This window comes from Laccaria bicolor, genomic scaffold (assembly GCF_000143565.1).
Source record: "Laccaria bicolor S238N-H82 LACBIscaffold_80 genomic scaffold, whole genome shotgun sequence".
Lineage (NCBI taxonomy): Eukaryota > Fungi > Basidiomycota > Agaricomycetes > Agaricales > Hydnangiaceae > Laccaria > Laccaria bicolor.
The window spans coordinates 55,818-117,133 of NW_001889951.1; the positions used below are offsets into that span (position 1 = coordinate 55,818).

A 61,316-nucleotide genomic window follows, 5' to 3' on the forward strand; every position below is an offset into this window, starting at 1 on the left:
TGAGATGTAGAGGGCGAGGAAGGGATAAGGGCATGATTGAATAAGTAACGCGAAGACAATAACTTACCAAGGGTAGTGTTCGCAGGTCCAGTTAAGTCCAGTTTTTTACCTCAAAACGACGCAACTGGCAACCGCAACCGGTCTAGACCGATCCAAATATTGAGGGACCGCAACCGGACCGCTTTGGACCGGTCTTTTTCGGTCCACAACGCAAAAAAAACCGGTCCAGACCAGTTGCAACCGGTCTTTTGTTGAAAAATTTATTGTGCCAGATATATTAAATGTTACCTCACGTACATAGCATGCGTAGATAGATAATTTAATTCTCCGTACGCTGGCCAAGATTTGAAGCGAATCGGTCAAGATTTGACTGAGATATGGTGAAAACGGAGAGAACATACATTCAAATTGCGTATAAAAATGTTTTTGGCCATATCTCAACCAATTCTTGACCGTTTTTGATGATTCAGGGACCGAAAATTAAGTAAAATGTGCACGAGTAAGGTACAATATGTGATGAGACAAAAGACCGGTTGCAACCGGTCTAAACCGGTCTTTTTCGGTTTTTATATATTTACAAAAACATGGCAACTGGCAACTGGACTGATCACAAATGTGGGCAACTGGCAACTGGAAAAGACCGGACTGTGGTTCAGTCCAGTTCAGTCCTATGTATATTTTCAGTCCTGTAGACTGGACCTGCGAACACTAACCAAGGGAGATATGCTTATCCCGACTGACTCTCCAGCCCTCAAACTGAAGCTTACGCCTAACATCGAGTGGCGGTGGTGACCTAGCATGGACCTTTTTGAGAGGGTATTATTGTCAAGGTGGGCATCATTAAGAATGCCAGCCACGTCTGTGCAATGGAAAGGCCGTTTAGGGCAGGTGTTGTCAACTTGAAAGAAGAAATACTGACAATCAACTTGGGCTAAGGAAGTCTTCTCCGTGATATGCAGAGTGGCTTCAAATGCCGGGTGGTAGTCTAAAGTTGGAATTGAAGCCAAGAAAGTCGATTGCAATCCTGTTGATAGTATAAACATCCAGTAAACCTTCCAATTTCAAGGTTTCAATTAGCGTACCCAAGTCATACCAGTTGAGATCGGTGGTTTGTGGTTTTGTATGCATGGCGCTCGTAAACGAAATTAAGAGGACCAAAACTGTCACAGAATTGTCAGCATATTAGACTGACGTGGGCAGACAGAAGAAGAGGGGTATGGTGGCAGCACAGAGGGGGAAAACGAGTGAAGATAGAAAGGGGAGTAAATCTAACAGAAGGAGGAACTCACTCAGAGCTGATGCACTCGAACACCTTCAGCGCATGCTTTGCATCTCAACAGCTCCCTGCTCTCTGTGGATTGGTACAAGTTGACGAAGGCGGTTATCGGGTTTCATTCTGACCACAGCAGGAGGTCAGGTCTCCAGGCAATGTCAGCAGTAGCTGAACCTAGAGAGGAAACATTTGATGACTCATCATGAAACTCCATTCGACGAGGGGGGTTTGCGGCAGAGTTCAATCTGGGTACTTCACGATGGAAAGCTGGCAGAACAAACACAACATCAACTGGACAACAATGGTTTGTAAGTAGGAGGGTCTATGGTGGGCCACAAGGTAACGAAAGAAAAGTAGTTGTCTTTCGCACAGCCACATGCAAAACAAGACTGTGACCAGGAACGTCAGCTGACTCTGTGAAATGGTCTGTTACCCATTTTGAAGATTGACGCCGCACAGCATCGATTCTCTCTTCTGAACCACCATGTCTGATCCCATTGACCCCTGCGAAAATCGTTTGAAATGCAAGCTCGAGGAATTGCCTGATGAAGGCACAATTGCTGACCACCCACGTAATAAACACTATGGTGGTTTGAGGTTAGAGGTCATGATCTCGCGCTACTAGATAAATATTAACGTGAATCCGTCAGCCCCAGCTCCACCCCACCTCTCTCGATAACTCCATCTTCAACCATCAGTGCAGCAGGCATAGCCATGGCAGTGAGCATTGATTGCTCATCAATTCAAATTTCCAGGTGATCAGGTTGATGTCTCTGTGGGTGGAGGGCTTCAGTGCTTGCAACAAGTTTTGCCTATCTCCACTGGTCTGCATTAACCCCAGACCTCTATCATTCATCATTGGTAACACTGATATAGATATCCTGAGTTCTTACCTGCCTACCACTCCATCAATTGCCCCTGTTCTTGAAATGACTGTTGCCTGTGAGATACCCCTCAATCTCTTTGCCATAAAGTTCATACTAACCTTCATTAATTCTTATCTCACAGTTGATCAAAGTGAAGGTTCTGTGCAAGGAGCTGTTGTTTCCTTGCAACACCCTTCTCCTATCTTGACAGGTTCATGCTTGCTTCAAATCTCTACATTCTTTTTCTGATAACACTGTTTAGATTTTCCAAGTTCTGACCTGCCTATTGCTCCATCTATTTGTTCTGATTTGAATGCAGAACTGATGCCTGCCAGTCAGTACTCTTATAAATATAGTCCAGGCTTGCTCCAGTTAGACAGACCATGAAGAGTCCTCAACAAACTTTCAAGCTAACATTATAAACAATATTTCAGCCACAGCTCAAAATGTGAACACAGGCCCTAACTATGTTTAGACCATCAGATGTTATTGCCTTCACTTATATTTGAATAGGTACCATCAATCAAGGTAAGTAGTAAGAAAAACATCATGTTCATCTTAATGTTGTTTGTGATTGGTAGGTGTGGACCCAAATATTCAAATCACACTTGAGACAATTAGGGATGACCAACTGGGTATTATTGCAGGTTCTTGTTGTGAATGTGTAGTTGACCTCATTTTTCTGTTACAGTGGGGCAGATTTATAAGTGGCTTTGTCCACCCAAGGAGTCCATAAACTACAATGCTGCACATGCAATTCTGGAGAGTCAACCAGACACCTGTCAATGGTTTCTCAAGGGAAATACATTTCATGGGTGGCTCAAACAGCCTGGCTTTCTGTGGATCAAAGGAAAATGTAAGTTTTCTGTCAACATTTGTAAATTTATACATTATTGACAGTCTATCCAGCTGGCTCTGGGAAAACCATTTTGAGGTTGATTATCTTAACATTTTTTATGAAATAGAATTGATTTTTCTTTACAGCTCAGCAATAATTCACAATATTTTCCAAAGATTCAATGCTGCCACTGCATATTTCTTTTTTGATGGAAGAGACTCACAGAAGGATTTCCAGCTGCATGATAAATTACTGCGATCACTCATCTGGCAGTTCTCTCTGAAATGTGAGGGTGGAGTGCCTAAGGTCTTAGTGAATCTGTATGCTCACTGTGGCAATGGCCATAAAGAGCCAACTCTGGGTGATCTGCAGAATACTCTTCAAGCAATTCTTGTTGGCTTTAGTTCAACTTTCATCATTCTGGATGCTCTTGATGAATGTACTGAAAGAGAAAAGCTTCTTAACTGGATTCAGACCTTTATTCTCAAGAAAGATAAAAATCTTGGGCTCCACTTGTTAGTTACTAGCTGTCCAGAACAGGAGATTGAGGACAAGTTCAAGTCTTCTCATTATATTGACTTGGTTGAGGAATCTGAGAATCATGATCTTGTAGCCTACCTTGACTATCAGCTTCAGAATGACTCTGACTTGCAAAAATGGGACTCTGACACTCAAGAGGAAATCAAGCTGAAGTTAATGGAACAAGCAGATGGAATGTATGTTTATTATCAACATTTGAATGACAAAATGAGCATTAAATACAATTTTAGGTTTCGTTGGGTTGCATTACAGTTAAATGAGCTGAAAAAGTGCTGGACCAAGGCTCATCTCAAGAAGCAGCTAGGTGATCTACCCCAGGGTTTACATAAAACCTATGACAAAACCTTGCTGGGAATCAATGAAAAAGCTCGTTGCTATGCTAAAACCTTTCTACAGTGGCTGTCATTTGCTGTTCATCCACTGACACTAAAAGAGTTGGCTGCAACTGCTTCTATTGATCTTTCTGATGAGAATGGACCAGAGTACAAATCAGATAATGAACTTCGAGATGTGGAGGATATCTTGAAAATATGTTCTAGTTTTATTATGAAATCAGAAGGTGTGGTTTGGAAGAATAACAGATTGAAATGGGCACTGACTATTAGATAGGCTTCATCAAGCTTTCCCACTTTTCTGTCAAGGAATATCTAATATCCCGGTATATTCAAAGTCATCATGTGAAGCAAGTCAGATACTTCAGTTTCGGTGAGGAGCTATCACACTCTGTCATATCTCAAATCTGTCTGGCCTATCTTCTGCAATTTGACACATCTGAGCCACTTGATAAAGATCTGGATGTATCTTCCCCTCTTGAAAAATATGCTGCAGAACACTGGATCATACATGCACATTCTAGTTGCAAGAGTCAATCTCAGTCATCTTCAATATTTATATTGATGATGCAGCTTCTGACAGATGAAAATAATGCTTTTGTGAACTGGGTTTGAATTTATGATATAGATAGACACTACACACATCTACACAGACAGAGGAAGGAGATTGCTACACCACTATATTATGCATCACTGGCTGGACTAACTAAGGCATCATATATTTTGTCAAAAATAAGCAGAGATATGAATGCACAGGGAGGATACTATGGAAATGCACTGCAGGCAGCGTCATATCAAAGTCATGAGGAAATTACAAGGCTCCTGATACAGAAGGAAGCAGATGTGCATGCACAGGGAGGAAAGTATGGAAATGCACTCCAGGCAGCATCATATGGAGGCCATGTGGCAATTACAAAGCTGCTCATAGATGAGGGAGCAGATGTAAATGCACAGGGAGGATGCTTTGAAACTGCACTCCAGGCAGCATCATATCATGGCCATTTGGCAATTATAGAGCTGCTCCTAGATGAGGGAGCAGATGTAAATGCACAGAGAGGGGAGTATGGGAATGCACTCCAGGCAGCATCATATCAAGGCCATGAGGCTATTACACAGCTGTTCATAGATGAAGGAACAGATGTAAATGCACAGGGAGGGGAGTATGGGAATGCACTCCAGGCAGCATCATACCAAGGCCATGAGGCAATTACACAGCTGCTCATAGATGAGGGAGCAGATGTACAGTGACTCGCTATAAGTCTTGCACCACCTAAAAAATACTATATCTTCCTCAATCTCTGGGGACTAGTTACCATATAAATATGATAATATACAAATATTCTATATACATCTTTGACATGAATATGAGGTCTGGATCTCATCCTCTGCTTCATGTAGGAAAAAGTGAAAAAATGAGGTTTAGAGAGTTTTATCAATACTTCATATGAGGGTCTAAAAAAATGTGAAGAATTAAGTACTTGCTGACTCAAGTATACAGAACTTTGAATGATATCAATTGGATTAGCGGTTGTTGAGATATAGGTGTAAGAAAAGGCTTGTTTTGGGGTAGATGATGAAACAAGGCCCATTCTTACACCTATATCTCAACAACTGCTACTCCAATTGAAATGATTCAAGGTTCTGTATACTTGAGTAGGCTAGTACTATATATTTTTCCAACTCTCACATGAAGTATTTGAAAAACTGTCAAAACCTCATTTTTGATCTACCCAAAACAAGCCCCTTCCTTACACCTATATCTCAACAACCGCTAATCCAATTGATATCATTCAAAGTTCTGTATACTTGAGTCAGCAAGTACTTAATTCTTCACATTTTTCTAGACCCTCATATGAAGTATTGATAAAACTCTCAAAACCTCATTTTTTCACTTTTTCCTACATGAAGCAGAGGATGAGATCCAGACCTCATATTCATGTCAAAGATGTATATAGAATATTTGTATATTATCATATTTATATGGTAACTAGTCCCCGGAGATTGAGGAAGATATAGTATTTTTTAGGTGGTGCAAGACTTATAGTGAGTCACTGTAAATGCACAGGGAGGGAAGTGTGGAAATGCACTCCAGGCAGCATCATACCAAGGCCACGAGGTAATTACAAAGCTGCTCATAGATGAGGGAGCAGATGTAAATGCACAGGGAGGGGAGTATGGAAATGCACTCCAGGCAGCATTGTGTCGGGGCCATGACACAATTACAAAGATGCTCCTAGAGAAGGGAGCAGATATACATGCACAGGGAGGAAAGTATGGAAATGCACTTCAGGCAGCATCATATCGAGGCCAGGAGGAAATTACAAAGCTGTTGCTGATACAGAAAGGAGCAGATGTAAATGCACAGGGAGGGAAGTGTGGAAATGCACTCCAGGCAGCATCATACCAAGGCCATGAGGCAATTGCAAAGCTGCTCATAGATGAGGGAGCAGATGTAAATGCACAGGGAGGGCATTATGGAAATGCACTCCAGGCAGCATCATATCAAGGCCATGGAGCAATTGCAATGCAGCTCATAGAGAATGGAGCAGATGTGCATGCACAGGGAGGAAAGCAATACTTTACCATCCCCCACATAATCCACATGGACTCCACTGGATTCCACTGGCTTCCACTGGCTTCCACTGGACTGGACTGGACTGGACTGCCAATCACAAAACTGGACTCCACTGGACTCTCCCAACACAAAACTGGACTGGACTGGACTGCCACAGACCTAAGTTAATTCAGAATTCCTGAACTTAGATCTCAAAACAAAAAATAAAATTGAAGTACATTTATTAATTAAATTAATTAAATTTACTAGATTCTATGTTACAGAGAGGGGGAGGGAGAAGAAGGAAAAGAAAGGGGAGAGGGAAGAAGGGGGAAGGGAGGAATGGAGGGGGAGGGAGTGGTGTCAGGAAGGGAAAGGGAGGGGGGAGGGAGCAAGGAAGGGGGAAGGGAAAGGGAGGGGGGAAGAGAGGAATGGAGGGGGAGGGAGCAAGGAAAGGGGGAAAGGGGGGAGAGAGTGGGCAGAGGGAGTGGTGAAGAGAGGAGGTAGTGATGGGGGGAGAGAGTGGAGGGGAGGGGTGGTGCTGCTGGGCCCTCGTCGCCTTTCCGCGTTGGCGTTGGCAGTGGTGGGCGCTGTCGCGTATCGTCATGCTCACGTGTCGTCATCGTCGTCGTGTGTCATTGTTGTCGTTGTTGTCGTGTCGTTGTTGTCGCGTGTCGTCGTGCTCACGTGTCATCATGCTCGCGTGTCGTCGTTCTCGCATGTTGTCATCGTTGTCGCGTGCCGCTGCTGGGCGCTCGTCGCCGTTCTGCGTTGGCGTTGGTGGGCGCTCGTTTGTCGTTGTCACATATCGTCATGCTGGCATGTTGTCGTCGTCGTCGTCGTCGCATGTCATTGTGCTCGCGTGTCATCGTCGTCGTTGTTCTCGCACGTCGTTGACCTCGCACGTCGTTGTCGCGTGCCGCTGGCACCTGTCGTGGTGAGAACTGGGCATTGGGGTGGTGGGCATATGTACCCTTGGCCCATGACGTTTCCACATCATGGGCGTTGTCCCTTGTTCTTGGCCCGTCATTCCGCGTTGGCGTGGGCGTTGTTGGCGTGGGCGTGGGCGTGGGCGTTGTTGGCGTGGGCATGGGCGTTGTTGGCATGGGCATGGGCGTTGTTGGCATGGGCATTGTTGGCGTTGGCGGTGGTGGGCGCTCGTTCGTCGTTGTCGCGTATCGTCGTGCTGGCATGTCGTCGTCGGTGTTAGAGGACAGTGGTGGTGGTGGAAGGGAAAGGGATGGTCACGGATGTGTGACCATGCCGCAAACAGGATACGTGACGATATGGCACGCCCTCAAGTAGTCACGTGATCTCACCCCGCAGACTGAACAAAATCATGAATCCTTATTGCAGCTATCACTACCTATACTAATATCTATAACATTACCTTTCCATTCATTGATCAATAGAATTATAAGTCTGTATAGTCTATTTCGCTTTTTTGTAGTACTAATAATAATAAGTAATAAGCAATAATGCACTGGAATCACTGGAATCCACTGGACTCCAGTGGATTCTGACTGGACTCATAGTCCACTGGACTGGGACTGGACTCAGAAAAGTGGCTTGTAGTCCAGTGAGAGTCCAGTGGACTGGACTGGACTGGACTGGACTTGAGTCCAGTGGACTGGGGATTGTGCAAGCCAATTTGGCCTGACAAATGGGCCACTGGACTCCACTGGACTCCACTGGACTCCACTGGACTCCACTGGACTCCACTGGAATCCACATGGATTACGTGGGGGATGGTAAAGACCTCGGAGGAAAGTATGGAAATGCACTCCAGGCAGCATCATATGGGGGCCATGAGGCAATTGCAAAGCTGCTCATAGACAAGGGAGCAGATGTAAATGCACAGGGAGGATATTTTGGAAATGCACTCCAGGCAGCATCATTTCGTGGACATGAGGCAATTGCGGAACTTCTCATAGAGAAGGAAGCAGATGTAAATGCACAGGGAGGACACTTTGGAAATGCACTCCAGGCAGCATCATATGAAGGCCATGAGGCAATTGCAAAGCTGCTCATAGACAAGGGAGCAGATGTAAATCCCCAGGGAGGGGAGTATGGGAATGCACTCCAGGCAGCATTATGTCTAGGCCATGAGGCAATTGCAAAGCTGCTCATAGAGAAGGGAGCAGATGTAAGTACTAGTCAGATGCACCCAGGGTATTAAAGAACAGGTTATTATGTAGGACATGGAATAGTGAAGATTTTATGGAGTATCTGTATGAAATGGAAAGATATCTTGGATGCTTTATCATTATAACTAATGTAAAGGTACAAGCATACATATTTAGTACATTTTGTGTAAACAAACATTGGAATGAAGTTTTGTGACTTAATCAAAGTTTTTGCAATGGTATTACATCAAGGGGGGTCCAGGATTTGAAAATGCCATATAGGGATGGTTAGTTAATCTTTCTGACAGGCACTCAAAAAGAAATTTGACCTCCTATATTTTTCACTCCAAACAGCCTGGAAATGGTCTGAATCAGTCCAAATCATCAACCTTTTTGAACCAGAGATCAAAGGACCAGTATGTTCAATGCAAAGATAGGATTGTGCACCAAAATATATGACACAACTAATAAGATGTCAAGTGATATGTCCTTTAGTTACACTTGATACAGTGAATACAGTGCTTTGCATAATGCTTTGCAGCACAAATTTTTTGAAATTATATTTGGTTGTGTTTGAACTGGACCCAAATTGTCACACTCAGGCCTTTTCCAGACAGGAGCCTTTCATGAAAGGTTTCAAGAGAAATTTTATTCAGTCAGTGTGGCATCTCAAATCTCTGGCTGTGCATGCAATAGTGATGTTGCGGTCAGGTTCTGAACCAAAGTTTGAACCTGATCCTTGCAGGACTGGACCAAGATTTGGTCCGAAATTTGACAGTTAGGGGGAACTGGACTATTTGTCTGGTTCCCAGTTCCTTTTGAGGGGGTGCCATGTGAATGGGTTCAGACCAGTCCAAACTGGGTGCTGAAGTACCAAGTCAGTCATCAGATCAACAATGTTCAAACTCCGTGAACCTACTTCACATCCATACACACATGTTGCACATTCAACACAACATCATCAAAGCCAGTATGGACTCTATGCAAGCCAGCATCACTGCCAAGATAATTGGCCCCTTCATCCATTTCTTGCTCTCATCACATGCACACCTCCAATTTCTTTCAGAATCGATGTTCCAATCACCTGACATGCACAAGATCTATATTCAGTAAATTTCCTCAACTAGTGAGCATGTAGTTCCACATTAATATCACTACATAGTTTCTATCCAGATCTTTCCCCAAGCCCATTTCACTTGGAGTCAGAACCCGAGAGAAATTCATGATGTAAATAAGCACACAAAGTAAGTTCTCACCAACCTTTAGAACTTTCAGACTCATTAACATGGTGCATTTCCCCCAGGTTGGTTAGTGCACCCCTAATGTGTGCTAATGCGAAAATTTTCATGGTGCAAGGTGAGATCTCCCTTGGACTCCCTCCCAATTTTAAATTTTTGCTAATAACCACATGAAGCTAGGCAACACATTTTTCGTGCGGGTGTGATGATGCCATATCTTGTCATTCAAGGTACATTCAACCATGATCTCTTCCGCAGTTTTGCTGACACCCACATGGAGCCAGGCAATGCAGTCTCTTATGTGACAGTGGATCACAATTCAACAGCCTGCTGTGGCTTTTCTTTATTGTATAAAATGGTGAGAACAACACCACATTCACCACCCAAGTCTTCTCCTGACATGTCTGACCTAGGCTGTGCTGTGGTCATGAATGGAAACCTCCTCAACGCCTCTGAGATCATATTCTATAACGATCCAGACAATGAGACACCCATCTCTGGCTCTGGAGCCTCTCCACCAAAACCCTCTGTTCACCCATTCTTCTCTCACAACACCCCTCCCACTCGCATTGTTGTTGGTGCTTGTTGCAGCTCTCATACCTCACATCCTTCTGCTAGGCTTGTTGATCCTGACAACGCCAAGTCCAGTGCTGAGAAGTCTGTGTCACGTGGGAGTGAGGAAAGTGTAATCTGACGCGCTGACAAGATGCATGAACACCAAACAACACACACACACACTAACACCTTAAACACTTATCACCACAGGTACGTGCTCGGTGCTTCGAGTTCGGGTTCGTACGGCAAATAGAATTACCACACTTGTTTTGTTAGAACTTAAGTAGAAGTTCGGGGAAATGATTTTGTATATTTTATATCACTTGTCTAAGTCTAGTAGACCTTTTGGAACAAAAGGTATTGTTTTTACGTGCAGGCACAAGTATAGAATTCGAAACTTAGTAGTCTTCGAAGGGAAATGGCTTTTACTGGGACTGTCTCGGTGTTCTAGGATTGTGTTCTAACTGTATACAAAGAAATGACAAGGAAATTGTGCTTTGTAGACTTTTATAACTCCCTTGAGCTTTTATTATGCCTCTGATTCAGTCCAAACTAGTCTTAAAGACTCTTCAAGCATGCTCACTTGGATTCCTCAGTAATAGTAGAGAGCTCTCTTACTAATTGACAAGACAACCTTGCAAAAGCTTTGTGATCCCCACTTAACATGCTGGTTCCGGGCACACGTTACTTATGTCTGCGAAGAAAAGTCCTTAAATTGATTACAAACTTATCCACTACCTCAGATGCTACTGGGAGTGCGACAGCTGGTCAACACAGGGGTTAATTCCTTCCATTTCAGCCTGCGCGCGTCCTCTTTTTATACTATTCTATGTTTTCTATTTATATTTACATGTCCGTGCGTTGTCTGAGAGGTTGGACAAATTAATACTGACTTTTTAGTAAAGGTTTGAAGTGGCTCAGTTGTGTGTGGCACAACTGAGCTGACTTCTTTTAAGTTTTCATAGTGTTTTCTCTATTGTGGCGACGTGACACATCAGTATTGATGCATATGCGGGAATCACCATAAACGGTTTTCATGATCGGTTCAGCCGAGACGAACGGTCCGCTTAGTGATTTTTCTCTCTATTATTAGATACTATGCCCGGGCCTTGGACCGCACAGCAAATCGTTCATAGTTTTTCTCTTTCGGTAGACTTTGGAATATTTCATGAAGCTTAGTTTTCTTGGGTCAATGATGCCATGATTTGTGATGTGTTGATGCGTGTGATGCATGATGTGCATGATGCATGATGCGTCTCTCCACATGACTTCTTGGATCATGCTTCGTAGCACGTGACCGAATGACTTCTCGTGTCAGGTACTCGGCGAGTTGCTACGCTCGCGCATGTATCTTTAGAATTAATATCTTTTAATCCATAATAAAGTGAGACCCTGGTTTGGTGTAAACTCCAACACCCTGTGCGGGGGTGTTTTTACTTTAGAACACTTGGTAGTGTACTATTTCATGGTAGCGTAGCCTTTTATTAGACTTCGAGTATATTGAAGTGATTCAGTCATGAACCGACCGCAATTCCTACTGCCTAAGGTGTGCACATTTCTCAGATGTAGACTTTAATCAACTAGACCGGGTTGTGTCTAATGATCCTTATGATCAATGTGACTGTATTTCTACTATAGGAGGTTTCATAGGAGAAATTGCTAAAATTCGCATTTTTACAGGTGTATTGTTACACTCCGTATCAGTGCCTCTGTGAATCGCAAGGCAAATAGCAGTGTCAATGGCCACTGAGTCTCCCAGAAGACTGAGAACACCAAGTCTGCCAACAAATTCAATGTGCCTGGAGATGACAACTTGAACAATGCACGAGGATCTGCCACCCTTGGTGGCCGTAGAAGAAATTATATGGTTCATGCTTATTTTGGAACTGATTGCTTTTTTTATGATAAGTTTGTTTGACACAATATGATGAATATAAAATTCCATCACCATACATAGAAATTGAGAGCAACTATTTCATGAAAACAAGGATTCCAGGCTATTCCAAAGTTTTGAGTGCCTATGATTACACATATGTAGCCCTACATATTTGTCACTGTCTCAATTGTTAGTCCAGCCATCGAGGCCTTAGAAAAAAACTCAACCCCATATGGTTATCAAAAATCCTGGACCCCCCTTGTATTACATTTTGAAATCTGATATTGGAAATAATTGGATGCAGCTTGCAGAAGAGTGTAATGTTTCACTATACTGTTTTGTTTTCTAGTGAGTGAAAAGTCCTAACATTAAACCCAAGCATCAGCACTGTTATAATATTGGAGGGCTATATATAAGTAAAGCCAGTCAGAGAAAGTGCATGGTACCAGTATGTTTGACCACCAACTCTGAGGGGGACAGCCCCAATCTTTGTTTTTCTTTTTTTTGGCTTGACTTTATACAAAAAAAGGCATTGACGTAAAAAAAACTGAGGTAATATAAAAACCAAGCATCAGGACTCTCATATCATTGGGAGGGTATAAGTAAAGCAAGTCAGAGGTACATAGCATATCAGTCATTCCAGATCCATACCCATTTCTCCTTCTTCCATCCCTTCCTTCACCCCAGGCATTCATCCATTCATCCCACTTCCAAACAAAACAAAAAACCTTCTCCCACCCAGCCAGCCTATGTCTTCCCCCCCTTCTCCCCATCAAAAAACGCAACCAACTGCCCAATTGGAACCTTCCCCACCGGTTTCGGCATCGGCATCTTCACCTGTAATCCCTCTTGACTTTGCTGGTGCCTCCTTAACAATAAGGGATCCACGAACTTGGTCCCCCCTCCTCCGAGGCCACCGCTTATCATTCCGTCTCCTGTCCCAATGGAGCTGGTACCAGAGGAAAGCCGCTTGGAAGAGCGGGACCTCAACTTCGGCTTTAGCGGCACGGTAGTCCCCATGGTAGGCGTTTGAGTCTGAGGAGGGAGGAGGCTGGCGTACCCATATGCGCTCTGCGCCCTGATCCTCCTCGTGGACGGCGATGGTGACATTGTGGCGGTGGACTTGTAATCGCCACCCCCAGGCCCACCAGGGGATATTGAGTTTGAGGTGGTGGAAGACAGACTCCCATTCGCGTTCCTGAGCTTGATGCCAGAAGATTTGCCAATTGTCTCTTCACCTTCTCTGAATTCACCTGCTCCTTCCTCCTCCTTCTTGTCATCTTCATCGTCCCCTACGGGAGAAACAGAAAAAGACCCCCAATCACACGGGAGTAGGACCGCGGTGTGCCTACCCTTTTCAATAGAGGAGCAGTAGCAGGTGCATCCGTACGGGTATTAGTATTCGCATTGGTATTGGAGGCGGTGGCAAAAAACAAAGAAGCAGCATTCGAAGAAAACTCATCTTCATCAGGCGGCACAGTTATCGGCCCTCCAAGCGCAACGGTGTACTGTTTCCTCGGTGTGGGGCTCACACTCGTTTGTCGTTTACCAGCAGCCGATTTCGGGGGTGGCGGCAATCCTTGTTGTGTTCCTCGTCCTTTTGCTGGTGCGGGCGTCGGGCTGGCCGTTCGATTGGCAGAAGCAGGCACAAACTTGAGTTGAGCAAGCGGGGACGGCGGCCTACCCGTACCGGAAGCCAACGAGGAAAGAGAGGTGGTGGAATATGAAGCACCGGGTAGTGTACCCAGTCCTGACGATGAATGGAGGGGTAGCCCCAAAATGGCTGTTGACAAAGGCCTCATAGCGGAACTAATTGACGAAGGTGGAGAATTACTGGGGGAGAACGTATCTGGCGGAGAAGAATAATCTCCAGCAGGGTACGGTAACCTCGTGCCCAACTCTCTCCTCTTCGAAGTCATCGGCGGCCTCGTCGATTCCCTTGCAGTGGTACTCGATAGCCTGGGATGGTGGATGGGCGTACTGGGTCCTGACGGTGATCCTGTCAAGTGTGTTGCAATGGCAGATGTCGGATGTGAGTGCGTGACGATGGAGGAAGTGGTTTGTGGTGCTACCGATACAGCGGTGGACTGCGTTCTAGGTCCCGCAAAAAGATTATTCAGCGCCGTGGCAATTTTCGCCATCTCCCGACCTAGCTCACCTAATCAGCCTTGGAGCTCAACGACTTCATCTCAGAGGTCATGGATTTCTTCCTTCACATTGTCCGTAGAACCCGCATGTCTTAGCGACTCAGAATCGGATTCCTTCTCCTTCTCCTTCTCTTTTTCCTTTTCCTTCTCCGCTTCCTTATCGACTAACCATCTCTCGACATCGTTCATCCAATCTTCCAAAGCCCTAACGTGGCCCACGGTCCATTTCTCCAGCTTCTCAAAGTGTTTGGCTACCATGAAGAGTGTACCTGGTACGTCTAGCGTTCCTTGGGATGTGAACTGCGTGTACAAAGGTGGAGCTTCGCGAGAAGGGGAAGAAGACAACGTATCCGTTGTGCGCATGGGAGAAGGCGTCAAATTGGGTGGCATATTCAAGAGACTCAGACGAGAAGGGGTAGGCGGGGACGGGGAGGAAGAAGGTACAGGGACACATCGGACAGGTGTTGTTGGAATGTTGAGGTTTACGAATGCTGGATTGTTAAATTTGCCTTGAGCGTTTGCAGGCCACTCTTGCGTTCTTCTTGTTATCCTTATCCCTCGCTTTTGCGTCCAATATGATTTGCTGAGCAGGCGTTAGGCATGAGCCTATTCTTCGCAGCAGACCACCAACTACCACCTGACTCTTTCTGCGAATTAGACGGAGACGGCGGGTTAGGCATAGTCTGAGACCTGGATGGCGGTGGAGGGAGCGACTTTGTGCTCTCCATCATGGACAGCACACGGTCTTCAACGAGCCTCCTCTGTTGAGCCTCCCGCATGAGTATGGCTTCTGCCTCTCTACGACTACGGTCGCGTTCCCTCTCCGCTTCAGCTTCTAGCTCTGCATCGCTTAAAATAGGTGATCGCGGTGCTATGCCCCCCACGAATGTGCCCATCCTTTGAACGAAGCTGGCTGCGAGATGGGAGACGGATGATGAAGGTGATGGGGAACGTTGCTGCCATATCCCTTGGTCGTCCTCCCGGTCGTCGTCGTCGTCTGAGCCATCGTCGGATATGGAGTCTGGATCGATGCCTGATGAACTGTCTGGAAAGAACACGTTTTGTAGTGGCGAGGGTGGACGTGGTGATGGTGACCTCACTCTCGGAGGCTAATAGAAGGATATTGATCAGTGGGATAGTCGCGATCTGATGTTCTCCAAGACATACAATAGAAAGAGAGCCAGCAGGCGAAGTCACCCTTTGTTGCTGTCGTCCATTCAAGCTCTGGCACGGCACTATTACGTGTTGGGTTGTCTGAAAGGTTCCGTTGTTTTGACGTTTGCCAGGGCATACATTTGCTTCAAAGTTCAACCGCACCTGCTCACGTCAGTGAGCTTTACGCACAAAAAAAAGGTTCCACTTCGTACTCACTTGCTCTGGGACGAAGGACGAGGAAATGTTCAAACTGTCACACCTGGGTCACATTCGTCTATGAAGGATGCCATGACATCATAACACCTCATAAGTAGTCGTAACTCCAGGTTGCAGTGTTCTTCGTGCCCAGCGAGGATGCATTGAATACGTCGCTCCGAGTGATATGCGACTGGAGATCATACCAGGGCGAGTTCGTGCTTTATCTCCCCTTCTTCTGGGGTCTGAACCTGTTTTCACTCCAGCTTACTGCGTCGGTGGGCCAAGCGAAGTCCGAGACGACTGTATCAATTGCTCTTCCTTCCTCTTAACGTGCTTTTCGCAAAGGACTCGCCCTATAACGCCGTTTGCGCTACATCTTTCATTCAGGTGTGTAATGTTGTGGCCCACGCAACTAGACCTCCTTGCAGTTATTCCGCAATCAAGCTTCAAGCTTCAAGCTCAACGTTCAACGTCCATCTCCAGCCGCCGTGTCACCTACGTGTAGCAAGCGTGCCCTCGTCCTCGTTGTGGTCCATCCGTGAAACCAAGGAAGCACAGTGTAGTTCAAGGGAACGTTGCGATGGAATGGGTTCTTCGACTAGGATGTGTACGGATCGTTCTAGGCTCTGATGAAGTACAAGTGGGTACTTCTTTTCTCCCCTCTCTTTTTTCTAAAACCCGTTGCTTACACCGGCATACAGACCTAAAAATTCCACCCCGTTCTCATTCTTTCATGCCCTCCTCAATTCCATCCCACAAAATAGGCAAGGGCTGGCACTCACCACTTTCTCCGACCTTCTCTTCGTCTTCTCCTACCCGTGGCCAACTCTGGGCTGCTGCTGCACAAGATTCGTAATACCTCGAAACAAAGCACTTGGTGGTCAACTTTGAGCGTGCAGAATCCTGCCGCACGTGCCTTACCCCGTTCTTGCTTGCATGGAGGATAGCAGAGAGGGAAACGGTTTCAGGAGATTCGGGGTGGCGATTAAGAGCGATGGGTTGTCACTGTTGGTAGCGAAGTTTTTGCGCCCTGTGTCCTTTCGACTGGGGTAAGTATGACACCTCGCTTCTTTGATCTTCCAGTATTCAACTTCCATTCCCTGTAGCCGCTACCTTCACCCCCGTTGGTGATCAATGGAGGATTCGACGAGCCGCTCCTGCCCTTTCGGTATGTGCGTGGAATTAAGGATGACTTCTATCTGCATGGTAAGTCTCTCGGTTTGTTCCTCGATGATACAAACAAACACCATCCCTTTGACAGAATGACTTCCCTTATCAATGATCACAAAAGAGCCTCAGGATTCTTAAAACACATGATACAGGTGCCTGTTATACTACTACTAGGCCATTCACGCTCGCAACGGGACTTTTCACCCTCCTGTGGTCCGTCCTCTTGGTTCTCCCTTTCTGTTCTTACTCATGCATGTGTGTTAGAACCTTGTCATGGTCTCTGCTCTCACGATTTACTCTCTCCGTTTGTAGCGTATGGAAGTTGGTCCAACCCGGGTTAGCGCTTATTCGGGAGGTCGTAAAACAACTTGCTGTGCAAAATCTACGCAGCAAGGACCCATGGGCCATCTGTAGCATGACGTATTGTGTACAACTCCCGCGCTACTACCAAAACATGAAATTCTGCTTCAGTAACTATCAAATATGCGCGACAGAGGATCTAGGAATGGTTCAAGTCCGCCTCAGTCGCAGTGCCCAATCAGCACAGCAGAACAACCACCTTCATGGACGGGTGACACTCTCCATAAGGAATCCCACTACTTGGTGCGAAGGAGGAAGAACGGTCTTTAAGCACGGTTCCTCGGAAGAATAGTTTGGACATGATGTTTGCACGTTAAAAGTCAACAGTTTTCCAGCCATCTTAGTCGAATAATAAGACATGTAGCTGGGTTTCCTTTCCCTGTATGAGTTGTGATCAGTCCTTCAAGTCGTAGAGATGTTAGTCAGGAATACCGACGTAAAGTGAATGGAGGCTAGATGTATGTATAGTGGGCCCGGAATCGCCGCTCCTGGAGGTACCGCTGGATACGTTTGATTTCAGTAGGAATGAGGGGCGAACGAAAAAGACCCACACGTCACAACGCAACAGGCATTTCGCTTCCACCAACCCTCCCCTATGCGGCCGAAAAGAACGAAAGCATCGGGGACAAGTGAGAAGCGAGATGGCTGCAAGTCGCTCAAGATAACCAGGAGGACGACGCCGCCGGGCCTGCTCTTCACAATCAATCAAGAAGACAATGAAAACTTGGTGTTTCAGTTGTAGAATATGGTGGTTTACGCAGGCAACCCGGCGCACTTCACGCATGCAGGTGGCGAGTTAAGATGTCGAGAGTCAAGCTAGCACAGAAACCTTGTCAGTCGATCATCTCTTCGAAGGCCACTTGTCATCAGCCCAGCATACACAAATATCCAGCACAGTAACGATTGTGTGGAATCAGCTAGCGATTGAAAAACTCGAAGAGAACCCAAAACTAGAAGGAGACACGTAAATGCGGACCACAAGAACGAGGAAGGGCCACTACTAAGAACCAACACAGGGCAAGCAGGCATCTTCTGTCCGTTCAGACTTTCACAACCGAAGAAAGCCTCTTATGTAGGGGAAAACCTGTCGTAGTTTACAGCTGCAGTCGATTAGTAGAAGAAGAGTTAGGGGTAGAGAGGAAACGCACTGAACAATCCAGCCCCATGTATACAGCAGTTAACCGTAACGGTGCGTAGCCCTTAGACTAGTATCGTTAACATTTGTGTGCGCAGAAGAAACTCATGATGATCAGCATTCAGTCTGCCATGCTCGTTGCTCGATAAGGCATTGAAAGACCGTCGTGTCCTGAGAGAGGGTTTCAGCTTCTTTTATCCTGGTGCTAGAAAGGTGGCGTGATGGGCAAGGTCAAGACGATAAAACACGACCAGCTGTCATCTGAAAGGTTCTGTTCGTTTGCCTGAGCGGGTGCAACTTTACAATGTTTTCCGCCGTCACATATTTGCTTCAAAGTTCAACAGCACCTGCTCACGTGAGTGAGCTTTGCACGATGGCGAAATTTCCTGCGTGAGTCGATGCACGAAGGGATGCAAGTGGCTGGGTCGTGCGGGTCATGGTGGATAGTGTTTAAAGGTTCAGTCCATAGGACCACAAAAAACCGGTGGACCGAACTGAACCGGACCATGGTCCGGTCTTTTTTTCGGTTGCAGTTGCCCCAATTTGGGGTTGGTCCGGTTGCCGGTTGCCTCATTTCGAAAATATATTAAAACCGTTCAAAGACCGGTTTTGATCGGTTGCAACCGGTTAAACGGTCACGTGCGTTACATACCCTTGTAACCACGTTTATTACCTTTTATTGGGTTTTTGTTTCATCAAAAACGGTTAAGAATTGAAAAAGATATAACCAAATCCATATTTTACCCGAGTCTCTACGAGATGTAATTCGGTTTCAGTCATAGCTATGTCAAATATTCATTAAATCTCTTCAAAATTGGTAGAATAATGGGTATTTACATGCTTTACTATTTCATATAACCCGTTTATTTTTCAGAGTAATAATAGTCAAGATACAAATGGTTTATATTGGTATAATAAATTATACGCAAAAAAACCGGTCTGGATCGGTCTGAACCGGCTCCATAGACCGAAATAGACCGGTCCTAGGTGGTTCGGTTCGGTTCCCTCAATATCTGGGTCAGTCCTAGACCGGTTGCGGTCCGCGGTTGCGCGTTTTGGGGGCAAAAAACCGGACTGAACTGAACTTGCGAACACTAATGGTGGACCTAGGAAAGACGGTAGGATCAACGAAGTGGGGCTTGCGTTGGTGGCATGAAACCAGGACCTGAGTAACAGACGGAAGTAATTAGCGAGCAAGACATCGGATATATGCGAGGTGAAAGGCATCCAGAGATCGAGGGAGGAATAAGGGTACGAATGAATGAGTAACGCAAGGGTGATAACTTACCAAAGGAGATATGGTTATCCCGACTCTCCAGCTCTCCAACTAAAGCTTGCGATCATGATCAGATGGGCAGTGACCTAGCATGCCGTGTGGAGCTTTTCAAGAGGGTATTGCCGTCGTCGAGCTGGGCATCGTTAAAACCGCCCGCCATGTCTGCAACGGAAAGGCCGTTAGGGCAGGCATTGTCGACTTGAAAGAAAGATATACTGACGATCAACTTGAGCCAACGGAGTCGCTTCGAGCGCGTTACTGGGTGGTAGTCCAAAGATGGAGTTGAAGCAAAAAAAATTTGATTCAAAATCCTGTTCATACCGTAAGCATCCAGTAAACTTCCCAATTTCAATGTTTCAATCGTCGTACCAGTAGAAATCTGTGGTTTGCGGTTTGTACGCTTTTCAAGCATAGCGCTCGTAAACGAGGTTAAGAGGACTGGAACTGTCACAGAATTGTCAGCATATCAGACAAACGTAGGCAGACGGAGGAAGAGGGGTATGGTTGCGGCACAGAAGGGGAAAACGAGCTAAGGCAGAAAGGGGAGTAAATCTAACGGAAGGAGGAACTCACTCAGAGCCGGTGCACTCGAACATCTTCAGCGCATGCTTTGAATCTCAACAGCTCCCCGCTCTCTGTGGATCGGTACAAGTTGACGAAGGCGGGTATCGGGTTAAATTTTGATCACAGTGCGAGGTTGGGTCTCCAGGCGATGTCGGCAGTAGCTGAACCTAGAGAGGAAACATTGGACAACTAGTCATGAAACTCCATTTGATGAGGGGGGTTCGTGGCGGAGTTGAATCCATGGGTACTTTGCGACGGGAAGCTGGCCGAACAAACACAACATCTACTTGACAACAACGATTTTGCAAGTAGGAGGGCCCATAGGTGGGTCGCAAGGTAATGAAAGAAAAGGGTGTGTTTAGTCATCTTTCGCACAGCCACAAGCAAAACAAGCACGATCGTGACCACACATCTTCCTTTCGTTCGTCCCTTGGAGTTTCAATTTCCCTCAGTCTTGAGAGGTGTTTGTCGTTTTGCTTCTCTGACACACTTCTCGGTTGACCGCCATCCTTGTAGCCTGACTTGATGCCAAACCACTGTGGGAGGCAAGTGGGAGGGACCTCAATCAGGAACGTCAGCTGACTCTGTGAAACGGTCCGTTAGCCATTTTGAAGATTGACGCCGCACAGCATCGATTCTCTCTTCTGAACCACCATGTCTGATCCCATTGATCCCCGCGAAAACCGTTTGAAACGCAAGCTCGAGGAATTGCCCGACGAAGGCACGATCACTGACCACCCACGTAATAAACACTATGGTGGTTTCAGGTTAGAGTTCATGATCTCGGGCTACTAGATAAATATTAACGTGAATCCATCAGCCCCAGCACCGCCCCGCCTAGCTTGATAACTCCATCTTCAACCATCAGTGCAGTGGACATAGCCATGGCAGGCAGCAGTAAGATACATTCTAATCTTCCTGCATCAAAGTGAGCAGTGATTGCTCATCATTTCAAATTTCCAGGTGATCAGGTTGATGTCTCTGTGGATGGAGGGCTCCAGTGCTTGCAACAGGTTTTACCTATCTCCACTGGTCTGCATTAACCCCAAATCTCTATCATTCATCATTGGTAACACTGATATAGATTTCCTGAGTTCTTACCTGCCTACTACTCCATTAATCACCCCCATTTTTGAAATGACTGGTGCCTGTGAGACACCCCTCAATCTCTTTTCCATAATGTTCATATTAACTTTCATTAATTCTTATCACACAGTTGATCAGATTGAAGGTCCCATGCAAGGAGCTGCTGATTCCTTTCAACACCATTCTCCTATCTTGACAGGTTCATGCTTGCTTCAAATCTCTATATTCTATTTCTGATAACACTGTTTAGACTTTCCAAGTTCTGACCTGCCTGTTACTCTATCTATTAATTCTGATTTGAATGCAGAACTGATGCCTACCAGTCAGTACTCTTATGAATATAGTTCAGGCTTGCTCAAGTTAGACAGACCATGCAGAGTCCTCAACAAACTTTCAGGCTAACATTATAAACAACATTTCAGCCCCAGCTCAAAATGTGAATACAGGCCCTAACTATGGTTTGTTGCATTTGGACCATCAGATGTCATTGCCTTCACTTATATTTTAATAGGTATCATCAATCAAGGTAAGTAGTAAGAAAAACATCATGTTCATCTTAATGTTGTTTGTGATTGGTAGGTGTGGACCCAAACATTCAAATCACACTTGAGACAATTAGGGATGACCAACTGGGTATTATTGCAGGTTCTAGTTGTGAATGTGTTGTTGACTTCATTTTTCTGTTACAGTGGAGAAGATTTATAAGTGGCTTTCTCCACCTAAGGAGTCCATTAACTACAATGCTGCACTTGCAATTCTGGAGAGTCAGCCAGACACCTGTGAATGGTTTCTCAAGGGAAATACATTTCATGGGTGGCTCAAACAGCCTGGCTTCCTCTGGATCAAAGGAAAATGTAAGTTTTCTGTCAAAATTGGTAAATTTATACATTATTGACAGTCTATCCAGCTGGCTCTGGGAAAACCATCTTAAGGTTGATTATTTCAATATGTTTATGAAATTAAATTAAATTTTCTCTTCACAGCTCAGCAATAATCCACAATATTCTTGAGAGATTCAATTCTGCTACTGCATATTTCTTTTTTGATGGAAGAGACTCACAGAAGGATTTCCAGCTGCATGATAAACTACTGTGATCACTCATCTGGCAATTCTCTCTGAAGTGTGAGGGTAGACTGCCTAAAGTCTTGGTGAATCTGTATGCTGGCTGTGGCAATGGCCATAAAGAGCCAACTCTGGGTGATCTGCAGAATACTCTTCACATAATTCTTGATGGCTTTAGCTCAACATTCATCATTCTGGATGCTCTTGATGAATATGCTGAAAGAGAAAAACTTCTTAACTGGATTCAGACTTTTATTCTGGAGATAAATAAAAATCTTGGGCTTCACTTAATAGTTACTAGCCGCCCAGAACAGGAGATTGAGGACAAGCTCAAGTCTTCTAATTATCTTGACTTGGTTAAGGAATCTGAGAATTATGATCTTGTAGCCTATCTTGACTATCAGCTTCAGAATGACTCTGACTTGAAAAAATGGAGTTTTGACACTCAAGAGCAAGTAAAGCTGAAGTTAATGGAACAGGCAGATGGAATGTATGTTTATTATCAACATCTAAATGACAGGATGATTGTTAAAAACACAATTTTAGGTTTCGTTGGGTTGCATTGCAGTTAGATGAGCTTAAAAAGTGCCGGACTAAGACTAATTTGAAAAAGCAGCTATCTAATTTACCCCAGGGTTTGGATAAAACCTATGATCAAATCTTGCTGGGAATCAATGAAAAAGATCATGGTTATGCTAAAACCTTTCTACAGTGGCTGTCTTTTGCTGTTCGTCCACTTAAACTGACAGAACTGGCTGCAACTTCTGCTGTTGATCTTTCTGCTGAGAATGGACCAGAGTACAACTCTGATAATGAACTTCAAGATGTCAAGGATGTCTTGAAAATATGTTCTAGTTTCATTATGAACTCAGAAGGTGTGGCTTAGAAGAATAACAGATTGAAATGAGCACTAACTATCAAATAGGTTTTATCAAGCTTTCTCACTTTTCTGTCAAAGAATATCTCAAATCTCAGTATGTTCAAAGCCATAATCTGAAGCAAGTCAGATACTTCAGTTTCAGTGAGGAGCTATCTCATTCTGTCATATCTCAAATCTGTCTGGCCTATCTTCTGCAATTCAACACATCTGAGCCACTTGATAAAAATCTGGATGTATCTTCCCCTCTTGCAAAATATGCTGCAGAACACTGGATCATACATGCACAATCTAGTTGCAAGAGTCAATCTCAGTCATCTTCAATATTTGTAATGATGATGAAGCTTCTGACAGATGAAAATAATGCTTTTGTGAACTGGGTTAAAATTCATGATATTGATAGGCGCTTCTTCAGGATGAAGGGGTATGAGATTGCTAAACCACTATATTATGCATCATGGGCTGGACTAACTGAAGCATCATATGTCTTGTCAGAAGTGAGACAGATATAAATGCACAGGGAGGACTTTATGAAAATGCACTCCAGGCAGCATCATATACAGGCCAAGAAGCAATTGCACAGCTGCTCATTGACAAGGGAGCAGATGTACATGCACAGGGAGGACGCTATGGAAATGCACTCCAGGCAGCATCATATAAAGGCCATGAGGCAATTGCAAAGCTGCTCATTGAGAAGGGAGCAGATATACATGCACAGGGAGGACACTTGGGAAATGCACTCCAGGCAGCATCATATACAGGCCATGAGGCAATTGCACAGCTGCTCATAGACAAGGGAGCAGATATACATGCACAGGGAGGACACTTAGGAAATGCACTCCAGGCAGCATCATATACAGGCCATAAGGCAATTGCACAGCTGCTCATTGAGAAGGGAGCAGATGTACATGCACAGGGAGGACACTATGGAAATGCACTCCAGGCAGCATCATTTACAGGCCATGAGGCAATTGCACAGCTGCTCATTGACAAGGGAGCAGATATACATGCACAGGGAGGACACTTGGAAATGCACTCCAGGCAGCATCATATAAAGGCCATAAGGCAATTGCACAGCTGCTCATTGAGAAGGGAGCAGATGTACATGCACAGGGAGGACACTATGGAAATGCACTCCAGGCAGCATCATATACAGGCCATGAGGCAATTGCACAGCTGCTCATAGACAAGGGAGCAGATGTACATGCACAGGGAGGAGAGCATGGAAATGCACTCCAGGCAGCATCATATACAGGCCATGAGGCAATTGCACAGCTGCTCATTGAGAAGGGAGCAGATATACATGCACAGGGAGGACACTATGGAAATGCACTCCAGGCAGCATCATATACAGGCCATGAGGCAATTGCAAAGCTGCTCATAGACAAGGGAGCAGATGTACATGCACAGGGAGGACACTATGGAAATGCACTCCAGGCAGCATCATTTACAGGCAATAAGGCAATTGCACAGCTGCTCATTGAGAAGGGAGCAGATGTACATGCACAGGGAGGATGGTATGGAAATGCACTCCAGGCAGCATCATTTACAGGCCATGAGGCAATTGCACATGCTGCTCCTAGACAAGGGAGCAGATGTACATGCACAGGGAGGACACTTGGGAAATGCACTCCAGGCAGCATCATATAAAGGCCATGAGGCAATTGCAAAGCTGCTCATAGACAAGGGAGCAGATGTACATGCACAGGGAGGATGCTATGGAAATGCACTCCAGGCAGCATCATCTACAGGCAATAAGGCAATTGCAAAGCTGCTCATAGACAAGGGAGCAGATGTAAATGCACAGGGAGGATGGTATGGAAATGCACTCCAAGCAGCATCAGCGGAAGGGAAAGAGGCAATTGCACAGCTGCTCCTAGACAAGGGAGCAGATGTAAATGCACAAGGGGGATAGTATGGAAATGCACTCCAGGCAGCATTATATGCAGACAATGAGGCAATTGCAAAGCTACTTGTAGAGAATGGTGCAGATGTAAAAACTTGTCAGATGCACCCAGAGTATTAGAAAACAGGCTATCATTCATGACATGGAATAGTGAACATTTCATAGAGGATCTGGATGATAATGAAAAAGATGTTTTCAATGCTTGATAATTTTAACAAGGGTCAAGGTACTAGCTTTCTTGATATATTTTGTGGAAACAAACATTGGCACAAAGTTTTGTGACTTGAGTAAAGTTTTGGAATGGTATGACATTTTGATATCTGATATTGATTGTAGCTTGGAGAATAGTAATGTTTTAGTATATTGTTTTGAAATGGCATTCAATCAGTTATTTGATAGTGAGTGAAAAGTCCTAACATAGAAACCAATCATCAGTACCATCATATCATTGGGAAGTTACTGTATGATTACAACCAACTCTTCAGCCCATTGGGGTGTGATATATTTTGATCAACTCTTCATAGCTTCAATATCTGACATGATGTGTGATGAAGAGTGTGATCTCTTCATCTGTACCTCAGTCACCTACCCCAACCAACAGGCACTTGATGATGGGATAGGTCCCACAAAAAATTACTTAAAACATTCTTAGTACAATTTACAGAGCCAAAGCTCCACAGGCATTGATACAGAGTGTAACATTACACCCATAGAAATGTGAATTTTAGCAATTTCCCCTACAAAACCTTCTATAGTGAAATACAATTACTACAATCACAACTATCATTAGACACAGCTCAGTCTATTAGATTAAAGTTTACATCCAAGAAATGTGCAAGTCGAAGGTAGCAGGAATTGTGGTTGGTGCATGATCAGGTCACTTCAATATACTTGGAGCCTAAAAAGAGGTCTGATCAGTGCCCCCCCTATTCCTGCAGGATTCTGGTCATTCCGGTGGAATGAAATTTAGCAGTAAGCTCCACTAAATTTGTCATTCCTGTGTTTTCTCATTCTGGTGGAATCTGATTATTCCAGAATTTACACTGGAATGGTCTTCCCTGGAATGGGCAGAAACAGTATTCTGTTGAATCTATGTATTTCTTTGTTATTTGTTACTAATTACCATTTATTTATTTCTGACAGAGAACCAAACAACATCTGTTTGGCAATCATGGTCACCAAACACAACCATTCTTTCCTTCTCACCACCACCCACCATGCTCGTCACTGCCCAATGGCACATCATCACCATCACCCATAGCTACCACCAACCACATTGCTTGTTGACCACCCATGGCCACCACAACCACCAACAACAACCACGCCGACACCTTTGAACAACAATGTGGCGACACCACATCACAGAACAACAAGAGCAAGGTCAAGGTGATGCAGCAATCCCCCTTGCCCCCCACTGCTTGTTGGCATATGCCACGTCGAACCTAGTGATCGTCATGGGTTTTGCAACCTGTGCAGGTTGCGGGTAAGGGTATGTGAGGGTACGGGTACGGGTTGGATTTATCTGACCCTTGCTATACTCGTACCCTCAGCGTGGGTTGGCAGGTACCCGTAGTTATACCTGCCATGCCCAAATCAAACATCGGTGACGCCCAAATCAAACATTGGTGTTTGCTGATCAAACACCGATGTTTGATTTGGGCATCAACAACAACCACTCCCAGACCTTGACCACCACACCAATACGGTCACTAGTCACTGGTAATGACCACCCTCAGTGATGATGACTACTAACTACCCTCATCGACCTCTCACAACCACCCTGGCACAGCAGCGATGCCACGTCACCAGCCGACAAGCACCCAGATCAACGTGAGGCGATGACGATGAGGCGGCACATCAACAGACGTGCTGCTTCATCTGATGTTGACAAGGTTGTGCCCAGCCCAGGTAAGCTAGCACAACCACTCCTCCGAGTTATCTTTTGACAACCAACATGCCAGGTATTTTCAGTGACATGGGACCAACGACAAATGACCCACCACAAGACGATGACCACGACACACTCAATTGCGGAACTTTGTAGCTGAGGAGGATGGCTTCAGCGCTGCCATGCTGAAATCTGTAGATCAGGAAGACTTTCTTTGTCAGGCGCTCGCTGCTTTCGATGATGCAGCTCTTGCGAAGGCTCCACAGGCGTCAGAGGAAACAGCTGCGGAGGAAGCAAGGAAACAGATTGCAGCCACCCATGTTCTACCCAGCGTTGAGAGGACACTACCAATCCAAGTCCCATTTCAATTGCAACATGAAATACATCAACATACAACATTAGGTGAGCTGTCTACAACTTGATAGACATTGTTTCCGCTCACGTACCTTTCCAAACAAGTTGCAACCACCCCAGACTGCAAGAAACCCGTTACGTTTGTCCGAAACAACACACATATGCAGGAACATGGGTGTTGTCGCTGGAAAGGGTGATAATGGGTTGGATGTGGATGGGCAGTACAGGAAGCTCTGCTCCCATGTTTGGTAAGTCGTCCACCAAGACCTGTTCTGACATTGAGCAAGTCACCTACAAAGCCCCAGACATTGTTACCACCCATGCAACTCTCCACGCAAGTCACAACGACCCCCCAGAGTGCAATAAATGACTTCTACGCCAACAAAATAATGTGGGGAAACCGCTTACGTTCATCAAAACAATGCTACTTCGAGAACTGGACAGCAAGCACCCCTCGGACAGGACATGGATGTAGTGCAAGTCCGAGGGCATTGGAATATGAAAGGGAGGGGTTGGAAGCAGATGGGCAGCAGAGTGGGAAGCTCTGCTTTAACATTCGGTAAGTCGTCTACTTCGTTCTATTACCTACATTAAACGACAACCATACTACCTACACGAAGACCCAAGATCCAAATCTAATGCATAAGCGCCGTCAGAAGGATGCATTGGGTGAATGATGACACACAGTGACGATGAACGGTGTAGAGCGGCGATGAACAATGGAGGGTGGCGATGACTTTGGTTCATCGTTGTCATCGATGTTGTCTCTCCACTCAGAAGGGGGAAACGGTGACATGTGCACAGCCAAGTAAGGTAGAAAAGATAACATGTAGTATTTATTATATATCATACTAATCCTGCCAAATCTGCCAGACCCGTCAGACCCTCCAAACCCGCGCAAACCCCTACCCTTACCTGCAGAAACCGTTACCTGTGGTTGCGGGTATGGGTTTCCATGGGTAAGGGTACGGGTATGACTGAAAATACCCAGGGGTTACCTGTGACAATCCCTAGTCAAACCCCACCCATGAACACACCAGCACCCACAAATAACACCCACCACCTATGAACTACGCCCACCGCCCACAAACTATGCCCACTGCCCACAAAACGATGTCCAGCGCCCACAAACACACCCCAGAGCCCACGAAAACGCCCCACTGCTCACCGAAAAACACCCACTGCCCACACGACACATGACAGCACCACACTGCCCATGAAACGCCACAGCGCCCAGTGTCCACGACCCCCACAACGACGCCAACATGATGACGTCCATGGTGACATGTCCATGTCCACACCAAAACAATAATGTCCATGTCCACGCCAACATGCATGCAACATGTGACAATGACAACACGATGATGGCAATGTGACAACACACCCCCAAAACAATGTCCAGCACCCACAAAATGACGCCCACTGCTCATGAAACAATGCCCAGCACCAATGAAACAACGCCAGCACCCAGCTCGATGATGAGTGTGCTTGGCCCCACCACCTTTCCTTGTCCCTTGTCCCTCCCCCTTTTCTTGTCCCTCCCCTTTTTCTTCTTGTTCCTTGTCCCTCCCCCTTCCTTGTCGCTTGTCCCACCCCCCCTTCCTTGTCCCTCCTCCTCCTTCCTTGTTCCCTGTCCCTCCCCCTTCCTTGTCCCTCCCCTGTTCTTGTCCCTCCCTTTCCTTGTCCCTCCCCCTTCCCCCTCCCTTCAATATAGACTCTATGTAGTAGTATGTAGTAAAATACACCCCATGTCATTATTTAAATATATTTAAATACATTGCAATTTGATGTATGACTTCATTAGATGTGAATTTCGTAAGTCTGAGTATGTCAGGATAAGGTTGGAAGGACTGGTAAATTTGCATGGTTTTCAACCTTGTTCTGTTTGATTCTAGTCCTATTCCAGTGGAATTCCACTGGAATGACTGGATTCCTGCAGGAATAGGTGGAGCACTGTAAAGTACTGCCTAAAAAGACTACACTATAAAATAGTTCACTACAAGGTGTTCTAGAGTGAAAAACCTCAGAACAGGGTGTTGGAGTTCACACCANACAAGGGTATCATTACATCAATACTGGTGTGTTGTGTTGCCACGAGAAGAAACACTACCAAATTTTAAAAAGTCAGCTCAGGTGTGCTACACACCACTGAGCCCATTTCAAATCTTTACTAAAAACTTTATTAATTGGTCCAACTCTTGGACCAGCCCGAACTTGTTATTAAAAATTGAACCCCCCGAATTGCCTTAAAGGAGGATGTGCCCGGGCTGAAACATAAGGAATATCCCCATGTTGACAGCTGTTGCACTCCCAGTAGCATCTGAGGTAGTCAATAAGTTTGTAATCAATTAAAGGACTATTTTTTGCAGACATAAGTAAAGTGTGCCCAGAACCAGCATGTTCAGTGGGGATCACTAGCTTTTGTAAGGTTGTCTCATCAGTCAGTAAGAGAGCTCTCTATTACTTCCAAGGAATCCAAGTGAGTGTGCTTGAAGAGTCATTAAGACTAGTTTGGATTGAGTCAGAGTCATAATTAAAGCTCGAGGGAGTTACAAAAGCACAGTTCCTTGTCATTTCAATGTATAAAGTTAGAAATCAACTCCAGAACACAGAGATAGTCCCAGTAAAAGCCATTTCCCTTTGAAAGCTATTTAAGTTTTGAATTCTATACTTGTGCCCACATGTTAAAACAATATCATTTGTTACCAATGGGCTTGTGTGTGTATTGTAGAATCTTAACCCTAGAGTAGATAGAGAAAGATCTCAGTCTCGGTTATATGGACTCTATATTAGTGATGTACCTAGAGTAGATAGAGAAAGATCTAGGTACAGTAAGTAAGAGTAATCTCAGATATGAGTAAGAGTGGCTCACCTCAGTCTCGGTTATACGGACTGAGGTGATAGTAAACTACTGGGGGGTTTATATAGTAAGTACGAGTGGCTAAGGGAATAAAGGAAAAAGAAATAAAGAGAACGGACAAAAGGGAGTGTTCACGGTGTCGTGACATCCCAACACTCCTCCTCACTGTGAATACTCCTCCTCGCGTGGAGTCTTGGTGAATTAGCTGAGTCCTAGGAACCCGCGGAAGCGATTGAATTTCTTTATATCGAGAGCCTTAGTGAATATGTCGGCAATATTGTCATTGGTATTTATGTAGGAGAGGGATATTTCGTTGGATTGAATGCGCTCGCGGAGGAAGTGATGTTTGATATCAATGTGTTTTATGCGGTCATGTAGGGCTGGGTCTTCTGATAGATTTATGGCGGCGTTGTTGTCGCAGCAGATTGTGGTGGGTTTGGTGGTTGTGTGATTTATGCTGTTGAGGAGTGTGCGTAGCCAAATGCCTTCTTTTGAAGCTTCGAAAGCTGCAGTATATTCTGCTTCACAGGATGAGGCGGCTATGGTTTTCTGTTTTCTCGCTTGCCAGGATACGACGCCCGAGCCTAGTGAATATGCGTGACCACCTACACTTCTCCGTGTGTCAAGACAGTTGGCCCAGTCTGAGTCGGTAAAACCTAGTAAGGATATTTGGTTTGTTCCGCCGAGACGTAGTTTGAGATTTCGCGTGCCCGATAAATAACGTACCACACGGATTGCTGCATTCCAGTGAGCATATGAATAGCAGTCAAGATATTGAGAGAGCTGTTGGATGGAGTATGTGATATCGGGACGCGTGCCGATGGACAGGTAAAGCAAACATCCGACAAGTGAGCGGTATGGGAGTTTTTTGATATCATCCAACTCGACCTTTGACATATTTTTGTAGTTGGCGCATCGCAATTTTAATCCGGGATCCATTGGTAATGTGGATGGTGAGGCGTTTCACTGTCCGAATTGAGCTACAATTTTGTTGATTAAGGCTGTTTGGGAGAGCATGACCGTTTTGTTAGGTCTATCCCAGTCTACTGCTATGCCCACGACGAAGCGAACATTACCGAGATCAGATATTGTCCATGCTTCACGCATCTTGTTTTTGAATCTCTCATTTTCGTCTTTGTTGCTTGCAATGGACAGGAAGTCGTCGACATGTACAGCGCAGATGGTGGTGCCTGTGTCAGTTTTACGATAGTAGATGCATGATTCGCAAGACAGACGGGTGAAGCCCCATGAGATCATTTTCTCATTCATCGTTATGTTCCAAATACGGCCACTTTGCTTCATCCCGTATAGGCCCCGCTGGATTTCCCATATCCAGTCTTCCTTACCAGGTTCTTCAAACTCTTGGGGTTGTTCCATGTACTGGTACTCCCCTTCAGGAAGTAATCCATATAGGAAGGCTGTCTTGATGTCAATTTGTTGAGCATCTCAATCGAGTGTCGCGGCTATATGAAGGAGTATGCGCCAAGACTCCATGCGCATGGTAGGTGAGGTCGTTTTAGTATAGTCTTTACCGTAGATCTGCTCGCAACCTTTGAATACGAGACGAACCTTCCAACGCATCGCTTTTCCGATCTCGTTGCGTTTGATTCTAAAGACCGGCATTCCCTTCCTAATTTTCTTTCCTTGTGGGACGTCTGATCTGGGAATTAGCTTGTACACACCCATATCCTTGAGTGACTTGAGTTCGTCACAGTACCCTTCTTCCCATCGTTTAGTGTCTGCTGATGTTTTTGCCTCATTCCAAGTCCTTGGCTCGTCCTCGAATTCCAGGGTCGAGGGATCAATTTCAGGTAGTTCGGATATAGCGGATAGGGCCCGATCAATGCGATCACCCTCAACATCACTGAGATTTAGGGTCCCAAATATCTCCCTTAACTCCGCGATGGCAGCGTTTTCGACGATTTCTGGAGAGTTGCGCATTTCTTCCTCCTGGATGTCTTGGAGGGTTTTCTTGCGTTCAGCTCGAGTTTCACGAAGTCGAATTCCAGTGTCTATGGATTGTTGGATGGCAATTTCAGTGCGGGTCGGTTTGGGTTTGTTGGTCTTCTCGGCGATACGTGATGAGTGCCTGATCTGAGCATCATCTGTTGGATTGGCCACGTGTTGGGGATCTTGGGTATTATTGATTTGTGAGAGATCATCTGGTAAGACATCTTCCTCTTCGTCATCTGACAAGATAGGAGTGGGTGTAGCATTTTGAAGGATTTCGTTTAGCGTCAATGGTATATCCTCGGTTGCAGGGAGGGAACGCATGTGTCCATCATGGCTTTCTAGAAAGCGTACGTGATAAGAGCTTATTACTCTTTTAGATTCCCTATGGTAACATCTGTAAGTTTTTGCATTTGGATCATAGCCTATCAAGGTGCATTCAATGGAACGGTCGAAGACTTTTGGGTTGTGTTTGTTTTGTATGAGAACGAAGACTCGACATCCTATCTCACGCATGTAAGAGTAGTCCAGTTTTCGCCTGTGGTATTTTTCCCAAGGTGTTATACCTCCTGGAAGTGAACGTGTGAGAGTTTTGGAATGAAGATGCACCGCTGTCAGATAAAATTCATCCCATAAATAGGGAGGGCAGTCAGCGTAAATGCGCATAGTCCGGGCTTTGGCCATAAGGGTCTGATGCATTCGTTCTACACGTCCTATGTGAGCAGAGGTGTAGGGCGCTGTGAAGCGCTGTTCGATACCACGGGACTTCAACCATTCGTTCATTTTGTCGCTCTTTAGCTCCCCTTGATCGGTGATGTAGGTACCAATTTTCTGACTGGTTTCAGATTCCCTCGCTAACTCCCATGCCTTTAGTTCTGGGAACGCATCATCCTTATTTTTTAAGGGAATTGACCACAATTGACTTGTGTAGTCATCTACGATATCCATGACATACTCATTTCCTGCGCGAGATCTCAGGTGCTGTCCTGATAAATCAACCCACACCTTCTCCAACACCCTTGTAGCCTTATGCCCCGGCCCCTCCTTGCGTGTCTTTGGTACTGGTGTCTTTGTCTGTTTACCAAGCACGCAAAACTCGCATTTAGGTGGATTTGTGGGGGGAAAGCTGGCAGGCATACCTGGGATTAAGCCGTTCTTCGCCATTTCTCGTACAGCTTGGTAGTTTGCATGGCCAAGACAACGATGCCATGTTTCGAGATCAGGCGCGTGAGATATAGTAAAGGCGTGTTCGGCATGGGGAGATAGAAGGTTGAGGGAATAGAGGTTTTTGGTAGGAAGGAGCGTGCCATGGGCAATTGTCGCACCGGAAGATTTGTTGGTGATCCAACAGGTAGCCTCGTCAAAATGAGCGACGGCTTGGCTATCGCGCGCAAGTGTGCTAACCGAGATAAGCCACACTGCTGCATTAGGAATGAATAAAACATTTTCCAAGATTATATGCGCTCCGCGCGCAATGTGAAGTTTGATATTACCTAGCCCGATGGCAGTAACGGATGATCCACCTACGCCTTTAACGGATCGAGCTGCGATTGGACGAAGCGTGAGGAAGTCGCCTTGTTCTGGGGATATGTGAACAGTTGCTCCCGTGTCGACGTAGAAGGGAAGATCGTCAAGAGAGATGGGGGTGCGCTTGTTTTGTTGGAGTGGAGAAATTTCAGAGATAGCAGCGATGTCGACGGGTTTAGTGTGCTTTCTCCAGTCCAGTGAGGTTGTAGGCTCCTCCTCAAGCGCTAACCAACCACTCCATTCTATGTTCTCCAAGGAGTCAGGGAGTATAGACTCCGGAAGGTCCGATGCTAGGCCGGCGAACTCAGTCTTTGAGCTACTGGGAGCAGAGATGTCGGATGGGTCAACGTGGATAATGAAGGCTTTGCCTGTGGAGTCCTTCACGTTAACGGCAATTTTTCCAGTGTTGCTGTTGGACTTTATAGCGTTATTGGTATTTCCTCGAGCTTTTTCGCGATCCCTCTTACGTGCGTCTTTGGATTCTTGGATTGTTTTGCCTGCCATTCCCCCTCCTGTGGAGATGCAGTATAAATCCGTGTGGCCCTCACGTTTGCAGTTACTGCAAATGGGAGTGCTATAGGACTTCGTGTGGATGGCAAGAGCGACGTCGGATGTGGAGAATGATTTTGTCGCGGAATGGAGGGTTTCTTCGCTCTCTAGGTAGTGACGAATATCCTTTGATGTGTATTCTTTGTCCTTTGTCGAAGCGCGTAAATCACATAGAATGCTGGAGCGGATATGGGGAAAATCTTCGAGAGAGTTGATGATCGCAATGCAGCAAAATAGATCAGCTGTAAAATCCCCCATCGCAAAAGCTTGGTCTACGGCGTCGCAAATTTCGCGGCACGTTTGAGGGAGTGGCGTACCTTTCTTGCACTTAATATTAAGAGCAGTGCGCAAGAGATCCACCTGTCGAACTGGCCCCTCATTCTGGTGTCGCTCCCTTAGTGTGTCCCATGCTGCTTTGGCCCCCTTTGCCATATCTAATTCCGCTTCGTCGTCGTCGGAGACGTTCATTGCGATGGCCGTATAGGCGAAGCGGTCGTTCTCCACCCAGTTTTCACAGGCATGAGGTTCAGTTGTAGGGGATGGTTTGGATTTTTCACCAAGGACGTAGCTGAGGAGACCGTTGATGGCGAGATAATGCGTCATATCTTTGCTCCATTTCTTGTAGTTAGATTTGAGTTTGTCGAGCTTTTCGCCGACGAAAACGTTGTTTGGGCGAGTAAGGGATATCAAGGGACGAAGTGCATCAGCTTTAAGCAGTGCCTCGTTGAGGGAAAGACTGGTGGCGGCGACGGATTCCTTTGGCGCCATGACGAGAAATAGACGGAGAACAAAGACAGTTGGACGCATCTAATTTACGCGTTCGTAACGTGTTTGATGTGACAAGATTAAAATCTAGGGTTAGGTTCTTCGGTCACCATGTGTGACTATAGGCCCATAACCTGTAGAATCTTAACCCTAGAGTAGATAGAGAAAGATCTCAGTCTCGGTTATATGGACTCTATATTAGTGATGTACCTAGAGTAGATAGAGAAAGATCTAGGTACAGTAAGTAAGAGTAATCTCAGATACGAGTAAGAGTGGCTCACCTCAGTCTCGGTTATACGGACTGAGGTGATAGTAAACTACTGGGGGGTTTATATAGTAAGTACGAGTGGCTAAGGGAATAAAGGAAAAAGAAATAAAGAGAACGGACAAAAGGGAGTGTTCACGGTGTCGTGACATCCCAACATGTATGTCAATGGTTATTCGGATGTAACCTAAGGACCACATTACATGACGATAATATGTAGGCCTGGGCTTCCATGGGTTTGAGCTACCTAATTATGTAACTGTCCTGTTGTCATGCACTGCTTTCGTGATTTTCCATTTGTAACACTAATCAGGGCTTTCAGGGGGGTCTGTGGCCCCTTACAATTGTAGGACTCTCAATTCACATTATCACCTATCACTGCATCTAGCTCTGATGGCACCCCTAGGTCAGGGTGTTGCCATCAGACATTCTTATGGGGGACCCCCCTGAATCCTGTCAGACTACACAACTGGCCCTAGTTCTTTCCTCAAACAGCAGCATTACACCACCTGAGATTTTCATTCAGATCTCGATTGACAGATATGTGGAGTGATCCGACCCTTTGGCTACTTGGTGTTGTTGATCAGCAAGGGGACTGGTTTACCAGCCTCAACTCAGTGACATGCACTTCATTTGTCAGCCTCACAGCCTGTCCCAAACCTTCCAAACTAGCTTCTTTGGCAATATCCTCTTTTTCCAGGACAAGGGGAGTGATGTCACCATGACTTCATTGCACTCTTACTAGACTAGGACAACACTGAATGCATGCCACATTAACTTGGACCAAATTATTGTAAGAAATTTCTAAAGAAATTTCAAATAACTTCACAGTGACAATGTCTAAAAAATTGTAAAATTATTGTAACTTTTCTGTGACAACCACTTGTATTATATCTACTATTACAATTGCAATTGGTGTCTTGGTGTTTCCCACAGGATAAACAGGGTCCTCAAAGGAAGAATCTGATTGGCTGCCAGGTTTTTGAGGTCATTTTCCATGAAGAACATGATCACTCTCTTTCCGCTCTGTGCCTTTCTTCATCACTCTCTACCCCTCCCTTTGTAACACTTTATGCCCTTGGAATACCTGTAGCAGAAGAAATGTATGTATTTTCGATTGACTTTTTGCGTTTTCAATAAATCTCAAAAAATCGGACAAATCGAGAAAAAAATTAAATCTGGGGTCAAAAAAATATTGGTGTTACGCGTTACTGCCGAATTGATCGAAATGGTACAGTATTGTCAACAATTACCTTGAGTCAACACATTCTCAGAAAAAAAAAAAAAAAAAAAGATGGGTAGATGCAAGGTAGATGTGAGTCAATCAGTATACTTCATGAACAATAACTTACCTGGAGGCTGTAGCTGATGTGGAGGAAGACGATTAGCAAGGTGACACCAGGCAATACACCCATTTGTACCCATCTTTGGCCCATCCTGTCCCATTGGCAATTGGTGGTTGGGCATAAAACTGATGGCCATCCCTGTTCACATCTTTCTGGAATGTTTGGACCCTTGCAGCAGTGGACTTCATGATCATGAGGGTGGTGTGGCACATCCTCGCGAACTCATATCCAGTACTGTGTAGTGATCAGGACTACCAACTGATGATATGTAAGTTATTTTCCCTTCAATCCACTTGCAGAAAATCACACTTAACTCACTAGGCCTGATGAAGACCTCAACACTCCTCAGCGACATCAAATTCGGGCCTGTGCAACTGTTCGTCAACTCAATGCCAACGTGGATCAAAGCCCTCGCTGCCGCGAAACTCCTGCCCCAAGACCTGAAACACCTACACCCCAACCTGGAGCTGTAGAGAGGGCAAGTATGAATTCCTGTCAGTCAATGCGTGAGACTCAGAATGACCTTCAAGACAGTCCTAGGAGGTGACATCCCGCAACACAGAGGATGAAAGCCATGCTCTGAGTCCACCTGAATGCGAAACACCTGCAAGAAGAGTTTTTATAGGGAATGGGGTGCATAATATCAACTCATTTTGTGTGATGAAAGCATTATCCTATCTTCCCCTCCTTAAATGCAAATGGTCATTGGCACCAATCGTCAAATTATTTCCCCATGGAAACAGGTCCAACTGCCTCAAAGCAGGAGATCTTTGGGTCAGCAATGTTGGCACCAACAGGCTCATCTTCAATGCGATCAAGCCTTGCTGGTGAACCAAAGTACTTGTCATTCTGTCCTTGGACTGCTCAAGCACTCAATTTAACCATTTTTTGGTTGAATAGGTACTCCCAATGCCCACTGTTTGGGTAAGCAATGATGGCATGAATGTGAAAGGTGAGAACAACAACAACAAAGTGTTAGCAGAGGTGAAAACAATCAGAGTAAGTGCATAAAATGTTTTGAGTCCATAACTTTATGTGTTAACATACTGAACAGACCATCCAGATCAATGGATCAGGATCCACAGTTCATACACCCCATCCAGTTACACCTTCCGCTCCTATACTCAATGCCAGGCAGACAGTAAGTACTTACATACATTACTTTTTGTGATCACAATTTCTGACTCACTTACCACCATAAGCTCAATGCAAGGGTTCTCAATGCACACGCTGAAAGGACAAGACAGTGGTGAAATTCAGATGAAAGCCCTCACTGCCCTCAAACTCCTTCTCTTGGGCCTGAGACTCCTACACCTTGAGATGTCATAGCTTCAACTATAAGTAAGTATTTCTTCTGCGTATTAAATGATGTTTCTCATTGCAATTAATCACTCTATGACCAGTTTGATGGCATTCAGCCCAGGCACCACCTGCCAATCCTGACAGTGTACCACTTACTGTTTCATCATTGAGAAACCGCTCCAGCTCACACATGTTACCAACCCCGCCTTCAACTCAGGAGATTGGACAAGATAATATTCCTCACAGACATGCGTCACAGGCTCATGGTAAGTCATTCAGGTAAATTTGGTTTCTAACAGCTCCCCTAAATTTCATTTTTTAGAGGAAATCAACAACTGAGATTTTGTCCAACAGGAAGAGTACAACAATGACCATGCATATCTTCAGCCTGCTATTGTTATTCTGAGTCTCATTCTTCAACAGAACCCCCCACCCTTATTGAGGATGATGACTTGGATGACGAAGAAGAACAGGAAGATGGTGATGAGGGACAAGAGGAAGAGGTGACTGATTCAAGAGAAAGGGTGGTTCAACAGCCAGGTATTTATAACTTTCTCCTTTTTTGTTATCTCTAAATCATTTTGAACAGCTCCACAAGTGCCTCCAAATCATCACTGCCATCATCGTCATGCGAACCTCTTTTCCATGGGATGGTATTTTTGGGACAGCTGTAGCCTATGTTTATACCATCAAATTTCCAAAAGGAGGGTTAACGCACATCCATCTCCTCATTTTTCTCCAAGAGCCCTACAAGCTACTCACACCTGAAGCCATTGACTCCTGTATATGGGCATGTTGGCCAGATCCTGACATGCAGCCACTCTTATTTGAAACCGTCAAGTGGTGCATGGTTCATGGGCCATGTGGTGCACTGAACCTGAATGCTCCCTGCATGGTAGATGGAAAATGCAGCAAGGGCTACCCAAAAAATTTCCAGGAGACCTCAAACATGGATCAGAATGGCTACCCACTTTACTCCAGGCCCAATGATGGAAGTAAACATAAGGTCAGAAATCATTGGTTGGATAATCAGTGGATTGTACCATACCCTGGCCCTGCATGTTTCTTGACTGTCACATCAATGCCAAATGTGCCATCTCTATTGGCAGCATCAAGTATCCCTTCAAATATGTTCATAAAGGCCCTGATCGTGCACTCCTGGAATACCAGCATGATGAGATTAGAAGGTGGATTGATGGGTGATACATATCTCTGCCAGAGGCTGCCTGGCATATCCTTCAATTCAAAATGCATGACCAGATCCCGCCAATTGTATGGCTTCAAGTCCATCTTGAAGGCCACCATATGATAACTTTCAATCCTCTGGACACAATTGAAAATGTCATTGAATGATGAGCACATCAGCAAACCACTCTCAGCTTACTTTGAAGCAAATTCAAATCCAGGACAACTGGGAATTGAGGCACGCAAACACACCTATCAGGAATTTCTGCAACACTTCACGTGGGATGATGTTGGAAAGTAGTGGAAGCTACACAAACGAAAAGGGTTCTCCCTTGGCAGGATGTACTTTATCAAGCCCACAGCCGGTGAACAGTTTTATCTTCGTACTCTTCTCACTGCTGTCAAAGGAGCCAAGGCTTTTGAAGACCTTTGTCATGTTTCTGGATGGTGGGAGCCATTACCAACATATCATGCAGCATGTGTCGCACAAGGGCTGCTGGCAGATGATGGTGAATGGAGACTATGCCTTGAAGAGGCTGCCCAAATCAAAACAGGGACTCAGCTTTGACATCTCTTTGCCACCCTCCTCCTTTTTTCCAACATTTCACAGCCTGAGATTCTCTGGTGTGACTTTCATCACCATATTTGCGATGATCTGGAACAAAATTTAGTTGCAATGGGAATAACCAATCCACTAGAAGACGACATCCATGACTTTGGATTGTTTTTGCTTAACAAAGTTCTCTGAGAGTCAGGACAACTCTCAACAATTGGCCCTCAATGCCAAAGCCTCAGAATGACTGGAATGATTTGGTTATCAATCCACTGATTGCTGAACAGCTTAATTACAACAGAAACATGCTTTGTGATGACCTCAATTCAAGACTTCCTTGCTTGAATGAGGATCAGCACAAGGCCTTTACTCACATCATCAATTCAGTCGTGAATAACCTGGGCAAGGTGTTTTTTCTGAGTGGCCCAGGGGGTACTGGAAAGACATTTGTCTACAATACCGTCTGTGTGAAACTGTGCTCTGACAGTGCTATTGTCCTTTGTGTAATTTCATCTGGAATTTCTGCCCTATTCCTGCAAGGTGGACGAACAGCCCACTCCATGTTCAAAATCCCAGTCAAAAACCTCCATGAAGAATCATTCTGCAGCATTCCAAAGAACAGCCAACTTGCAGATTTACTTTGGGCAACAAAGGTGATTATCTGGGATGAGATTGGGGCAGAGCATAAGCATGTAGTGGAGGCATTGGATGGTACTCTGCAAGATATCTGTGATGACAGCTGGCCGTTTGGGGGAATTACTGTCATTTTAGGATGTGATTTTCTCCAGACTCTTCCTGTAGTTCCCCAGGGTTCAAGAGTTGACATTGTCGATGCCACCATCCAACGCTCACATCTGTGGAAACATGTTGAAGTTCTTTCTTTGCACCAAAACATGCAGCTTGAGCAAGGTGATCAAGATACTCAGGAATTTGCACAATGGCTACTGGATGTTTGTGATACAGGATTGGAAGGTAATGCCCAGAGGCCATAGTCAAACAGTGGTATATAGCTAGATTTGGATGTCTTACATAATTAATTGATCTTTTGTCTTGTCAGCAGTGTTGCTCTCCTCTTGCACTACATGTAGTGCTTTGTATATCTGTTCCTACAGTATGCATAATCATCTTGGGCCAGCTGAGTATCTTGTAACTACTCACTTCTCACTTACAGGTGTTTGTCACCACCCATCCTCACCTCTCCTTCCCTCTTGGCTTCAGCTATGCAAGAAGTTCAGAGTGAACGCTTCACAATGTTGGTCATGGTTGCAATCTTATCAATGAGAACAAAGTTCACTTTCCAGACCACATGCAAGTGGAATCTGCTGATTTATTGATTGAGTCAATCTATCCTGCCATTGATTCCACCCCTCCCCCTCCTGAATACTTCCTCAACTAGTGTTCGCAGGTCCAGTTCAGTCAGGTTTTTTGCCCCGAAAACAGGCAACCATGGACCGCAACCGGTCTAGGACTGACCCAGATATTGAGGGAACCGAACCGAACCACCTAGGACCGGTCTTTTGCGGTCCATGGACCGTGTTCAAACCGATTCAGACCGGTTTTTTTGTGTAAAATTTATTGTACCAGTATAAACCATTTGTATCTCGATTATTATTACTCTAAAAAATGAACTGGTTATATATCATAGTAAAACATATAAATACCCATCATTCTACCAATTTTTAAGAAATTTAATGAAGGCTTGACATAGTTATGACTGAAACCGAATTACATCTCATAAAGACTTGGGCAAAATGTAATGTGGCAACTGTAAATTATTTGATGCATACCATATATTGATAGATGGTGAGTATATTTTCATACTTAAAATGTCAATATCCAAGAATTGAATCAAGCAAAATGATGAAAGTTTGAGTGAGTTAGAATTAAAGTCATTCTGGTACAAGTTGCACAAACAAGTATTTGTGCCAAAATGAATTTGGTTGTATCTTTCTCAGTTCTTAACCGTTTTTGATGAAACAAAAACCCAATTAAAGGTAAAAAACGTGGTTACAATGGTATGTAACGCACGTGACCGTTTAACTGGTTGCAACCGATTTAAACTGGTCTTTGAACGGTTTTAAAAGATTTTTGAAATGAGGCAACCAGCAACCGGACCAACCCCAAATTGGGGCAACTGCAACTGAAAAAAAGACCGGTCCATGGTCCGGTTCAGTCCGGTCCACCGGTTTTTTTCAGTCCTATGGACCGGACCTGTAAACACTATGGACCTCAACTGCATGATACTCACACCTCGAAACATTGATGTTGCTGAAATCAATCAGGAGATTTTGGATCACATGCAGGGGCCAAGTCAGCAGTACATCAGTGCAGATGAAATTACATGCGAGCCAGATGCAGATCCTCAAGATGATGAACCTATTCCAATTGAATATCTTCACTGTCAACTCTTCCAGTCTTCCTCCTGGTGAATTGAATCTGAAAGTTGGATGGCCTGTTATATTACTTCACAACCTTTTGCCAGCTCAGGGATTATGCAATGGAACTTGCATGGTGATTACACAAATGGGTGATCAGGTTCTTGAGGTTTGTTTACTTGGCAGTGAAAGAGATGAGCAGCTAGCACTTATTCCTCAAATTTTGTTGATCCCCACAAGCACAATCAAAGTCTCCTTCCAATTCAAGCAGTATCAATTCCCTGTTCATTTGGCATTTGCACTATCCATCAACAAATCTCAAGGCCAGTCTGTATGACATGTTTGGCTTTATCTGTGCTTTCCAGTTTTTTCTCATGGACAATTATATGTAGCTCTTTCATGTGCAACTTCTCCCCATAACATAAAAATTCTTCTTCCAGATGATGTTGCAGAATACCTTATGACAAACATTATATATAATGAGGTTCTCATAGATTACAGTCATCCACCAGCCAATGAGACACCACCATCATTTGAGACACTTTTGCCTACCTAATATCTCACTCAATACTACACCAATTTTTACAAAACAAATTTTAACATGTAGTAAAAGCTCATATCTACCAGTCTACAAATTTTGGATGCAGTCAAGGCAATATTGACAATGCTGTGGAGTTTTCAAAATGGACTGTTTTTTGGAAGTAGCCAAAATACAGTCACACCACTCATTGAGACACCCATAATATTAGTTTTTCTTCATGAAAGGTTGTTCAAACATTCTGAAACTTGGCACAGTTATAAAAGGGTATTTATCTCAGATTTTCATGTAGTTTTTGTAGTGAAAGGTTGTGCTTAAATTTGTTGAAGTTAATTTTCCAATTTCGGTGTCTCATTAGCTGGTGGATGACTGTAGACATTGAATTTAATTTCTATTGCAGTCTAAGTCAACTCAGCCGTGCAACATGATCATGTGGGTTTGCAATTCATAATATCAGAAAAGTCCACAGTGGTGAATTAAGCCCAATTAACCAAGTTTGAACCAATTGGCCCAACAAAGCCCAATGTAATGTTTTGGGTTCTTAGATAAGGATTAGCTTGCAGATGGTACTTCATTTGAACTTGAATGTTGCCCAATATTGATTGAAAAGGCAATAGATATATATGATATATACCATTGGCAGTAGTATTATAGCTGGAAGGCATAAAGCAAAGTGTATGTGGTCCAGACTAAAATAAAACAATTGTGAATGTGTGTGTAGCAACACTTTCCTGGGATTGGATGTGCAGGATCATCAATCAGTAGCAGAAATTTTATTTCAACCTGGGATTGAACACAGGGTTTTAGGAATCGGGCACACCACACATTATACACAGAAAGCAGCCCATTAGACCATCACACCACACTGGCTTTACAAAATAGTGACACACATTCTACTACATAAAATTGGAACAGGCTTGAGGTTTTCACGACACATCCTCCACCTTCCTTTTGGATATGACAACTCCTAGCCCATACAAGAATCTCAGACAACCCACCATTGCCTTCTCCCCTACCTCGACCTTAACCACTATTTATAATATATTGATACTTATATTCTACACTGATTTTTCAAATTGACGAATCACGAGTTATTATCAAGAAAGGACCTGTGTGAATGCATGGGTATCGGTTAGTAAAGAAAAATCACAATAATTTTACAATTTTTAAGACATTGTTACTGTAAAATTGTTTGGAATTTTTTTACAATTTCTTTACAATAATTTGGTTCAAGTTAATGTGGCTTGCATCCAGTGCAAGTGTTACAAAATATACAAGTCAGTTACCGAACTTCTACTTTAAGTTCTAACAAAACAAGTGTAGTAATTTAGTTTACCATACCAACCCAAACTCAAAGTACTAAGCATGTACCAGTGGTGATAAGTGTTAGACTTTAGTGTGTATGGGTATATTGTTTAGGTGTTCACACATCTACTTTCCACACTCATACGTGTCACAGTCTTCTCAGCATTAGAAAAAATGAGTATTTCAGACTACGACAAAAAGACTTCAAAACACGATGTGATGTGTGACGTGAAGAACCGGTTGTAATCATGCAGTATAAGTAAAGCAAGTCAGAGAAAGTAGTGCATGGTACCAGTATGTTTAACCTCCAAATCCGAGGGGAACAGCCTGAATCTTTGTTTTTGTTTGAATCTTGAAGTGTGTATTGCCAACTTAACATCATATACCAAAAAAAGCCTCCAAGCAAAAAAAAACTGAGGTAACATAAAAACCAAGCATCAGTAATGTCATATCATTGGGAGGGTATAAGTAAAGCAAGTCAGAGGTACATATCATATCAGTCATTCCGGATCCATACCCATTAGTTTCTCTCCTTCTTTCATCCCTTCGTTCACCCCAGGCGTTCGTCCATCCACCTGCTCCCAAAAAAAAGAAACCCTTCTCCCACGCCAACCCTACGTCCTGCCCCCCTTCTCCCCATCAAAAAACGCAACCAACCACCCAATCGGAACCTTCCCCACCGGCTTCGGCATGGGCATCTTCACCTGTAACCCCTCCTGACTTTGCTGGTGCCTCCTCAACAACAAAGGGTCCACAAACTTGGTCCCCCCTCCTCCAAGACCACCGCTTATCATTCCGTCTCCCGTCCCAATGGAACTGGTACCAGAGGAAAGCCGCTCAGAAGAGCGGGACCTCAACTTCGGTTTTAGCAGTGCAGTGGTCCCCATGGTAGGAGCCTGTGGAGGGAGGAGGCTGGCGTACTCATACGCGCTCTGTGCCCTGATCCGACGAGTGGACGGCGATGGGGAGGTCGTGGCTGTGGACTTGTAATCGCCACCCCCAGGTCCACCAGGCGATATCGAGTTTGAAGTGGTGGAAACCAAACTCCCATTCGCGTTCTTGAGCTTGATGCCGGAAGATTTGCCGATGGTCTCTTCACCTTCTCCGAACTCTCCTGCGCCTTCCTCCTCCTTCTTCTTGTCGTCGTCATCGTCCCCTACGGGAGAAACGGAAAATGACCCCCCAATCACACGGGAGTAGGACCGTGGTGTGCCTACCCTTTTCAATAAAGGAGCAGTAGAAGGTAGATCCGTATGGGTATTAATGTTCGCATTGGTATTGGCGGCGGTGGAATAGAACAAAGAAGCAGCATTCGAGGAAAATTCGTCCTCATCAGGCAGCGCGGTTATCGGCCCTCCAAGCGCAACGGTATACCGTTTCCTCGGCGTGGGGCTTACACTCGTTTGTCGTTTACCAGCAGCCGATTTCGGGGGTGGCAATCCTTGTGTTCCTCGTCCTTTTGCTGGTGCGGGTGTTGGGCTGGCCGTTCGGTTGGCAGAAGAAGAGGCAGGAGCGAACTTGGGTTGAGCAGGCGGGACGGCGGCCTACCCGTACCGGAAGCCAGCGAGGAAAGTGAGGTGGTAGAGTACGAAGCACCTGGTAGTATACCCAGTCCTGAGGATAAATGGAGGGGTAACCCCGAAATGGCCGTAGACAAAGGCCTTCATAGCGGAACTAATCGACGAAGGTGGAGAATTACAGGGGAGAACGTGTCTGGCGCAGAAGAATAATCTCCCGTGGGGGAAGGTAACCTCGTGCCCGACTCTTTCCTCTTCGAAGTCTTCCTGAGATGGTAGATAGGCGTGCTGGGTGCTGATGGAGATCCTGTCAAGTGCGTTGCAATTGAAGAAGTCGGATGTGAATGCGTGACGATGGAGGACGTGGTTTGTGTTGCGACCAACATTGATACAGCGGCGGACTGCGTTTTGGGTTCCGCAGAGAGGGTGCCGTTGCGATTTTTGCCATATCCCAAAGCAGTTCCCCTAATCGGCTTTGGAGCTCGACGACTTCGTCCCGGAGGTTCAGTTATCCGTCGAACCCGCATGCACTCGGACTTGCAATCCTTCTCCTTCACTTTTTCCCTTTCCTTTCTCCCCTTCCTTGTCGACTAACCACCTCTCAACCTCGTTCATCCGATCTTCCAAAGCCCTAACGTGTCCCATGGTCCATTTATCGAGCTTGTCGCAGCGTTTGGCTATCATGAGGAGTGTGCCTGGTAGATATGAACTGGGCATACAAAGGTCAAGCCTCGCGAGAAGGGGGGGGAAGACAACGTATCCGTTGTACGCATGAGAAAAGAAGCCCAGTTGGGTGGCGTAGTCGAGAGACTCGAACGAGAAGAGGTAGGCGAGGGTGGGGAGGCAAAAGGTACGGGGTTCATGTTGAATGAGCGCTGAGCAGGCATGAGCGGGTCTTTCGTAGGCAGAAGCCTACTCTTCGCAGCAGACCACCAACTAGTAGCGCGACCTGATTGTTTGCGAATTAGACGGGAACGGTGGATTAGGCATAGTCTGAGATCTGAAGCCTGAGGGGCGGTGGAGGGAGCGTCTCTCCATCGTAGCCAGCGCACAATCGTCAACGGGTCTCCTTGCCTGGACCTCCCCCGAGTATAGCTTCCCCCTCTCTACGACTACAGTCGCGTTCCCTCTCCGCTTCAGCTTCCAGCTGCGTCGCGTAGCATAGGTGATCGCGGTGAAATGCCCCCTATGACTGTACCCATTCTTTGGACGAAGTTCGCTGGGAGATGGGAGACGGATGAGGAGGATGATCTGGAACGTTGCTGCCACATTCCTTGGTCGTCTTCCTGGACATCGTCGTCGTCGTCTGAGCCGTGGTCGGACTTGGAGTCTGGATCGACGTCTGTCGAGTTCCCTGGAAAGAACGCGTTGCGGAGTGGGGAAGGTGGACGGGGTGATGGTGACCTTCCTCTAGAAGGCTAAGAGAAGGATGATTAATTAGTGGGATAGTCGCGATCTGATGTTATCCGAGACATACATTAGAAAGACAGCCAGCAGACATCCTTCGTTGATGTCGGCCATTCAAGCTCCACGGTACTGGTGCTGGGAGGTGAGAGTGGAACTATCATTCAGTCACTTGGAAAGGCCCCCATATGTGGGACCCAGTGGTGAGATATTGGCATGGGTGAGTCGACGTCGTTACTTTGTGTTGTCTGAAAGGTTCCGTTATGTTTTGACCTTTGCCTGGATTTGCTTCAAAGTTCAACCGCACCTGCTCATGTCAGTAAGCTTTATGCGCGAAAAATGCTCCACTTCGTACTCACGCGCTCGAACGAAGGACAAGGAGATGTCAAGAGCGTTCAGTCGAACGGAACGTGGGTCACACCTGGGTCACATTCATCTTCAAGGACACCATGACTCATTCCATCTCATAGTCGTAACTCCAGAGGGCTGATCTATAGTTGCAGTGTTCTTCGTGCCCAGTGCTAGTGAGGACGCACAGCAGTCTGACTAGTTCCGAGTGATATGCGACCGGAGATCATCTCAGGGTGAGTTCGTGCTTTCTCTTCTCTTCTTCTGGGATCTGAACCTGTTTCCACTCTAGCTTCCTGCGTCGGCGGACCATCGAAGTCGACAACTGTATCAGTTGTCCTTCCTTCCCCTTAATTTGCTCTCGCAGAGAACTGGCCCTATAACGCCGATTATTCTTCAGTCACCCTCCCGACGTGAACCATGCTCTTCCTTCCCCTAAGTAATGGCTTTTTCGCAGAGGACTCGCCCTATAACGCCGATTACGTTATACTCAGGTGTGCAAGAGGGTCGCCATCTTGTGGCCCACGCAACTGGATTCATTGCAGTTGCCATCCAGGCCGCTTAACCTTCAACCCTACGACCCACGGAAGTGCCATCGCATCTCCCAGACTCGTCAATGCCATGTCGCCCTAGATCTTTGACCTTCAGTACGCAAAAGTTTTAACGACCATCTTTAGCCGCCGCCTTTCCTACGTGTGCCAAGTAAACAACCAGGTTCTGAAACTTCCCCCTCTATCGTCATCGTGCCCTCTTTCTCGTTGTGGTCCGCTCGTGAAACCGAGAAGACACGGCGTATTTCAATGGAACGTCGCGATGGAAGGGGAGGAAGTGGGTTCTTCGACTAGGATGTGTGCGGATCGTTCTATAAGTACGCTTCTCTTCTCCCCTCCCTTTTTTACAAAAGACTTTGCTGACACCGGCATACAGACCTACAAAGTCCACCCCGTTCTCATTTGCTCATGTCCTCTTCGACTCTATTCCACAAGACAGGCAAGGGTTAGCGCTCACCGCTTTCTCCGACCTTCTTTTCCCCTTCTCATACTCGTGGCCAGCTCTGGGCTGCTGCACAAGATTCGTAATAGCTCGAAAGAAAGCCCTTGGTGGTTAACTCCGAGCGCATGGCCGAGCGGAGTATAGGCTAGTGCAGAATCCCGCCGTATGTGCTTCCTCGTTCTTACTTGGATGGAGGATAGCAGAGAGAGAAACGGTTTCGGGATATTGGGTGTGGCGATCAAGAGCGATGATTGTCCTTGTTGGTGGCGCTCTTTTTGCAGAGCCGCCACGCCCTGTGTCGTCCTTTCGACCGGGGTAAGCATTCGCTTCCCTCGTTGTTCGATCTTTCAGTATTCAACGTTCAATTTCCATCCCCTGTAGCCGCTACCTCCACCTCCGTTGGTGATCGATGGAGGATTCGACTAGCCGCTTACCCTTTCGGTTTGTGCGTGGAATTAAGAACGGCCGTTGACAAAACCTTGTGCTGTGGAGTTCCTATCTGCATGGTAAGTCTCTCGAATTAGTTCCTCGAAGATACGAACAACACCACCCCTTTGACAGAATGACTACCCTTATCAACGATCACGAAGAGCCTCCGGCTTGTTGAAACGACTTTTGACTGCAACTATCATCGTGATACTGGTGCCTTTCCTTTCAACTGGGCCATTCACGCTCGCAACGTGACTCTTCACCCTCCTGTGGTCCGTCTTCTTGGTTCTCCCTTTCTGTCCTTACTCATCCATCTTGTCACGGTGTCTGCTCTCAGCCGGTCACAATTTACTCTCTCTCCGTTTGTAGGGTATGGAAGTTTCCAACTTGGGTTAGCGTTTATTCGGGAGGTCGTAAAACAACTTACTGTGCAGAATCTACGCAGAAAGACCCATGGGCCATCTGTAGCATGCCGTATCGTGTACAACTCCCGCGCTACATACAAAACATGAAATTCTGTTTCCGCGACAGAGGTTATATGAAACTTGTAGGAGTAGGAAGTAATAGCAAATCAGTCAAACGTCTTGGCTTTGCCGACGTTGAAGCTTCAGAGTCGCGTGTCAAACCAGAGACTGGGGCTTGCAGCCAAAAAAACCACTACACCATCGAATACCGCTACCAAGATCTAGGCTGTACCAGACGTTACGCCCCTTCTCCTTCCCGTGGAGCAAAAGCAGAGCATACATACGCACCCCAAGCAAACCTGTGGACAATTGTCGTGAGCACTAACCCGACGCATGCGAAGCATCCAACTATGACCGACCTATGCGCAATAGCCACGCCTCCCCATCCTCCATGGAAGTCGGCGTCCGCGCGAGAAGAGACGACGACCCTCCGATGAGTATGGTGTTTTTCACCCTAGGGCCTTGCCCTTGGTAGTTCGTTATTGGCCGGAGAAACTATTGAAAAAGAAGGCAGGTGTCAGTACCCATCGTCGTCGGCCACGCGTAATCCAAACTTACTGAAGCCAATCAGCGGTGGGTACATCCGTGTGTGACGTTGCGGCAGCCCGTGGCGGCGACGAGCTGCGGATGGATACGCACGATGAAGAATCTATGCGGTGTGAACGCCGAGTTCAGAGGTGATGATTGCTGGTATCACAGGCGGAGATTGGGGCCATTGAGTGGCATACCGTGTATGCCACGACACACAGAGCGTCGGGATGAGGTAACCGAAAAGCTCTGAGTACTGCGCGAGCATTTGGAGGGTGAATGACTGAAGGCCACATAGCTGGGCGCAATCGATGAGACGATCGATGTGTGAGGGGTCTGCCTGCGGCCACTGGCAAAGATTCGATGTTCGACCAATGAGCTCAGTATGGAGGCAAGTTCGTTAACAGGATTAGACAATGACGAAATTTCCTTCGTGAATCGATGCACGAGGGAATGAAGTGGCCGGGTCGTGCGGGTCATGGTGGAGGAAAGACGGTACAAGCATCGAAGTAGGGCTTGCGTTGGGGTTATGAAACCAGAACCTGAGTAACGAACGGGGGAGTTAGCGAACGAAATATCCAATATATGCGAGGTGAAAAGGCATCCAGAGATCGAGGGAGGGATAAGGGTAGGAATGAATAAGGGCGCCGACTTACCAAAGGAGAAATGACCATTATCCCTACTTTCCAGCTCTCCGACTGAGGCTTGCGCTTATGACCAGGTGGACGGCAGTAACCTAGTATGCTATCTTGGAGCTTATCGAAAGAGTATTACCGTCGTCGAGGTGGGCATCGTTAGAAACGCCACGTCTGCAATGGAAAGGCCGTTCAGGGCAGGCGTTGTCGACTTGTAGGAAAGAAATGCTGACGACCAATCCGAGCTAACCAAGTCTCCTCCGTGTTATGCAAAGTGGCTTCGAGCGGGTTACCGGGTGGTAGTCTAAAGATGGAATTGAAGTTAAAAAAGTCGATTGCAATCCTGTTGATAGCATAAACATCCAGTAAACGTTCCAATTTCAGAGTTTCAATTAGCGTACCCAAGTCGTACCAGTAGAGATCTGTGGTTTGCGGTCTTGTACGCATGGCGCTCGTAAACGAAATTAACAGGACCGGAACTGTCACAGAATTGTCAGCATATTAGACTGACGTGGGCAGACGGAAGAAGAGGGGTATGGTTGCGGCACAGAAGGGGAAAACGAGCTAAGGTAGAAAGGGGAGTAAATCTAACGGAAGGAGGATCTCACTCAGAGCCGATTCACTCGAACATCTTTAGCGCATTGCTTTGAATCTCAACAGCTCCCCGCTCTCTGTGGATCGGTACAAGTTGACGAAGGCGGTTATCGGGTTTCATTTTGATCACAGCGGGAGGTCGGGTCTCCAGGCGATGTCGCGACGGGAAGCTGGCCAAACAAAGAAAACATCGACTTGACAAGAACGATTTTGCAAGTAGCAGGGCCCATAGGTGGGTCGCAAGGTAATGAAAGAAAAGGGTGTGTTTAGTCGTCTTTCGCACAGCCACACGCAAAACAAGCACGACCGTGACCACGCATCTTCCTTTCGTTCGTCCCTTGGAGTTTCAATTTCCCTCAGTCTTGAGAGGCGTTCGTCGTTTTGCTTCTCTGGCACACTTTTCAGTTGGCCACCATCCTTGTGACCTGACTTGACGCCGAACCACTGTGGGAGGCAAGTGGGAGGGACCTCAATCAGGAACGTCAGCTGACGGTGTGAAACGGTCCGTTACCCATTTTGAAGATTGACGCCGCACAGCATCGATTCTCTCTTCTGAACCATCATGTCTGATCCTAGTAACCCCCGCGAAAATCGTTTGAAACGCAAGCTCGAGGAATTGCCCGGCACAATCGCTGACCACCCACGCAATAAACGCTATGGTAGTTTGAGGTTAGAGGTCATGATCTCGCGCTACTAGATAAATATTAACGTGAATCTGTCAGCCCCAGCTCTGCCCCGCCTATGTTGATAACTCCATCTTCAACCATCAGTGCAGCGGACGTAGCCATGGCAGGCAGCAGTAAGATACATTTTAATCTTCCTGCGTCGAAGTGAGCATTGATTGCTCATCAAATCAAATTTCCAGGTGATCAGGTTGATGTTTCCGGGGGTGGAGCGCTCGAGCGCTCGCAACAAGTTTTACCTATCTCCAGTGGGTGGTCCTGCATTACATAACCCCAAACCTCTATCATTCATTGTTGGTAACACTGATATAGATATCATGAGCTCTTACCTGCCTACCACTCCATCAATCACCCCTGTTCCCGAAATGACTGTTGCCTGTGAGATACCCCTCAATCTCTTTGCCATAAAGTTCATACTAACCTTCATTAATTCTTATCTCACAGTTGATCAGATTGAAGGTCCTGTGCAAGGAGCTGCTGATTCCTTGCAACACCCTTCTCCTATCTTGACAGGTTCATGCTTGCTTCAAATCTCTATATTCTATTTCTGATAACACTGATTAGATTTGCTAGGTTCTGGCATGCCTATCTCACTATTCATTTCTTCTGCATTGAATGCAGAACTGATACCAACCGGTCAGTACTCTTATAAATATAGTTCAGGCTTGCTTAAAAGTGACAGACCATGCAGAGTTCTCAACAAACATTCAAGCTGACATTATAAACAACATTTCAGCTCAAAATGTGATTGCAGGCCCTAACCATGGTTTGTTGTATCTGGATCATCACATTTTATTGTTTTTGCTTATATTCAAATAGGTATCATCAATCAAGGTAAGTAGTAAGAAAAGCATCATATTCATCTTAATGTTATTTGTGATTGGTAGGTGTGGACCCAAATATTCGAATCACACTTGAGATGATTAGGGATGACCAACTGGGTATTATTGTAGGTTCTTGTTGTGAATGTGTAGTTGACTTCATTTTTCTGTTACAGTGGAGAAGATTTATAACTGGCTTTGTCCACCCAAGGAGTCTATTAACTACAATGCTGCACATGCAATTCTGGAGAGTCAACCAGACACCTGTCAATGGTTTCTCAAAGGAAATACATTTTATGGGTGGCTCAAACAGCCTGGCTTTCTCTGGATCAAAGGAAAATGTAAGTTTTCTGTCAAAATTGATAAATTTATACATTATTGATGGTCTATCCAGCTGGCTCTGGGAAAACCATTTTAAGGTTGATTACTTCAACATTTTTATGAAATTAAATTAAATTTTCTCTTTACAGCTCAGCAATAATTCACAATATTCTTGAGAGATTTAATTCTGCTACTGCATATTTCTTTTTTGATGGGAGAGACTTACAGAAGGATTTCCAGCTGCATGATAAACTACTGCGATCACTCATCTGGCAATTCTCTCTGAAGTGTGAGGGTAGACTGCCTAAAGTCTTAGTGAATCTGTATGCTGGCTGTGGCAATGGCCATAAAGAGCCAACTCTGGTTGATCTGCAGAATACTCTTCACATAATTCTTGATGGCTTTAGCTCAACATTCATCATTCTGGATGCTCTTGATGAATGTACTGAAAGAGAAAAACTTCTTAACTGGATTCAGACTTTTATTCTGGAGAAAAATAAAAATCTTGGGCTCCACTTGTTAGTTACTAGCCGCCCAGAACAGGAGATTGAGGACAAGTTCAAGTCTTCTCATTATATTGACTTGGTTAAGGAATCTGAGAATCATGATCTTGTAGCCTACCTTGACTATCAGCTTCAGAATGACTCTGACTTGCAAAAATGGGACTCTGACACTCAAGAGAAAATCAAGTTGAAGTTAATGGAACAAGCAGGTGGAATGTATGTTTATTATCAACATTTGAATAACTGAATGATTATTAAATACAATTTTAGGTTTCGTTGGGTTGCATTACAGTTAAATGAGCTGAAAAAGTGCTGGACCAAGGCTGATCTCAAGAAGCAGCTAGCTAATCTACCCCAGGGTTTAGATAAAACCTATGACAAAATCTTGCTGGGAATCAATGAAAAAGCTCATTGCTATGCTAAAACCTTTCTACAGTGGCTGTCATTTGCTGTTCGTCCACTGAGACTAGAAGAGTTGGCTGCAACTGCTTCTATTGATCTTTCTGCTGAGAATGGACCAGAGTACAACTCTGATAATGAACTTCAAGATGTGGAGGATGTCTTGAAAATATGTTCTAGTTTTATTATGAAATCAGAAGGTGTGTTTAGAAGAATAACAGATTGAAATGGGCACTGACTATTAGATAGGCTTCATCAAGCTTTCCCACTTTTCTGTCAAGGAATATCTAATATCCTGGTATATTCAAAGCCATCATGTGAAGCAAGTCAGATACTTCAGTTTCAGTGAGGAGCTATCACACTCTGTCATATCTCAAATCTGTCTGGCCTATCTTCTGCAATTCAATACATCTGAGCCACTTGATATCAATCTGGATCTATCTTCCCCTCTTGCAAAATATGCTGCAGAACACTGGATCACACATGCACATTCTGGTTGCCAGTCATCTTCAATATTTGCATTGATTATGAAGCTTCTGACAGATGAAGACAATGCTTTTGTGAACTGGGTTCGAATTTATGATATAGATACATATGAAATGGATCTACAAAAACATAGGGATGAAATTGATAATCCACTATATTATGCATCACTGGAGGCAACTGAAGAATCAAAGTTTTCATAGAAAGGGAGCAGATGTAAATGCACAGGGAGGATACTATGGAAATGCACTCCAGGCAGCGTCATATGGAGGCCATGAGGCAATTACAAAGCTGCTCATAGACAAGGGAGCAGATGTACATGCACAGGGAGGACACTATGGAAATGCACTCCAGGCAGCGTCATATGGAGGCTATGAGGCAATTACAAAGCTGCTCATAGACAAGGGAGCAGATGTACATGCACAGGGAGGACACTATGGAAATGCACTCCAGGCAGCGTCATATGGAGGCCATGAGGCAATTGCAAAGCTGCTCATAGACAAGGGAGCAGATGTAAATGCACAGGGAGGAGAGTATGGAAATGCACTCCAGGCAGCATCATATGGAGGCCATAAGGCAATTGCAAAGCTGCTCATAGACAGGGGAGCAGATGTACATGCACAGGGAGGAGTGTATGAAAATGCACTCCAGGCAGCATCATATGGAGGCCATGAGGCAATTGCAAAGCTGCTCATAGACAAGGGAGCAGATGTACATGCACAGGGAGGAGAGTATGGAAATGCACTCCAGGCAGCATCATATGGAGGCCATAAGGCAATTGCAAAGCTGCTCATAAACAAGGGAACAGATGTAAATGCACAGGGAGGATTCTTTGGAAATGCACTCCAGGCAGCATCATATGGAGGCCATAAGGCAATTGCAAAGCTGCTCATAGACGGGGAGCAGATCTACATGCACAGGGAGGAGAGTATGGAAATGCACTCCAGGCAGCATCATATGGAGGCCATGAGGCAATTGCAAAGCTGCTCATAGACAAGGGAGCAGATCTACATGCACAGGGAGGAGTGTATGGAAATGCACTCCAGGCAGCATCATATGGAGGCCATAAGGCAATTGCAAAGCTGCTCATAGACAAGGGAGCAGATGTAAATGCACAGGGAGGAGTCTATGGAAATGCACTCCAGGCAGCATCATATGGAGGCCATAAGGCAATTGCAAAGCTGCTCATAGACAGGGGAGCAGATCTACATGCACAGGGAGGAGTCTATGGAAATGCACTCCAGGCAGCATCATATGGAGGCCATGAGGCAATTGCAAAGCTGCTCATAGACAGGGGAGCAGATGTAAATGCACAGGGAGGACACTATGGAAATGCACTCCAGGCAGCATCATATGGAGGCCATAAGGCAATTGCAAAGCTGCTCATAGACGAGGGAGCAGATCTACATGCACAGGGAGGACACTATGGAAATGCACTCCAGGCAGCATTATGTGGAGGCCATAAGGCAATTGCAAAGCTACTTGTAGAGAATGGAGCAGATGTAAACTGTCAGATGCACCCAGAGTATTAGAAAACAGGCTATCATTTACAACATGGAGTAGTGAACATTTCATAGAGGATCTGGATGATACTGAAACAGATATTTTTGATGCTTGATAATTTCAACAAGTGTCAAGGTACTAGCATTCTTGTAGTATTTGTGGAAACAAACATCGGCACAAAGTTTTGTGACTTCAGTAAAGTTTTGGAATAGTATGACATTTTGATATCTGATATTTATTGCAGCTTAGTATATTGTTTTGAAATGGCATTCAATCAGTTATTTGATAGTGAGTGAAAAGTCCTATCATAGAAACCAATCATCAGTACCATCATATCATTGGGAGGGTACTGTATGATTATGATTAACTCTTTGGCCCATTGGTGTGTGACTTATTTTGACCAACTCTTCAGGGCTTCAATATCTGACATGATGTGTGACAAAGAGTGTGATCTCTTCATCTATACCTCAGTTACCTACCCCAACCAACAGGCACTTAATGTTGGGATAGGTCCCACAAAAAATTACTTAAAACATTCCCAGTAAAATTTACAGAGCTAAAGCTCCACAGGCATTGATACAGAGTGTAACATTACACCCATAGAAATGTGAATTTTAGCAATTTCTCCTACAAAACCTTCTACATGGAAACCTATCCTGTTATCAGGGATAGAAAACACTGACTTAATGAGCATGTAACAGAACTAGATTGCATATATGATACCAAAGGTATGAGGAGAAGAGATATGATACAAGGGAATGTGAAAACAGAAGGGAAAAAGAAGTGAAGTCAGAAGTGAAAGAAGGAGTGCCCTATATACCTGAGCCAAAGGGAAAAGGTAAATGTAAACAAAGCAACACCAAATACAGATGAGTGCAAAAAGAATGAAGGTTGGGTCATTAGTTAAAAATACTGAGCAGTTATGCTTATAGAGCCTCCAGAAAATGGTCATTTTGTGCCATTTTCGTCCTTTTTGGCTTGTTTTAGACAAAACAAGCCATTTTCCAAAGCCTCTACAGACCTAACCACTCAGTATTTTTGACTGATTCTTTGATAAGCTAGTTCCTTGTCATTTCAATGTATAAAGTTAGAAATAAACTCCAGAACACAGAGATAGTCCCAGTAAAAGCCATTTCCCTTTGAAAGCTATTAATTTTTGAATTCTATACTTGTGCCTGCACATTAAAACAATATCATTTGTTACCAATGGTCTTGTGTGTGTATGTCAATGGTTATTCAGATGTAACCTAAGGACCATGTTACATGATGATAATATGTAGGCCCAGGCTTCCATGGGTAGGAGCTACCTAATTACATAAATGTCCTACTGTCATGCACTGCTTTCATAATTTCCCATTTGTAACACTAATCAGGGCTTTCAGGGGGGTCTGTGGCCCCTTACAATCATGGAATTAGAACTTGCACACCTAAGAACCAAACAAACAACACCATCCCAATCAAGCATTCACAAAATAGTCTATGTGTTTGTATAACCTAACAACATATATGCTGTGTCAAATAATAAAAGACTACCTTTTAGTGTAGACTCTCTCCTTCCCTTGTTGAAAGATGCTTGCCTACTTGTCCTAATTCAATATTGCATCTAAATATTTGAAGTAAGGGGTGTTTGGGGTCTTCCCAAGGCCAGTGCAGCATCAAGGCCAGTGCCACAGAAAGGCCAGTGCAGTGGAAAGGCTAGTGCAGCAGAATGGCCAACACAGCAGAAACACACTGCAGGCTAAGGCGAGGGGACTGTATGCAATGCCCCCAGGAAGGGGGGTCTGGGGTCTCCCCAGCTGTCATGGCTGGTGCCGCAATGATAAACCATTTTATTTGATACTATAGATGGTGAAGTACATAGTAATAAGTGGAAACATAGCAGTGTGGGAAGATTTCAGACTCCAACCTTAGGTGCACAGGTTCAATGTCCTACAATTGTAGGACCCTCAATTTGCTTCATCAATTCCAGAGCCACCTATCACTTCACCTAGCTCTGATGCCACCCCTAGGTCAGGGTATCACCAGCAGACATTCTTATGGGGGAACCCCCCTGAATCCTGTCAGACTACACAACTGGCCCTAGTTCTTTCCTCAAACAGCAGCATTACACCACCTCTGATTTTTGTTCAGATCTCAATTGACAGATGTGGGGAGTAATTTGACCCTTCAGCTACTTGGTGTTGTTATTCAGCAAGGGACTGGTTTACCAGCCTTGACTCAGTGACATGCACTTCATTTGACAGCCTCACAGCCCATCCCAAACCTTCCAAACTAGCTTCTTTGGTAATATCCTTTTTTTCCAGGACAAGTGGAGTGATGTCACCATGACTTCATTGTGCTCTTACTAGACTAGGACAAGTGTTACAAAATATACAAAACAGTTACCAAACTTCTACTTTAAGTTCTAACAAAACAAGTGTGGTAATTTGGTTTACCATACCAACCCAAACTCAGAGTACTGAGTATGTACCAGTGGTGATAAGTGTTTAAGGTGTTAGTTTTAGTGGGTGTGTGGGTGTTGCTTAGGTGTTCACATAGTCAGTTCATGTGTTTGCACTTTCCACACTTGCACATGTCACAGTCTTCTCAGCATTAGAAAAATGTGTATTTTAGACTATGAGAAAAAGACTTCAAAACCCAATGTGATGTGTGACATGAAGACCTGGTTGTAATTGCACAGTATAAGTAAAGCAAGTCATAGAAAGTAGTGCATGATACCAGTATGTTTAACCTCCAACTCCAAGAGCAACAGCCAGAATCTTTTTGTTTTTGTTTTTGTTTTTGTTTGAATCTTGAAGTGTGTATTGCCAACTTAACCTTGAGATCATACATAGATCATTGGTCACACTTGAGACAGGGCCCAATAAATAATCAGGACAAATCAGGACATATGTACAGTGGCTCAGCAAAAGTGTTGCATCACATGAGTCAATTGAACAACCTATTCACTACACCAATACACAAGAGGAAGCAAAGGGAGTGGGAATTTGCCCATGGATTATGGCAGAAGGACAACTGGCAGGCTGTTTGGTATTCAGATGAGTCCAAGCTCAATCTTTTTGGGTCAGATGGGCAGGAGTGGTGCTGGAGAAGGCCTGGGGAGGAGTTTAGAGACTGCAACACCCAGAAGACAGTGAAGCATGGTGTAGGGAGTGTGATGGTTTGGGGGTGCATCACACCCTATGATGTTGGCTGTCTGCACTGCATTGATGGAATCATGGATGCATCAAAATATGTCAGCATTTTGAACAACAACTTCTTGGGTACCCTATGTGACTACAGTGTTAGGCCTCAGGCCATTTATTTTCAGCAAGATAGTGACCCAAAGCACACATTGAAGCTTGCAAAAGCTTGGTTTGCCTCTAATCACATTGATGTCCTTGCTTGGCCATCTAATTCACCTGACATGAACATCATTGAGAATATATGGAGTCACCTGGATTGCGTGGTGCATGCAAGGAATCCACTACCCAGGGCAGTTAGTAGGAATCACCCAGCTACACTGAGAGCCCCGACAATACAAACAGGCCATAGTTGATGGGGCCTGCTGATGGGCCGATGAGGGCCAATAACCCTGTGTTGATGAATTGGCTGATGTGATCCCAGTATCAAGGTGAAGAAGGGTCGGCCAGCTACATAGATTTATCATAAACCGATCAGTAGGAGGAAGCTGTGCTGGGAAGTCAAGTCCCTGTATTTGTGTATCGGCTGATAGCTAACCAATGCAAGGTTGGCTGACAGTTTTTTGGCTGATGAAAGAAGGCCGGCTGACAGTTTTAAACATTGCTGGGTAGGTGATCGGCCGAGGGGGCAGCTAAGCCATGCAAGATTGGCTGACAGTTCTGAACATTGCTGGGTAGGTGATCGGCCGAGGGGGCAGCTAAGCCATGCAAGGTCGGCTGACAGTTTGAACAATGCTGGGTAGGTGATCGGCCGAGGGCCATCACTTCTGATTAGCAGCTAGGCTATGCAAGGTCAGCTGATATTTCGACTGTGGCCTGGGTTGGTGGTCGGCCGAGGGCCCTCGACTCTGGTTACCAGGGTCAGCTGGTCAGATGGAGATATCACAGAGTTGGCCGTGGACAAAAATGTATGAATATGGTCAGCCAAGGCTTCACCGAGGCCGGCTTCTCAGTTGGGCCTTTAAGTTAGCAGCCGAGCAGAGGCAGACCGGGCAGAACTTACCTCCATAGTTCAAATTTTCAACTTGATCCATAGTAAATATAAAAAACAAGAGCTGCGATCGCTGCAAGTGACTTCTGGGATTCGAACCCAGGGCATACATACATGACGTACACCTCCCAGCGTAACCACTAAGCCAAGCCAACGTTGGAAGACAATGTTGGCCAGTATCTTTTACCTGCCTGCAATTTGAACCCAGGCGTCCAAGCTCGGCACTTGGTAAGTCACCGTTCTCGGCATACGACAACATATTGGTGAAGTACTTTGGCTGGTGCCGAGGCTGGGTGGAAAATAACCGAGCAGACAAGTGAATTAAATTGGCAAAAGTGCCCAGGCTGCGTCTCAGGTAATAGAGCCGATTTAATATTAAATTGGTGAAGTACTTTAAGTGGTGCTGAGGCCGAGTGGAAAATAACCGAGCAGACAAGTGAATTAATTCAGCAAAAGTGCCCAGGCTGCGTCTTGGATAATAGAGCCGATTTACTATTAAATTGTTGAAGTACTTTGGCTGGTGCCAAGGCCAGGTGGAATATAACCGAGCAGACAAGTGAATTAAATCAGTAAGAGTGGCCGGGCTGCATCTCGGATAATAGAGCTGATTTAATATTAAATTGGTGAAGTACTTTGGCTGGTGCCGAGGCTGGGTGAAAAATAACCGAGCAGACAAGTGAATTAAATCGGTAAAAGTGCCCGGGCTGCGTCTCAGGTAATAGAGCCGATTTAATATTAAATTGGTGAAGTACTTTAAGTGGTGCCGAGGCCGAGTGGAAAATAACCGAGCAGACAAGTGAATTAATTCAGCAAAAGTGCCCGGGCTGCGTCTCGGATAATAGAGCCGATTTACTATTAAATTGTTGAAGTACTTTGGCTGGTGCCAAGGCCAGGTGAAAAATAACCAAGCAGACAAGTGAATTAAATCAGTAAGAGTGGCTGGGCTGCATCTCGGATAATAGAGCTGATTTAATATTAAATTGGTGAAGTACTTTGGCTGGTGCCGAGGCTGGGTGAAAAATAACCAAGCAGACAAGTGAATTAAATCGTTAAAAGTGCCCGGGCTGCACTCGGATAATAGAGCCGATTTAATATTAAATTGGTGAGGTACTTTGGCTGGTGCCGAGGCTGGGTGAAAAATAACCAAGCAGACAGGTGAATTAAATTGTTAAAAGTTCCTGGGCTGCACATCGGGTGACAGATATTAAATTGTTGTACTTTGGCTGGTCCGAGGCTGCGTAAAAAATAACATAGCAGAGAAGTGAATTGAATCGGGCATGGGTTGCATCTCGGATAATAGAGTCAAGCTAACATTAAATTGTTGAAGTACCTTAGCTGGTGCCATGTCTTGGTGCGAAGTCACCAGTCAAAATGCCCAGGCTGCTGCTTGTGATTAGATATCAAATTGCTATGCCATGTCTGGATGCAAAATAACCAAGAAAATGGGTGAATTGAATCGGTAAAAATAACTGAGCTGCATCTCGGGTGATACAGCCGATTTAATATTGATTTGTTGCAGTCCTTTAGCTGGTGCCATGGCTGGGTGCAAAATGACTAAGCAGACAAGTGAATTAAATTGGTAGAAATGCCCGGGTTGCACATCGGATAATAGAACCGATTT

At 45.2% G+C, this 61,316-nt stretch overlaps 11 protein-coding genes across 11 annotated transcripts; 5 read left to right on the forward strand and 6 right to left on the reverse strand.

Moving 5' to 3' along the window:
• Positions 1-9,851: 9,851 nt before the first annotated feature.
• LACBIDRAFT_317450 (uncharacterized protein) lies at positions 9,852-10,461 on the forward strand (the record flags this gene model as incomplete). The annotated part of the gene is made up of 3 exons (XM_001890111.1): positions 9,852-9,885; positions 9,944-9,997; positions 10,052-10,461. The coding sequence occupies 3 exons, from the start codon at positions 9,852-9,854 to the stop codon at positions 10,459-10,461; spliced, it is 498 nt and encodes a 165-aa protein (XP_001890146.1).
• A 2,509-nt stretch (positions 10,462-12,970) lies between these two features.
• LACBIDRAFT_335250 (uncharacterized protein) lies at positions 12,971-16,234 on the reverse strand (the record flags this gene model as incomplete). The annotated part of the gene is made up of 10 exons (XM_001890126.1): positions 12,971-13,320; positions 13,347-13,490; positions 13,526-14,007; positions 14,033-14,292; positions 14,415-14,928; positions 14,970-15,454; positions 15,513-15,662; positions 15,717-15,759; positions 15,967-16,051; positions 16,198-16,234. The coding sequence occupies 10 exons, from the start codon at positions 16,232-16,234 to the stop codon at positions 12,971-12,973; spliced, it is 2,550 nt and encodes an 849-aa protein (XP_001890161.1).
• Positions 16,235-17,548: 1,314 nt separating this feature from the next.
• LACBIDRAFT_317457 (uncharacterized protein) lies at positions 17,549-18,012 on the reverse strand (the record flags this gene model as incomplete). Its single annotated transcript, XM_001890127.1, has 3 exons — positions 17,549-17,607; positions 17,661-17,728; positions 17,780-18,012. 3 exons carry the CDS (start codon positions 18,010-18,012, stop codon positions 17,549-17,551), a joined length of 360 nt encoding a protein of 119 aa, XP_001890162.1.
• A 1,134-nt stretch (positions 18,013-19,146) lies between these two features.
• Positions 19,147-19,590, reverse strand: LACBIDRAFT_317458 (uncharacterized protein; the record flags this gene model as incomplete). The annotated part of the gene is made up of 1 exon (XM_001890128.1): positions 19,147-19,590. One exon carries the CDS (start codon positions 19,588-19,590, stop codon positions 19,249-19,251), a length of 342 nt encoding a protein of 113 aa, XP_001890163.1. The 3' UTR covers positions 19,147-19,248.
• A 119-nt stretch (positions 19,591-19,709) lies between these two features.
• On the reverse strand, positions 19,710-20,235 carry LACBIDRAFT_335251 (uncharacterized protein; the record flags this gene model as incomplete). The annotated part of the gene is made up of 3 exons (XM_001890129.1): positions 19,710-20,083; positions 20,116-20,168; positions 20,213-20,235. The coding sequence occupies 3 exons, from the start codon at positions 20,233-20,235 to the stop codon at positions 19,710-19,712; spliced, it is 450 nt and encodes a 149-aa protein (XP_001890164.1).
• A 6,193-nt stretch (positions 20,236-26,428) lies between these two features.
• On the forward strand, positions 26,429-28,340 carry LACBIDRAFT_335253 (uncharacterized protein; the record flags this gene model as incomplete). Its single annotated transcript, XM_001890112.1, has 8 exons — positions 26,429-26,521; positions 26,612-26,624; positions 26,945-27,043; positions 27,180-27,425; positions 27,545-27,625; positions 27,822-27,936; positions 28,182-28,185; positions 28,251-28,340. 8 exons carry the CDS (start codon positions 26,429-26,431, stop codon positions 28,338-28,340), a joined length of 741 nt encoding a protein of 246 aa, XP_001890147.1.
• An 8,560-nt stretch (positions 28,341-36,900) lies between these two features.
• Positions 36,901-37,112, forward strand: LACBIDRAFT_317463 (uncharacterized protein; the record flags this gene model as incomplete). Its single annotated transcript, XM_001890113.1, has 2 exons — positions 36,901-36,907; positions 36,961-37,112. The coding sequence occupies 2 exons, from the start codon at positions 36,901-36,903 to the stop codon at positions 37,110-37,112; spliced, it is 159 nt and encodes a 52-aa protein (XP_001890148.1).
• Positions 37,113-37,548: 436 nt separating this feature from the next.
• LACBIDRAFT_317464 (uncharacterized protein) lies at positions 37,549-37,892 on the forward strand (the record flags this gene model as incomplete). Its single annotated transcript, XM_001890114.1, has 3 exons — positions 37,549-37,638; positions 37,694-37,780; positions 37,842-37,892. 3 exons carry the CDS (start codon positions 37,549-37,551, stop codon positions 37,890-37,892), a joined length of 228 nt encoding a protein of 75 aa, XP_001890149.1.
• A 3,007-nt stretch (positions 37,893-40,899) lies between these two features.
• On the forward strand, positions 40,900-41,386 carry LACBIDRAFT_317469 (uncharacterized protein; the record flags this gene model as incomplete). Its single annotated transcript, XM_001890115.1, has 2 exons — positions 40,900-40,987; positions 41,076-41,386. 2 exons carry the CDS (start codon positions 40,900-40,902, stop codon positions 41,246-41,248), a joined length of 261 nt encoding a protein of 86 aa, XP_001890150.1. The 3' UTR covers positions 41,249-41,386.
• A 3,125-nt stretch (positions 41,387-44,511) lies between these two features.
• Positions 44,512-46,935, reverse strand: LACBIDRAFT_335256 (uncharacterized protein; the record flags this gene model as incomplete). Its single annotated transcript, XM_001890130.1, has 6 exons — positions 44,512-45,414; positions 45,446-45,571; positions 45,597-45,879; positions 46,010-46,326; positions 46,613-46,832; positions 46,892-46,935. 6 exons carry the CDS (start codon positions 46,933-46,935, stop codon positions 44,512-44,514), a joined length of 1,893 nt encoding a protein of 630 aa, XP_001890165.1.
• Positions 46,936-48,115: 1,180 nt separating this feature from the next.
• Positions 48,116-50,662, reverse strand: LACBIDRAFT_335257 (uncharacterized protein; the record flags this gene model as incomplete). Its single annotated transcript, XM_001890131.1, has 10 exons — positions 48,116-48,140; positions 48,175-48,304; positions 48,345-48,490; positions 48,594-48,658; positions 49,016-49,083; positions 49,341-49,351; positions 49,611-49,673; positions 49,781-49,929; positions 50,237-50,324; positions 50,466-50,662. The coding sequence occupies 10 exons, from the start codon at positions 50,660-50,662 to the stop codon at positions 48,116-48,118; spliced, it is 942 nt and encodes a 313-aa protein (XP_001890166.1).
• Positions 50,663-61,316: the final 10,654 nt, after the last annotated feature.